The sequence below is a fragment of the Castanea sativa genome, chromosome 7, assembly GCF_040712315.1.
Source record: "Castanea sativa cultivar Marrone di Chiusa Pesio chromosome 7, ASM4071231v1".
Classification (NCBI taxonomy): Eukaryota; Viridiplantae; Streptophyta; class Magnoliopsida; order Fagales; family Fagaceae; genus Castanea; species Castanea sativa.
In genome coordinates this window covers 37,335,965-37,408,053 of record NC_134019.1, presented here as the reverse complement: position 1 = coordinate 37,408,053, position 72,089 = coordinate 37,335,965, and the positions used below count along the sequence as shown (strand labels likewise).

Below are 72,089 nucleotides of genomic sequence, written 5' to 3'. Positions count from 1 at the left end.
CAAACCTAAAAATGACCAAAATACCCCTAAATGACAAAAATACTCATTTTTATAATTTCTGGCTATTTTGGTCATTTTTTAGGTTTAGGGGGTATTTTGGTCATTTTATTGGGTTTTGAGGGTATCTTTGGTTATTTTTTAGGTTTAGGGGGGTATTTTGGTAATTTTCATATTTCAAGGGTATTTTGGCAATTTTTAGGTTTCATGGGTATTTTGGTAATGTTTAAATTTTGGGAAGTATTTCAGTCATTTCTTAGATTTAGGACGTATTTTTGTCATTTTTAAGTTTCGAGGGGTATTTTGGTCATTTTGAAGGTTCCAAGGGTATTTCAATTATTTCTTAGCTTTAGGGTGAATTTTGGTATTTTTTTAGTTTCGGGGGATATTTTGGTAATGTTTTAAGTTTTAGGGGTATTTTGGTAATTTTATGATTTTAGAGGTATTTCGGTTATTTTTTAGGCTTAGGGTGCATTTTGGCAATTTTAGAGGATTTTAGGAGTACTTTGGTTATTTGCAAGTTTTAGAGGCAATTTGGTAATTTTGATAATTGGGTAATTGAGTGGGTTGGAGTTTACCCATAATAATTTGGTTGAGTTAGGTTTGGGTTAGATTTAATTAGTTAAATGGATAATAATATGTAAATTACACCCGATTGGCAGGAAAATTGGCATGCATGTTAAGAACAAATAGAACATGTAATCCAACGGTTAGATTTTCAAAATATAAATTCAATAGTAATTTATTGGGTGGTGTAACACTTTTTAGAGTTACACCAGGTGTAATCTGAACCTAGACCTATATTTCTTAATTCAATGTGAATTTTGACAAATCTACCGTTAGATTACATTATGTTCATATGGTTTTCATGCTTACAAAATTTCAAGGTGATCAAAAATTAATAGGCATGTCATCAATCAATTGTCTAAATTTAAGTTTTTGTAGTTTAAACTAACGCATAATAGATGAGTTTAAAGATTAAATGACAAATTACACCTAATTAACATGAAAATTGGCATGAATTTTAAGAACATATAGAAAATGTAATCCAACGGTTGGATTTCCAAAATATGAATTCAATAATAATTTATTGGGTGGTGTAACACTTTTTAGAGTTACACAAGGTGTAATTTGAACCCAGACCTATATTTCTTAATTCAATGTGAATTTTGACAAATCTACCGTTAGATTACAGTATCTTCATATGTTTTTCATGCTTACAAAATTTCAAGGTGATCAAAGATTAATAGGCATGTCATCAATCAATTATCTAAATTTAAGTTTTTATAGTTTAAACTAACGCATAATAGATGAGGTTAAAGATTAAATGACAAATTACACCTAATTGGCATGAAAATTGGCATGCATTTTAAGAACATATAGAAAATGTAGTCCAACGGTTGGATTTTCAAAATATGAATTCAATAATAATTTATTGGGTGATGTAACACTTTTTAGAGTTACATCAGGTGTAATTTGAACCCAGACCTATATTTCTTAATTCAATGTGAATTTTGACAAATCTACCGTTAGATTACATTATCTTCATATGTTGTTCATGCTTACAAAATTTTAAGGTGATCAAAGATTAATAGGCATGTCATCGATCAATTGTGTAAATTTAAGTTTTTGTAGTTTAAACTAACACATAATAGATGAGTTTAAAGATTAAATAACAAATTACACCTAATTGACATGAAAATTGGCATGCATTTTAAGAACATATAGAAAATTTAATCCAACGGTTGGATTTTCAAAATATGAATTCAATAATAATTTATTGGGTGGTGTAACACTTTTTAGAGTTACAGGTGTAATTTGAACCCAGGCCTATATTTCTTAATTCAATGTGAATTTTGACAAATCTACCGTTAGATTACATTATCTTCATATGTTGTTCATGCTTACAAAATTTCAAGGTGATCAAAGATTAATAGGCATGTCATCGATCAATTGTGTAAATTTAAGTTTTTGTAGTTTAAACTAATGCATAATAGATGAGTTTAAAGATTAAATGACAAATTACACCTAATTGGCATGAAAATTGGCATGCATTTTAAGAACATATATAGAAAATGTAATCCAACGGTTGGATTTTCAAAATATGAATTCAATAATAATTTATTGGGTGGTGTAACACTTTTTAGAGTTACACCAGATGTAATTTGAACCCAGACCTATATTTCTTAATTCAATGTGAATTTTGACAAATCTACCGTTAGATTACATTATCTTCATATGTTTTTCATGCTTACAAAATTTCAAGGTGATCAAAAATTAATAGGCATGTCATCAATTAATTGTCTAAATTTAAGTTTTTGTAGTTTAAACTAACGCATAATAGATGAGTTTAAAGATTAAATGACAAATTACACTTAATTGGCATAAAAATTGGCATGCATTTTAAGAACATATAGAAAACGTAATCCAACGATTGAATTTTCAAAATAATAATTCAATAATAAGTTATTGGGTGGTGTAACATTTTTTAGAGTTACATCAAGTGTAACCTAAACACGACCTATATTTCTTAATTCAATGTGAAAATTGGCATGCATGTTAAGGTCATATAAAAAATGTAATCCAACAGTTGGATTTTCAAAACATGTGTTCAATAATAAGTTATTGTGTATTCAGTGAATTATTATGTGCAAAAATTAAAGAGTCTAAATTCAATTAGATTTTAAATTGAATTTTAATTAGAGTTCAATTTTGAGGTGGGTAGGTTGTGAGCCGGTTGGGGTGGGTAGAGGTCGGATTGGGTTTAGGTTAGGCTGGGGTGGGTGGGTTGAGACCGGCTGGGGTGGCTGGGGTTGAGGTTGGGTTAGGGTGGGTAGAAATCGGGGTGGCTGGGGTTGAGACTGAGTTGGGTTTGGTTGTGGCGGTTGGGATGGTGAGTTGTGGCTGTTGTGATGGTTTCTGGGTTTGATGTTTGTATGGAGGGTTGGATTTTTCATGTGGTGTTCTGGGTTTGCTAGAGATTGAGGGTTGGGTTTGGGTTTGTGTTCTTTGTGTTTTGAATCTTTGAAGGTGTTTTAATTTCCTTGGCATTTGATTCGTGTTCTTGGTTTGATTTTCTAGGTTTGTGTTCTTGTGTTCATAGGCATTTGATTTTATTGTTTTTAATTCTGTTTTTTTTTATTTAGTTAAAATTGACAAATTATTTAAAAAAAAAAAGATGCTGACGTGACATTTTTAATAATATTTTAATGTCTTTGGCTGCCACCCCAGCTATTTCCGTCGGTTGACTGATGGAAAGAAAGAAAATAACACACGTTAATTGATTTAGAGACTAAAAGTGGTAAAAATAAAATGTAGAGACTAAAATGGAAAAACGTCAAAATGTAGGAACTAAAAGTGCATTTACGCTTTAATTTAAAATATAATTTGAATTTACTATTTTTGTTATCATAACTATCAATTTTTGGAAAGCATATTAAAAAAATGTGTTTGCATGTTTTTTTCTTTTATTGTTCTTGAAAACTTTAAATATCCACTAGTGTTAGAATAAATTGATTTAGTGTCCACTTATAAATAACATGTTGTTTGGTAGTCTACTGGTAGCACTTCTTTGTGGAGTAGCACTCCCTCAAGGGATCAATTCCTAGCGCCAGCATAATTTTCAGGTTAATTTTTTTTTAGCGCCATGCCCAATTTTCAGCGCCAATTTTATTTTTCATTTTTTTTATTTGAAAAAAAAAACCCTAACCTATCTTTCGTGCTCCTCTACTCACGCGTTTCTAACTCCCACAGACCTCACGCCTCTCCTCCCTCATTGATCAGTAAGCTCTCACTTTCATCGATCCTCTCTCTCTTTCTCTCTCATTGATCTCCATTGTTGATGAGTAAGCCATTTATATCTCTTTGTACATTCACATTTACTTCTCATGTCTCCCTGTTTCTTTTATGCATATAGTGACTTTGGAGTAATTGTTTTGTGTTTCCATCTGATGCTCACTTTACAAAAAAAAAAAAAAACTGAATATTTCATACTGTTTGCTGCCAGAGTGGTTAAATGATGGACAAAGACAATCCAAGAATTTTGTAATGCCAAGGTTTTGATTTGATTCCTATCTTGTTGAAGTTCATTAGAATTTGTGAGTTTCCTCAAATCTCATGTTCTTCTCTTCTGATGTATCCCTCTTAAGTAAACATAACCTTCAGATTTCTCTATTTTGTGTGCTTGCTAGATCTCTTGAATTTATAAAAACTGTGATTACAATGCAATAGAACAAAATGACTCTGTTTGATTGTGAAGATTATTGCACTTAATTGCAAAGAGAGTGAAACTGAAAATAGTGGGGTTATTGTGGTTTGGTTTGAGGGTGAGAGATTGTTGGGAAGGAAAAGAAGAAGGGAAAGTAAAGAGTTTGGGAGAGAGTTTGAGGTGAGAGAGAGATTGGTTCAATGGTAGAGAATCCATAGTTTGTGAGCTTTTCTTGGTTATGGGGTTTTGGTGGGAAGAGATGGAAGAGTTTAGAGAAGGGGACTGAGTTGTCAATGGTGGGTGCAGTGTAAATGTAATCTAATGAGGATAAGGAACCACATCCAATATCATGGTTTTTTTTTGTTTTGCCTTGTCCACGTAATTTTGTGGGAGTGATTTCTAGCCACACGTGGTAATGAACTTTGGGGTCAGCTGAGATAGTGACTTTGGTGAGTAAAATGTTGGTCCAGGAGCCTCTAGAGGGAATGAAGATGATTATTGTAAAAAGAGAATTGTGGGATTAATTAATTTTCAAGTCATATAAGCATTTTGACGACAAAGAATAATTACCATGGGTAGATGCAAATTTAAATTTTGTCTTATAAACAAGAGGAAGACAAATTGGAAAAAGTTTGACATTCGTTTTTTTTTTAATTGATCTATGTGATTTAATCAGATCAATATTCCAAAATAATGTTTTTATTTATTTATTTATAATATAATTCAATAGTTGGTGAAGGAAGATTATTGAAGGAATATTTCATTATTCTTTGTTAGGTTCAAAATTTGTGGCAAATTGATGTCAGTCAGAGCTTGAGGACCCTACACATGTTATGATTGTCATTGAAGTTGGATTCTTGAAGGTTTTATTAATCTATCTTTTTCTATGCTGCTCATTTTTTTTTCTTATGTATCTTCTATGCATTGAATGAAATCATGCATCTTGGAGATTTTCTCTTTTACACGTTTAAGACTATAGATGAGTTCAATGACTACCAACCCCTATCTTGGTAGGTAGATTCATAGTATTTAAAAGAGCATGCATCATTCATGGTGGTGTTGTTAATCAAGGTAGATAAATAGTACTAGCTAGGAAACAAGCAAATATTAGTAGTTTAAAAAGTTAAAGAGATAAGACCCTATTAATTGCTAATTTGCTAGATATTTTATCATTCTGTACGTCATTGCAAATGAAGTAGCTATAAGAAGCTATTCAATGCTAGCTAGTTGTCAGTGCTTTACTGATATTGAGCCCAAAGTATGTCAAAGTTAGCTGCAAGTTGATTTTTGTAATCATTGCAACAGAAGGTGCATGCATGATTCATGGTTTTTGAGAGAGAGAAGTGAGAGTTGTGAGGGTTGAGAGAGTTGAGAGAGAGGTGATAAATTAGAGAAGTGTCGGGTTGAGTAAAAAGTAATAGAAACAAAAACAAATAAATACTAATTTAACAGGGAGTAAGAATAAATAATAAAAAAAAATTAGCTTTCCAGGTACAGTCCTGTCATATATAGTTGTGCACTGTAGTAATGTAGATAAAAAATTTACCTATAGCACCATCATTATAGCCCCCTTTTGTATATGGTGGTACTAAAAATAGTTTTTTAGCATCACCATTGTGAATGCTCTAAAAAAGCCACTTTAATTATACATTTAACACATCAATTTATAATACATCTAACATCAACATTTCTATTTTTTTACCACCCCATTTAAGATTTCAGCTATTGTAGGATGTCAAAAATGATATTTTACTCTAACTAAGATGTTAAAACTTTTAAATATAATACCCTTAGTGTAGTGTGCTTTTTTAGAATCATATGTTAAAAAATAGCATATTTAGCTTTTGAAACCTTAAATGAGAATACTCTTAAGCACATGTTAGTAAAGAATTTTAAAAAAAAATTATAAAAAAATAAAAAAAAAATAGTTATTTGTTTTGACATTTTTTCCAATTCTGCATCAAAATTTTATTTTTTAAAAAATCAGTCTTAATAAACAATTTATAATTTATTTTTCATCACTTTTGGGTTTTCTCATAATTGCATAACTGCTTTCAATAATTGCATAACTTTTTTTAAAGGTCTTAACACAGACATGTGGCTTGTGTTGTAATAAATGAGGAGTGTGATAAATAAACTTCTTTTATTATTGATTGTGTATTAATTACATCACTAACTTCATGTTAAGAAAATATTATTAAAGCTAACTGATTGAAACTAACTAATTCATTAATTACAAAACTAGCTCCTAAGGATCACGTAAATTTGCATGAAAGGTAAATAACCATAAAGTGGTCAAGATCCACTGTTTGATTCATAACCTTAGTTAAGGCAAGTGTCCCACGTGTAGACCAACAACAAGAAGAGAGAGCATTGACCTAATATAGGGTATATCCATCATATATAAATTATGATTTTAATTATAATACATATAGTAGTACTGTATATTATATGGTTGAAATTATTTTAATTTAGTTTCTGGTTCACATGGCAAGATGGTACATCTAGAATTGAATACATAAAGTATTTATCAATTTTCAAACTTTTAATTCTTTTGGACTAAAAATAAAGGATTGTAAGAATGAAATTGTGACTCTTGATATAATGTGTCACTCCAAAGTGGTGACTATTGCTTTTTGTTTAATGGTAGTGGTTGGGTTTTTTGATTATGGTAGTGGCTGAGTTTTTGTGTTAATGTTGGTGGCTGTGTTTTTTGTTTAATAGTGGTGGTGGGTTTTTTGTTTGTGGTGGTGGCTGAGTTTTTTGTTTATGGTGGTGGCTGGGTTTTTGTGTTAATGGGTGGTGGCTATGTTTTTTGTTTAATTAATGGTGGTGGTGGGTTTTTTGTTTATGGTGGTGGCCGTGGTTTTTGTTTAATGGCGGTGGCTAGTTTTTTTTTTTAATAGTGTTGGCTAAATTTTTTATTCATTGTGGTGGGTGGGTTTGTGTTTATGATGGTGGCTGAGTTTTTGTTTTGGATTTCACTTTATTTGTTTTGTTTTAAATTGGGAATTTTCTGCATTCTTTATGATTTCTGTAATTTGTAATGTAGGTTTGGTTTTTATTTGATGAGAATGTTGTGGGTCTTCTTTATTTGATAGTTTGGCTTCATATGATTTTGCATTATGATTATTTTGTCTAGTTTGTTATTGGGTATTCTGTGGATATTTTTTGCATTGTCTTACTAATAATAATTTTTTTGTTGTTGATGTTGTAGTACATCTTATTAGGGATATGGGTTTGCAGTCTAGTTTGTTATTAATGTATTTTCTTTGATACTTGTGCAGATTTGGGATTGGTGGCAAAAAGATAGCTTTTGTGGGACTACTTGAACTTAATTAATTTTCTGTAAAGTTTGGAAGTTAAGACATTATTTGTATATAAATGGTTGTAATTACTTTGTGAACATCTTTATTGCATTTTTAGATTGTATGGATTTTACTTATGGATTTGGTTAGAAATGAATGGATGCTTTTTTTTATTTTTTTATTATGGATTTGGTTAGAAATGAACAGGTTAATGTAATGACAAGTAAATGTAAAGAATATTAATAAGAAATTAAAATTGGTGACAATAATTTTCGTTGCCATATTTGACTATAAGCAGAAATTGGTGACAAAATAATTTGTCACTTGATCTATTGAAATTAAAAAAAAAAAAAAATGATTGGTGACGCAAAACTTTGTCACCTGATCTATTGAAATTGGGAAAAAAAATACATTTGGTGACGAAATATTTCGTCACTGGAAATAAGGTTTAGTGACGAAAATATTAGGTGACGAAAAACTTTTGTCACCTGTCATTTTTTATTGGTTAAGAAAAAATTTCGTAACCTATAATTTTTAATTGGTGACGAAACATTTTCGTCAAATCAGCTGCTGTGACGAAAGCAGGGTGACGATGGTGTTTCGTAATATATATGTAATCGGTGACGAAATAAAGACATATTGTGACGAAAGGTTTTGTCACCATAGTCTATTTTTGTTGTAGTGCAAGTACCCCACACACACACACACACACACACATACAGAGTTATACTTATACACCACCATAGAAAAAACCCAACAGAGAAAGAGCTTGAATAAGCAAGAACTGTAAATAAATTCTGAAAAGAGACAAACTTACCAGCTGATGACAGAGATATCAAAGTTCATAGAGAAACATTAGATCCCAGAGGATGAGATTAAAGCAGAAACCAGAGTGAAAGAAAAGAAAATTCTTTGTTCTTTTCTCTGAAGTGTAAAAAGAAAGATGTGAATTTTGTGGACAGGGAGGAATGAAAAGAGCAATAATTAAACAGGGTCGGTGAGAAATTTTGGGTGAAGAGAACAGTGTAAAAGGAAGCCAAGCTTCTCTTTGGTCTTTTGGCCCTTTTGTTTTGCTATAAATTAATAATTTTTTTTTTTTCTTAAAACCCCTTCAATAATACTGTCTTCAAATTAAAATCCAGCTATTATGATTATGACTAAAGAATTACTGTCTTCAGTTAATGCTTTGCTTAACTGAGCCGGCAAGCGAGAATAAGAGCTCCAGAGTTGGAAAGTGAGGGTCCCACTAACATGCACTTTTCCTTTTTTTTTTCTTTTTTTTCTTTTTTTTGAGAATATGCACTTTTCCAATTGATCTCGCATTCTTCTATAAAATCTTTTTTTTTTTTTTGTTTTCCTTGCTTTGGTCTTGCGTACGTGTGCAAGTGTTTTGTTTAATGATTTATTCCTGCGAATGAAACTGAAATGGGGCCAGTTAATTTATTAACATGGGGATTTATTAACGCGTGTCCTCAGTAAATTTTTTTTTTTTTAAATTATGAAAAAACAAAAAATTAGTTCACTGTTTCATCAATTTTTCAATTTTTTATAAAATTTTTTTTAAAATTGATGGTTAATATGTGCTCTAAGAACATACATTAACCGAATCCTTTATTCAATACTTTAAGAACAATTTTTTTAAATAAAAAAACTCATACACATGCACATACATATGATGCAGTTAATCGCACACTTAAACTATTTCATGAGTACTTACAAGAATAGGAGAAACATCTTGAGATCCATTAAATGTTTGACAAAAATAGACTCTTTGATACTTAAATCAATAATGGCTCTTTGAGTGAATATTTGTTATGAAATTTTAAGTCGAAGTTTGTTCATACACTTCTTGGCGATTTTCCTCTCATTTATGTATGTAAGGAGAGTAGATCACTCTGACGTTTGAGGTTAAGTTTGGAATTTGAATTATAATGATTTGAATTATAATGCATCTTTCTCTTCATGGAATATCTCATAATGGTAAGGATAAGGCTCCGATGATCTCAATAGTCAATTGGGTTTTAAATACATTCTATATGAAGGATTAGTGGACTTTTTTCTTTCCCGTCATTCGCCAACACAAGCTTGGTTGCACTTTTAAAAGAATTTTCACTATGAAAATGGTAAAAGATGAATCTTATTATATGAAAGTCATCGAATAATATAATTTTGATAGAATATACTAATTCCTTTTATTATTATTATTATGCCTATGTGTGTATGTATAATGCAATGTGTTTGTGCATATGTGCAGACCTGTCTTGAATCTTAACTAATATATTAGTACCATAACTTGACTCCAATCAAAAACTACTAACTATGCCCTTGTATAAGACTTTCACACATACCCTATAAGTTATAACTTAACAAGAAAACCAAGGTGAATTCACATCAATAAATATAGAGATATAATTTTTATATTTATAATTATAAGCACAATTTATTATCTTAACATATTATTAAAAAAAAGTCATGCTAACGGGTGCTCTTAGGGTAATGATTAACAATCCATTTTAGGAAAGTTTTGATACTATTTTTATGGGAAACGAAAAAAGTTGTCAAAATATTAATTGTTTTTTTTTAATAAAAATTTTCTTTAAATGAATCGTTACCCAATATATATTGTCTTTATATTATTTTGTTAATTTAATTTCAATATTCAATATTATTAGACATTAGTAATCATAATCTGAATAATAATTAGGATTGTAACTATTGCCCTAAGAGTATCTGTTAGCATTTTTCTTAAAAAATTATGAAACTAATTGTGTTAGTAATAAATTTGCTCATTCTAGATTCGTAGCAAACCTAATTAACTAATAAAAACTTGACTTGTAATAATTTTTTTGCAACCCACTACATGACGTGTAGTTATAATCATATAACATTTTTAACACTAATCATTAGTTATATGACTTACTTAAATAATATATATATATAGTTTTTCTAACGAACACGTAAATGCGTAATAGACAAAAATTCCTGCAATTACATAGAAACCTTACTCAGAAGTAAGAAAGGAATGGCAAGACTACCATGGGTCCATGATGGAGTCGAACTTTTGGGAGCAGGAAATAGGAATAAATAATAAATGTTAGAAAGCATGTTTTGGTTGGTCACACTTAAAGATTATAAATAATATAATACTGACTCCAACGTAAAAGATTATTTTGATGATTTTTTTTTTCTTTTTAATGAATCCAATGTAAAAGATTATAAATTATAATACTGACTTCGATGTAATACCCTGATTTGTTGGGACTTGGCAATTGACATTGCTGTCAGACGAGATCTACAAATACCTTTTCTTTTATATCAAAAAAAAAAAAAAAAACCTTTTCTTTTTCTTTTTTTTTTTTTTGCTCAATTACAAATATCTTTTATTTTGGAAAAATATCTTCGGCTCCTGTGAATTCTTGAAGTGGTGAAAAAATTGATAGCAACATTATTTCATTCACTGAATATGTGAGCAAACAAGCAAGCAAGTCTGGCTATCATTCATAGCACACTGTCTTAATCACACGAAATTTCTTACACCCTTACAAGTATTATAATATGATTATGGTTGGTGTAACATAAAATTTATGTGAATAATAGGTCTATATATGAAAATGATGTTATACAATCATGGATATGGCTCCCTCTTATTTAAATCCCTCTGATTCTCTCCTATTTATATTTATCATCTCTTATTGTGTAGTTCACAACCTAACAAATTTCCAATATATTCAAAAAAGAAAAAAAAAATGGTGTGAGGTATGTGCTGCAAGTGCAACACATATTATTTTGTTACGTAATAAAAGTCAAAATTAGAGTGAAAACTCTTCATATAATTCCAGCACAATAAAATATATGAAAGTATTGTTATATTTTTAAGCAAGACCCAAACATAACGAAAATTACCATTTAGTGTATAAACTGATTACGTTGAAACCTATTGTAATCAAATAAACTTACTTCAGTCATCAATTCGATTAAAATTTTCACATGGAAATGGGGGCGGAGTTAGATCATGGGTGCATCTAACTTAATCTGTTTATTCTTTGGAGAGTAAAAACTCGGATGAGGTCAAAGTGTGGTAGGTTGGGTAGGTCGAATGGAGGCATATCCTTAATGAGTTGGTGTCGGTGCTCGGAGGCGGAGTAAGGGGGGTGTTGAGGGGAGGCACTTGCCCCTTTTGACTCCACCCAAAAAAAAGTTCATAAGTACCATCTTACAGAAGAAAGCAAAGCTCCATTAAATGCTTAACCTGTTTGCCCACTCCGATAAAAAGAAAAAAAAAACAAAAAAACCAAAAACAAAAAAAAAAAACAAAATACAGTCCTTAAAATAGCTCTGTCACTAAAAAAGAAAAGGTAAAAATGTTACACAACATTAATTCATTGCTACATAATTAAGGTTTTAAAAAGAAACTTTTATCAAGTCTCAGATTAAAGCATGTCACTACTATTCATGGAAAGTTTATCCCAACTTTTTTTTTCATAAATTTTCAATTGATGGTGGGTCTTATATTTTAATATTTTATACGAAATAAATTTTTTTTAAACTAACTAATGTCCTTGTACTGTTGTACATTGGTACTATAGTCTCAGACCCTAAACCTCCACTATCTTCTTTGACCTCCATCTCTTAGACATTTCAATTTTAAACTCTAGGTATAGGTTTCTACTACGAACTCAAATTTAAATACTTTGAAGAATAGAGAACAAAAAATTTGAATTGTACATATTATTTAAATGCAATCAAAAGCAATAGACATGTATACAACTTTAGATATCTAAAGTTTATGTAATTATATTAATCTCTTACTTTAATTGTTTGTAACTATGAATTGGTTATTTTTGTTTCGATATGAAATATATATTTGTAGTTGATTGAAATTATGAAAAGTCCTAAGTGTAGTAATGAGTCCAAATCAAGTTCTAATATACAATTGTTTTTGTATCTGTCTTAAAAATAATCTTTAAATCTTGTCCCTTTTAAATTGAAATCCTGACTTCGTCATTGTTGGTGCTAATAGGAGTAAGTGGAGAAAAAAGAGGCAAGAGATAGTGCGTGTTCTGGGAATAGTCTATATATCACTTAAAAATCTATCTCCTCCTCCAAAGTACAAAATAGGAAAAGAAAATCCTTAATTCATTTCCTCATAATAAAAAAATTACTCAAAATATGACGAGATGAGATAAGAAAAGATAGATGCAAATGAAACCAATGGTTTTTGAACTGAATGTAACTCATGCCCAATTCTAGGCTAAGCTCAAATAACCACACTATCTTTGCCTATCAGCAACATATATGTCTGAATTCGACACTGGATCCTCCTTATAAAATCTAGTATAGACTGTATAGTCATGAAAAATGTGACTGAAATAGTGAATTGCTCAATTTGTATAGAAGATTATGGTTGCGGTGGACTCGGCTAGTGTGAGTCAAGCCGAGTAGCAAAGGCTAAAGGCCTATAAGCTGAATGGGAAAAAGAAAAAGCACCAGCTGTTGCTGCATAAACCATTGGATTTTTCCCATTAAAAAAAAAAAAAAACCATTGGATTTTTGTTGGATGCTGCAATTGCCACGCACCAGTTTCGATAACCAAACAGGCTTACCCCCCCCAACCTTTGGCCATGGTTTGTCCACGTCATTTCGGTATAATTTAAAATGCTGTGATACTGATGTGTCTTTTCCTTTGATCTTGACTTTGAAAGTTGATTGAACAATGGTATTGTGTGACATTTATCATAGTATACAGTATGCTTTCATGACATTCGTGATAAACAACATTAATTGGAAAGGAAATTTGCTAGTTTACACTATTTAGAAAAAGGAATTTTAGAGATTTTTGGAGCTAGAAGCCAAGATCTGTTGTGTAATGGGCTGATTCTTTGTCAAAATCTAAATCTTGAACCCAACAAGTGTGCCGATGCACTTACTAGCTGGATTTTGTCCTTTTTGATATCTCTTTTGTCACAATTTGTTGATTTTTTTAATTTTGACTTCAACAATGTGTACTCTAACGAGCTTTGTCATGATACTTTTTATCGTTTCTTAGTCGGTTAGTTTTAGAATGAATTATGTTTTTTTTTTCAACAAAAGAAAGGGTTTTGTGGGGATCAAGTTTTTAGATATTATATAGTTTGAACTTTGAAGGCAACTCCCTAATTTATGAAATTCTTTCAATTTAATAATTTAATCCCCTATCCATCTCTATTATTTATTTACATTGTTATAAACAATAATTGAACAAATAGCTTATTTAAAAGCTTACGTCTATCTTTGTTATTTATTTAGGTTATTTTGGATAATAACTTAGCACAAAAAATGGAAAATTATAAATAGAAAATAATTTTGATTTTTTAGCAATCATCTTCTCACTCTAACTGTGAGGATAAAAGGCCCAAGACATATTTTTGGGCCATGGGCTTGATCTGAGGATATTTACCTATCCGAGGACAGATTGATGGTAGTGAAGATGTCAAGCTTAAAAGCCCATGAGCAAATTATTGTGAAATAGGTTTACAGAAGTAGTCCGAGAATGGGTATCTCCTCAGCTAAGTGAAGTGAAGATCAGATGGTACGCCAGGTTGACTAGAATGATATTTTAGAAGGTCTTGTAGATGAAAAATATGTTTCACAAGGGAACAGAGATGAAGAACAGATAAGAAATATCTTGAAGAAAGCTGCTACCACCGCATTGAATGCTTTGTACCTAAGTCTCTGACCACATTAATGAGGAAGTAATATTTGAATGGTGATCGTCAGCCTTACAGCTATTACTTAAAAACCATAGGAATGTGCGGATGGGACAAGTATCCAGGGGAGCTGCCTAGAGCTATATGTGGAGAGTGAGAAGGGAGAGAAAGGGGATGTATAAGAAGGAGAGAGGTCCTGGAGAAAGGGGATCAGAAGGAAAAGGAGAGAAAAAAGACTGTAGACATTAAGATCAATAACTATAATCTGTCTTTGAGAAGAGTAAAATATAAGACCCAGTATCCTCGGCTTGAGTCCGAGGGCAATTTCTGATATATAAACTATCTCATGTGTATGGTGTTGCAATCTAGCCTATCATCTTTGTTATCTAAAATCATTAGAACCTAGATTTCGAGCCCACTTTTTACAAATTCATTGTATTGGGCTTTTTGGGCATACCCCAATCTTGTCCTTGGATTTGGGTGCAAATCGTGACCTTGCACTAACCAACAACTATCTCTCTCTAAAATGAGCGTTGTCTCTCTACAAATTTTGTTCATAGGCTATCAATTTGATTATAAATAAGCTTTAGGTGAAATGAAAAGATTAAAAAATGGTTTTTCTACTTAAATTTTTATGCCACTACCCAAAATATCAGCAAATGAATAACAGAGATGCACGTAGGCCTTAAATTAAATTAATTTTATAAATTTAGGACTTTAATTGAAAAAATTTTTAAAAAAAAACCGATAATTGATCTGAAAAATGGTATAAACTTTGAACCGTTTTATGTCATTTTCTCAAATTTTTAATGGAAATAAATTTGTTGTTTTCCCCAATGAATATAGAAATAGGAAAGTAGGTTCAAATTATATCAATTGATAAAGTTTCTAATGATAAAGAGCTATCGTAAGAAGCGAATATCATAAATTAAAACTATTAAAAAAGAAAAAAAATGTCCAATATCTTTCTCAAAAAAGAAAAAAGAAATATGATGTCTATTTTTTTGGCTTACATGAATATCAAAAACACTTTGGACACCTGGTTGCTTAGTTAGTAAGTGAATGCAATTGTTCTAGGTAAAAAGTACAATATGCATTTTATCAAAAATACGTAATATTCAACTAATTAAAAATGATAAGAATAAATATTATAAGAGTCCAAGTAAACACAAAAGGCTCAAAATTAATCACTACCATCATTTCCTTATTCATTATTCTTTGAAAATTGAAATCAAATGATAACTCACATGGCTGGTTGTTCCCTTGGTATATGTAGCCACCCAATCTCACACATGCTAGACAATTACATGGATAAATCCCTTAAGGGTGGTCCATGATCATATGGATCTCATGAGGTTTTGGAAGATTAAGCCCTTGAAGTTGAATATGACAATGGCTTTTAGCTTTGCAAATATATTTTCAATAACTTTTTCATCATTTATTTTTTATTTTTATACAAGATAGAAATTCTACTCTAGAATAATCTAAGTGTATATATATGACATCGGCATTTACTCCTCACACCCCACACGCACTTATACTTGTGGAGTGACCATTGCAACCAAGAGAGCGCAGTGATTTTCATCCGTATATAATCATATATTTGGCACATTTTTGGTCACATAAATGCTTCAATAATAATAATTATTATAATAATAATAATAATATTCAAATTGATATACCCAACTCTATATTTTAACACTACTCATCTTTACCACTGCACACCCTTGGTGCGATGGTCACTCCACAAGTATTAGTGTTTGTGAGATCTGGGGGGTAAGGGCCGAGATTTAAGTCTCTATGAAAGAATTTTACACACATATACACTTAAATTAAAGTAGAGTAGAAATTCTATCTTTAAAAAAAAAAAAAAAAAAAACACTACTCATCGTTGACTGTTATTGGTTTCTTATTATTTTTGAAAAGGATTAAAAAAAGAAAAAAAAGAAAGAAAGAAAGGAAGATAGCTCCAAGGAAGTAGGAGCACTTGTAGCATCAACAAATATCTTTTTTTATTTTATTATAGGAGCATCAACAAATATCTTGAGTTGATTCGCTTGTCATCAAATCCATGCAATGAAAAATAAGCTATCAAGGTTTTTTTTTTTTTTTTTTTTTTTAAACGATTATCAAGTTCTAATTTTGTTGTAATATTATATAATATCCATTCTTTATGAACGGTTGCATTTGTAATTGTAATCACTCATAAAGAATCGAATCACCAATAATTTAATTTCCAAGATTTTGTGTTACAGTTCATCAAAAACAAAAATTTCAAAACCAAAATTATAAGTAGGTTTTGGTTAAAATTCAAAGTTAGCTCAACTCTCAACTCTCAACTCTCAACTGTGTTCATTTTTTCCCCATCGCCAAACAAATCAAATATATCTACTTCATGTAAAACAGGAGGCCTTAAGAAGTATTGAATTTCCAACACAAATCAAATATAAACAACATTCACTCATCATATTATGTGTGGGATACATAAATTTAATATGGTAATAGTGCCATGTGTTATACCTGATGCCGAGGAAGCTAGCGCAGTTCCGAGAAGGCCATATCCTCGGACAACAAGGCCCAGGAGGCGAGCCATGGCCACGTCGATGACACATCACCAGAGGAGGCCTCACTGTAGAGGAAGAACTTCAGAGAGGGGGTTAGCCCTGACATGACTGGAGGGATGGTAGCTGCCACCACATTTAATGCACCCCACCAAACCCTCTGGCCGCATTTATGTGGAGAAAACCCCTGAATAGTGTTGTTTTGGTTGCTGTAACTCACAAAAGATCTGGGGAAGGCGCCTAATGGGACAAACACTTGAATAGCGTGTTGCACGATCAAAAAGTGGAAGACCAAGATCAGCTGAAAGAGACTATATAATATAAGAGATCCTCCAGGGAAAAGGTTCATCTGAAAAAGGGTGGAAGAAAACACTATAGCAACCAAGAACTGAAATTGTAACCAAGTCTGAAGAAATATATTCAAGAACTACTTCCCTCGGCAAAGTCCGAGAAGGGATTTTCTTTGCACACACCTTAATCTTCTTTGCTTTCTTATTATCTTTAATCCACTGTACGCATTGCTCAATCCATTGAAGCATAGTTTTCAAGCCCACTCTCTACAAATTCATTATGTTGGGCTCTTTAGGCCCTAATCCAGTCACTTTTTGGGCTTAGGACACAAAACTCACCCTTACAATTGGTGTCATTTGTGGAAAAGGCTCGAGCTTTAGTGAGATCAATGTTCAGCTATGGTAGGTTTATGGCCTAACTGGGAAGAGTCTGTTGGTTCCCAATGTCAATATCATTTTCTCAATCTTGAACGAAGAAGGGACCGGGAGGTTAGTGTGCACACAACACACACCAGTAGGAACCCATCTCGAGGTGGGAGTTGCATCTCTCATGAGGAAAACACTAGAAGCCTACAGCTGGAGATAGACCATCTGCGAAGGAGATTACGCCACGAGCAACGCAGAGAAACTCCTTCGAGTTTTAGCTATTCTTTTAGTGATGATAGTGATAATAACTACCTGCCTAGATCAAGGATTCCCCCCAATGAGTCTTTTTCGTATGATGAGGAGCGCCATGGTAGGCAAAGAAAGAAGAGTCGTTCTCACAAAGGCCTGGGCAATGACACTATGAGTAGGGTTTTGAATCAGATTTCTAAGTTACCTTTCACCCGTAGGATTGGGAGAGGAAAACTTCCTTGGCGGTTTACTTAGCCAACATTCACCATGTATAATGGCAAAATGAACCCTGTAGAGCATGTTAGCCACTTCAACCAGAAAATGGTTATTCACTCAAAGAATGAAACCTTGATGTGCAAGGTGTTCCCATCCAGTTTGGGGCCCGTGGCGAAGATATGGTTCGATGGTCTGAGGGAAGGTTTTATTAACTCCTTTAAGGAGCTTACAAGAGCCTTTGGTTCTCGGTTTGTAACTTGCAACAGAGTTCCTTGGCCTTTAGATTCCCTATTGTCTATGACTATGCGAGAGAGGGAACCCTGAAGACGTATTCTAACAGATATCGGGAGATGTTCAACGAGATAGATGAGAATTTCGATGATGTGGCCATAAGGACATTTAAGGTCGACCTACCTGTCGAGCACAGTTTGAGGAAATCTTTGACTGGAAAACCTGTTAAGAGTGTGTGTGTTAACTCATAGACCGTATTGACTAGTACAAGCTGGTCAAGGAGCATCAACAGCAGGGGAAAGGGAAGGCTAAGGTGGTCCCTCAAGATAGGAGGGCCTTCAGGTTGGACAGATATAATAATAACTATCCTCGGAGAGATTTTGTTGGGCAATCTGGATCTACTACTACTCAAGTGATTAACACGGTGTTCCGAGAGCCAATACATCAAATCTTAGGAAAAATTAAGAATAAGCCATACTTTAAATGACCAAATAAGATGGGAGAAGACCCCACGAAGCGCAGCTAAAGCCTTCATTGCCAATACCACTAGGAGCTAGGACACATCACAGAAGATTGCAGGACTTTGTGGAGCCACCTAGAGCAACTGGTCTAAAATGGAAAGCTGAAGCAATTCCTATACCAACCCAACGGATAGGGCAGTTAGGCAGGGTCAGGAGCTCAGAGAGATGCTTCTGCAAGACCACCTTTGGGTACAATCAGTGTCATTCTTACTGCTCTAGGGAGGACTAGCTCTCAGCCATTCGGGGTGATGTCTATAGCTTGGCCATCTATGAAGGACTCACCCCCTGATTCAAAGAGGGGTAGATTGAAGGCCCGGCTAGCTTTGAGCTTTTTCGATGAGGATAAAGTTGGAACCTTGTAGCATCATAATGATGCCTTGGTAGTTACTCTCAGAATTGGAGGGTATAACGTGAAGAGGGTGCTAGTGGATTAGGGTAGCGGAGCAAAAATCATGTACCCCAACCTATATAAAGGGCTGAAGCTGAGGCTTGAGGACCTGGCTTGCTATGACTCCCCTCTGATAGGGTTTGATGGGAAGATTGTCTTTCCGAAGGGCCAAATTAGGTTACCTGTTCAGACAGGGTCAGAGGTCGTGGAAGTGAACTTCATCATGGTAGACGCATAGTCCCCCTATACGGCTATTATGGCAAGACCTTGGCTCCAGTGTCGACCGCAAACGTAGTGGTAAGAGAGACAAGATGTGAGGAGCTAGAAAAAGTTGTTGTCAGTGATGAAAAGGGTAAGTTCTTCTGGGTTGGAATCTAGTTACCCCCTCAGGAAAAGGAGGAGCTGGTGGCATTTCTTAGGAAAAACATCAACCTGTCTGCATGGGGCGCTTATAAAGTCCTTAGGTGGGACCCAAACTTCATTTGCTATCACTTAAACGTCAATCCATCTGCCATCCCTAAAAAGCAACCACCTTGGTGCTCATCTAAGGAGCATTCTGATGCTGTTAGAGAGGAAGTGACCAAGCTCAAGTGGGCAGGGGCTATCAAAGAGGTGTTTTACCCTGAGTGGTTGGCTAATACAGTGGTGGTGAAAAAGAAAAGCGGGAAGTGGCGAGTATGTGTGGACTTCACAGATTTGAATAAGGCTTGCCCAAAGGACCCCTTCCCCATGCCTCGAATAGACTAAGTAATGGATGCAACTGTGGGCCATCCTCAAATGAGCTTTTTAGATGTCTTTCAAGGGAACCACCAAATACCATTAGCTTTGGATGATTAGGAGAAGACAAATTTTGTTACTCCTACTGGCAATTACCACTACAAGGTGATGCCTTTTAAAATTAAAGAATGCAAGGTTTACCTACCAAAGGATGATGACCAGGATGTTCAAGCCACAACTAGGCAAAAATCTTGAGGTTTATATAGATGATATGGTGGTGAAAAGTAAGACAATGTCTGAGCAAGTGGGTGACCTCAGAGATATTTTTGAAATATTGAGGAGGCACAAACTGCGCCTCAATGCTTCCAAGCATTCTTTTGGTGTTGGCTCTAATAAATTTCTGGGCTACATGGTCACTCATCGTGGAATTGAAGTCAACCTTGATCAGATTAAGGCAATTAACAATTTGCAACCTCCTCGGAATCCTAAAGAAATCCAGAAGTTGACAAGGATGGTTGTTGCTCTAAACCAATTCATCTCTCGATTAGCACACATGTGTAAGCTTTTCTTTTGATTGTTGCATAAATGGAAGGGATTTGAATGGACCGAAGAGTATGCCTTGGACTTTCAGCAGCTGAAGGAATACCTTTCTTGGCCACCTATTATGTCCAGGCCCGAGGAAGAGGAGGTTCTGTTTGCTTACGTTGCTGTAGCCTCCCATGCAATGAGCTTAGTGCTGATACGAGTTGACAATGGAGTGTAGAGACCAGTTTATTATGTGAGCAAGACATTGCATGAAGCAGAGATTCGTTACCTACCACTGGAGAAGGCCATTTTGGCCATGGTGCATGCTACACGTAAGCTCCCTCATTATTTCCAAGTTCGCACAGTTGTGGTTCTAACCCAACTTGCTCTTCAATCCCTGCTTCAAAGAGCTGATTACATGGGAAGGATTTCCAAATGAGGGACAATCCTAGGGTCCTTTGATATCAAGTTTATGCCTCGTACCTCTGTTAAAGGCTAGGTCCCCGCAGATTTGGTAGCTAAGTTTGCTGAATCTCCATTGGAAGAGGAAGGGGAAAAGCAAAACATGGATGAAAAATCAGTTGGGATGGTGTCCTTACAATAACCTTTAACCTGGAGGGTATACGTTGATGGTGCAGCTAATCAAAGGGGATTTGGAGTAGGGCTAGTTGTGGTATCTCTTGAGAAGATCACTATTGAGAAATCCTTGAGGTTAGGCTTCTTGGCCACAAATAATGAAGAGGAGGTTTTGTTTGCTTACGTTGCTGTAACCTCCCATGCAGTGAGCTTAGTGCTAATACTAGTTGACAATGGAGTGCAGAGATCAGTTTATTATGTGAGTAAGTCATTGCATGAAGCAGAGGTTCGTTACCTACCATTGGAGAAAGCCATTTTGGCCGTGGTGCATGCTACACGTAAGCTCCCTCATTATTTCCAAGTTCACACAGTTGTGGTTCTAACCCAACTTCCTCTTCAATCCCTGCTTCAGAGAGCTGATTACATGGGAAGGATTGCCAAATGGGGGACAATCCTAGGGTCCTTTGATATCAAGTATATGCCTCGTATCTCTATTAAAGGCCAAGTCCTCGCAGATTTGGTAGCTGAGTTTGCTGAATCTCCACTGGAAGAGGAAGGGGAAAAGCAAAACATGGATGAAAAATCTGTTGGGATGGTGTCCTTGCAAGAACCTCTAACCTGGAGGGTATACGTTGATGGTGCAGCTAATCAAAGGGGATCTGGAGTAGGGCTAGTTGTGGTATCTCCTGAGAAGATCACTATTGAGAAATCCTTGAGGTTAGGCTTCTCGTCCACAAACAATGAGGCCGAGTATGAGGCTCTGCTACTTAGGATGAATATGATCTAGAAAATGGGGGGAAGAACAGTAGAGGTGTTTTCAAATTCAAGGTTGGTCGTTGGCCAGGTGAATGGAGAATTGGAAGCCAGGGATTTGAGGATGCAAGGATATTTGAGTCAAGTTAAGCACCTGCAATCAAGGTTCAAGTATTTCGCCTTACAACAAATCCCTAGAAGCAGAAACACACATGCTGACTTTCTTGCCACTCTTACAACCTCCTCGGTGTAGAGCTTACATTGGGTTATCCTAGTCGAGGATTTGTGTAAACCTACTAATTTGAAGAGGGAGAAGGCTCAGATTCATTAGGTTAGGGCAGGGCCTAGTTGAATGGATCCTATTATGTTGTTCCTTAAAGACAACATCCTGCCTGAGGAGAAGGTGGAGGTTAATAAGGTGTGGAGAAAAGCCCCTCGGTTTTGGTTGTCTGAGGATCAAAAGTTGTACAAGCGCTCTTTCTCTAGACCATATTTGCTATGCATCCACCCTGACACAGTAGAACCGCTCTTAGAAGAGCTACATGAGTAGGTTTGTGGGAGCCAGATAAGAGGCAGGTCGTTGTCTCCTAGGGCCCCCACTCAAGAATATTGGTGGCTAAATATGCAAAAGGAAGCATAAGAGTACGTGAAGAAGTGTGACCAATGCCAGAGATATGCTCCAAACATTCATCAGCTAGAGGGTGTGCTTAAGCCTCTGTCTAGTCCCTGGTCTTTCGCTTAATAGGGCTTGGATATTGTGGGGCCCTTCCTTAAAGCAATAGGGAATAGGAGATGGTTTTTGGTCGGCATTGACTACTTCACCAAATAGGTAAAGTGGAGCCATTGGCAAATATTAGGGACGTAGATGCCAAGAGGTTTGTGTGGAAGAATATTGTCACTCGATTCGGGATTTTCCACACTCTCATCTTAAATAATGGACTTCAGTTTGATAGCAAAGCTTTTAAAAGGCACTGTTGCGAATTTGGGATCAAGAATAGGTACTCAACTCCAACTTATCCACAAGGAAATGGACAGGCCGAGAATGCCAATAAAGTCATAGTGAATGGACTCAAGAAGAGGTTGGATAATGCAAAGGGTTAATGGGTAGAAGAGTTGTCGCATGTTCTTTGGACGTATTGGACTACCCCTCGTGGGTCCACAAGGGAAACACCCTTTTCAAAAACTTATGGGGTAGAGGTTGTGATTCCTTTTGAGACTAGATTCCCAACGCTGAGGACAAACTTATTCACTCCAGACAGCAATGACAACCTACTGAGAAAGAGTCTAGATTTAGTTGAAGAATAAAGAGAAAATGTCATGGTTCAATTGGTGTACTATTAGCAGAAACTCAAACAGGGGTATGACTCCAGTGTGAAGTTAAGATCATTAACCTCTGGGGACCTAGTATTGAGAAAAGTTGTGGGTACTGCAAAAAACCCAGCATGGGGAAAGTTAGGGCCCAATTGGGAAGAGTTATACCGTATCACCTCGGTAGTTGATATAGGTGCATATTTCCTAGAAGATCTGGACGAAAATGTTGTACTACGCCCCTAGAATGTAAATAACCTGCGAAGATTTTATTATTAATGAAAGGCAATTCTGCCATGTTTTTGTTAGAGTTATTTGTTATCTTGGTTACTTGTTTGAATATTAAACAGAGCCTTGGTCATGTCTGGCTCCTCGGACCACATACCTTGGGTAAATTAATATTCTGGGTTATTTGTTTGAATATTAAATAGAACATTGGTCATGTCTGGCTTCTCGGACCACATACCTTAGGTAAATTAATATTCTTCATTATTTGCTTAAGTATTAAACAGAACATTGGTTATGTCCGGTTCCTCAGACCACATGCCTTGGGTAAATTAACACTCTCTATTACTTGCTTGAATATTAAACAGAACTTTGGTTATGTCTGGCTCATCGGATCACATACCTTGCATAAATTAATATTCTTGGTTATTTTTTTAAGTGTTAAACAAAACCTTGATTATGTTTGGTTCCTTGGACCACATGCCTTGGGTAAATTAATACTCTTCATTATTTGTTCAAATGTTAAACAAAACATTGACTATGTCCGGTTCCTTGGACCACATGCCTTGGGTAAATTAACATTTTTTTGATCATGAGAATACCAAGCAGGACCTCGGCCATGCCTGGTCCCTCGGACCACATGCCTTGAATAAAATAACACTTCGTAATTTCACCAAGGATGGGACATTGGCATATGAATCATCATGAAAAAATGAGGACTCACCCTGGGTTTTGGTCAAAAGACTCTAAAGGTACATTCATAAGGTACTCTTAAAATGAGAGACCTCAAACACCCCATTTTTCTACTAAGTGTTTTGCTTGTCTCTAAGGACATAGACATTCCTGTTAATTATGCAGTTTTTAGTACCAACACATAGTTATTTTCCTCACTGTTTACATGGGCTTAATTTATTTGAATTAACAACAATTCATTACTATTAGCTTTTGTTAAAGTATGGGTGTTCACTCTTAGAAGCATCATCAATCTAACCTTTCAGCAAAGGACAAAACAATAACTACAGCCAATCAGAGACAAATATTGTAGGAAATTCAAAAGTTCATAAAGTAAAAGTTAATGTCTTTTCATTGAACAAAAGAAAAGATAAATCATAAACTGTGGCAAACTGACACAACGAAAGATAAATACAAAAAAAAAAAAAAAAAGAGAAGAGAAAAATCCTAAGCTAAGCCTTGGCTGGAAGAGGGTTTTCTTTTTTGCAGGCTATCTGAGAGACAGGAGGATCAGCAGTCATGCCCGAGCTGGCCTTCTTCTCTTGGGCCACGGCTTGAAGCTTGACTGGCTCGAACTTTTTTTTCTTAGGAGTAGCTTCCTTGCCTAGGTCAGCCTCTAGGCCCTTAGCCATTGGCAGAGCTTTAGCCTTCTCGCCCTTGGTCCCTTTCCACCCCTGGCTTTGGTCACCTGCCTTGCCAGGCCCTTCGGAGGTCTCAGGAGGAGGAAGAGAGGCCTAGGTACTTAGAAGTTGCTCAGGGGCAGTTGTTGCAGCAACCGTATCTGCTTTGGAGCCCAAAGGTGCTGCAGGAGCTTCTTGAAGGTCTGATGGGTAGTAAATGTTTTCAGCCTTCCTTCATTTCGAGGCAGCAGGAACTCCAGCCAGGTTCAGCGCCTCGGTCCACACCTCCTGGCAGTAGTCCCTGTAGACCTCAGCCAACTCCTCAGTCAGGCGGGCTTCAGTCTCCTACACCCCAAGTTCATAAAACTTTTGCTCTGAAGCATCAGCAACTGCCTTAGCCACCCGAGCAGCCTCCTTGGCCTTCCCCAGCTCTGCCTTCAGAGCCACAACCTCCTGTTTGGCCGTGGCCAACTCTATTTCAACATTATGGAGTTTCTTACACTGCTCCTCAGCCTGCGCCTCAGCAGTCTTGAGACCAGCCTTGGCACTTTTTTGGTCCTTGTTTGCAGCAGCCAGCATCAGAACCAGCTCCTTATTCTTATGCTCGGCAATGCCCAAAGCCTTAGTGGTCTTTGTGCAAAGGTTATCCAAGAGCCTGGCCTCATTCTGGGCATCTTCCACCCACTTTTCAGCTGTAAATACCTCATGGATGGCCTGCACAAAAACAACAAAGGAACGCTCTATCAAACAAGAAAAAGATAACCTAGCATGAAATTAGTAAGGCGTGTAGAGAGACTTACTAAGGCCAAGTCCCTTTTCAGGGACAGGAAGAGATCTTGCTGCTTCACATTCTTCAAAGCAGCCATGTCCTTCGACAACAGAAGGGGCTGATCTAGAGCGTTGGAAACAGAAGGGGCTGATCTAGAGCGTCGACAACATAATGAGCGTTCCCCGTCTGGAACTCCTTGATGAAGGAATTCAAGGGTATTGCTGTGCCATCCAGCTCTAGCTGAGGGTTCCACGTTGAGTTCATGGGGCGCACCTTGCCCTTGGTCGTCTTGGACATCATAGAGGGAACCCCCTCATTGTGCTGGGCCAACTCCCCCTTCTCGGCCACCTCCTTGTTCTCTTTCCTCTTCTTTAGATTAGTAGGCGCAAAGGGATAAACTGAAGGAGGAGGAGGATGAGGAGGAAAGGTAGGAAGCTCAGAGCCCGAGGCATCTTTAGGCACCGAACCCTTATGGCCTGTTTGGAAGTTAAAAAAAGGAGGGTGAGTAGAGTAGAGGGAGGGAGAGTAATTCAATTACCTTGTTTGGAAATTTTTTAAAGGAGGAGGGGGAGGAATTTGGAGGGGTTTGGAGGGGTTTCAACTACCTCTAACCCCTCATTTTTAATTCCTCCAAATTGGAGAGATTTGGAGGGAAAGTAGAGTAGATAAATCATTGACCAAATGAATTTTCCAATTTACCCTTTTTAAATTAACAAAATTACAAACTGATTATATATATAATCTTTGATTATTTTAAAAAAATTAAATTGAAATTCAAAATAAACAGAATCTAAAATTAAATTCAATCAAACACAAGCTCAATTTTCGTCAAGGTCGAATTTTTATCATTAAATCCAAAAAAATTCAAAATTTTATTTTCCATTCCCGAATTCTCTCACTGAAAAAGAAAATTATGTCGAAATTCAATAAAACCAAAATCTAAAATTAAATTAAAAAAAAAGAAGCTAACTTTTCTTCAAGCTTCTTAATCTCTTCGACAATCTTAGCACGCTCCAGAAGCCCCTAATCTCTCTCCAACACCGAATCAGCAGCTAGGGTTTTCGATCAATTTTCAGAATCTAAGAATAGGAACTAAAACAATCCAATCACAAAGAGTAAAATTCACAAATCTAGTACACCCATCCCCCGTTTGGTTGCTGAGAAAATAGATAAAGCTAGAAAAAAAATCTCATCGATCTGAAGTTGATTTTCTCTGTTTCCCACTCAACGACGTCACAAGTACTTCCAACAATTGATCTCGGCCGTCACTTTTTGCCACTCGCGTGGGGTTTATCACCGCGACCTTAAACCCGAGAATCTCTTACTCGACGATAATGGAGATCTGAAAGTTTCGGATTTCAAACTCAGTGCCGTGTCCGATCAGATTCGACAAGATGAGTTGTTTCACACGTTTTGTGGTACACCTGCTTATCTGGGTTGTTTGAAGAAGGTGGGGATGAGTCGAGGTTTGTATCTGGGTTGTTTGAAGAAGAAAAAAAAAGAGTGATGTTAGATGGACAAGGCATATGTAGTTTTCTTTTTTCTTGGCATCCAAACAGTGAAGGGACAAAAAAAAAAAAATTGCTTTATTAATTAGATAGAGAAGGCATTCAATGGGCTCTATGTTGCAAGTCTATTTTCAAATAGTGGAAAATTTGTCTATTTAAATTATTTCCTCTCTTTTCCATCATAATTTTTAAAACATCCAAACAAGAGGAAGGGCTAATTACTCTCTTCCCCCTTACTAATTTTAAAATCATCCAAATAAGGTGGTGGATAACAATTCCCCTCTACTCTCCTCTCTACTACTCTCATCTCTTCTACTCCCCTCTACTCTCCTCCCTCTCTAAACTTCCAAACAGGCCATTAGCTCTGCTCGTGAAGAGTTCATGGAGACCCCTCTTCCTTTCCAGCGGCATTTCTTCTTCTTCTAAGCTGCTAGCTACACGCGTAACGATGAGTTTGGAAGCACGAAAGCTCGAAGACTTGTCGTGCTCATCTTCTGAATCCGAAACCTGAATCACAGGCTCCCCTTGCTCCTCTTCATCTTCCTCGAGCCAAAACTGGTCTATCTTTGACTCAGTGACAGACGCGAAGAAGCTGTCTCTTCTCTTGGAACTGCTTCTTCACGGGGAGAACGGTGAGAGGGCTACTCAACCTATAAGATCTCGGGCTAGGAGTCCAGGAGTTGAAACATTGATCCGAGCCAACCAAGGATCACCCGCTCTAATCGCATTACCCAAGTCCTAAACTTATCGGACAGGGGTTGGAAGTCAAAGATGAGGTGGATAGCTCTCAATTGCCTGTCCTCGCTCATGAACACCTCTAATCTCAGCGCTCTGTTGAGGTCGGGAATGTTAACAAAATTAAGATTAGGAGCCACGTATCTTTTATCTGCAAAAGAAGTTGAGAAGCAAAACCACAGTTAGAAAAACGAATCATCATTCAGAAGGAAATAAACTACGACACTAATCCCTGTGTTAAAAGACCTAAACCTAGGGTACCCCTCCTAGTGCTCCCTCTTGGGTTAGGTAGTGATAACCGTCATGCCATTCACCTGAGACGATCGGAAAGTCATCTTTCATGCCTTTGTTTGATTTAGGGAGACACGGAACAAGCTTAATGATAGAAGACCTAGAATTAAGGTAATAGCCAGAGTCTGTAAGCAGGTGGCACTCGTACATCTAGACAACGTCATGCCAGGTGAGGCCTAATCCCATTTGCTCGTTAAAAGCATCTACGCTACCTAAGACTCTAAACAAGTTAGACGCGCATTGGTGAGGGCAGAGTCTATGGGCCATCGGTAAGTCCCTAGTCACTCTACTTATGGGAAACCTCATTCCCCCTTTTATGAAGGCGATCATGGGAATAATGACCTCTCCCTCCTTTCTGAGGGCATGCCACCTACCCGGAGGGCAATATCACAAGGAGACGCCCTGGGGAATATGATACATGGCCCTAAACCCCTCCATGCCTGCGTGGGTATCTACTAAATGAGTAAACCTACACATCTAAGCAGACTAAGGAGAAGGGAAAGAAATTTTTGTGAAGAAAGAAATGGAAAACAGAAGGCCGAGGAGAAGAGAAACCAAAGAATAAAGGAACTTACGAATATAAAGGCAAGGGTCACTTCAGGAGCTTCTTGAGAATTTGAAGATTTGGAAAGTCTTGAAAGATTAAGGATTTGGAAAGTGGGAGAAATGAATCCCCCAGGCGCCTTATATAGGAGGCAGAATTGGGAGGGAGTTACCCCGCCCTAAATTTCGAGGAGAAATCCCAGTCATAGGATCTCCATCTTACCATAAGACGTGGGAGACAAGGCGCCACCTGAAGCATTTAATGAGACGTTTTGGACTTCGAAGCGTCATGAACGGTTATGGGACATACGAGGTGACATTCTCACATGGGAAATCAAAGAAGCGTGTAGAGCCAATAACTCAAGATCAAAACCCCACTTTTCTCCTCGAATAGGAGGGAAAAAATGGAGTTTTGAGGGGTTATTGTAGGATACATAAATTTAATATGGTAATAATGCCACGTGTCATACCTGATGTCGAGGAGGCCGGCATAGTTCTGAGAAGGCCATATCCTTGGATGGCAAGGCCAGGGAGGCGAGACATGGCCATGTTTATGTGGAAAAGACTCCTGAACATTGTTGTCTTGGTTACCGTAACTCACAAAAGATATGGGGAAGGTGCCTAATAGGACAAGCACTCGAATAGCGTCCTACACGATCAACAAGTGGAAGGCCAAGATCAGCTGAAAGAGGCTATATAATGTAAGAGATCCTCCAGGGAAGAGAATCATCTGAAAAAGGGTGGAAGACACTATAGCAACCAAGAACTAAAATTGTAACCAAGTTTGAAGAAATATATTCAAGAACTACTTTCCTCGGCAAAGTCTGAAAAGGGATTTTCTTTGCACACAGCTTAATCTTCTTTGCTTTCTTACTATCTTTAATCCAATGTACGCATTGCTCAATCCATTGAAGCATAGTTTTTAAGCCCACTCTCTACAAATTCATTGTGTTGGGCTCTTTGGGCCCTAATCCAGTCACTTCTTGGGCTTAGGACACAAAACTCGCCCTTACATTATGGTTTGGAACTTGAGAGGGAAGAAGCTCAATGGGAGAGAAATATACATTGATGCATGAACTAGGCTTTGATATATCATGTCTTTTGCAGACAACATGGGTTCATTTGTGGAGAGTAAGAAATTGAAGTATAAATATCTAGAACAAATATAAATATTTACTCAAGGAAAAAAAAAATAGACCCATTTGGAAATAGAAAATCTGAATAATAATTGATCAAATAATGAGATATTCATAGTTTTTTTTAACTGATGACAGTTTACATCCACAAAGGTGAATCTTGCATTAATATGAAGAGTTAAGATTGTCCAATATGAGCAATTCCAAAACTACAGTCTCCAAGAACTCTAATATGTGTTCAAAATGGTGCATCTTTGAAAAAGTTTGAATCGATGCCATATCCAGAGATGATGACTGTAATAAGAGAAAGCAAAATCAACTAATAGTAAAGGAACTTAACTATGATAGATCATGTCTCTCTTGCAAAAGAACATGCTCGGCTTGTGCAAGGCTTAAATGGTAATCAGAGAAGAAGATATATGATGTTGTAATGTTGTTAGAAAATCTGTATCATCAAGTAGTGGTGGATTTTATTCTGTTTATGTCCATGGAGGAACAGGAAAGCGATATCTGTGGACTGAATTAGACCAAGTAGGATTGAAGTGGATCAAATGGACTAAAGTAGGCCAAAATGGATTGAAATTGACCTAAGTGAACCGAAATAGACTGAATGGACCGAATTGGACATAATGGATTGAAGTGGACCAAATTGGACAAAGTGGACTGAAGTTGACCCAAATGGATTGAATACACCAAAGTGGACCAAAATGGACTACTTGATTGAGTCCAATAAAATAACACATCCATGGGGATTTTCCCCCTAATTTGGACTATACATTTGGCAGTTTACTTTCATATTTGCAATTTTTTTTTTCAATACTATGAATGATGAATTAAATAATATAATATTTTTTTTTTGTTATTTATTGTTGCAAGTCTAAGAAACTAGAATGCCAAGGAAAAATATATAAAATAAAATAGTAACAAGAAGAGATAGTAAATGTTAAAGAAGAGGAAGAATATGTCAATGAAGAAATAATTTTACAAGATAATGAATATGATAATATCATTAACATGGATGGAATTGATTAGGCAAGATGATGAATCATATGAGAGAGAGATTATTATTTTGTTCATATGTTATATATTACATTTTTGGGTTTAATCAATTTGAAGTTGGATATTATAAACACATGTTAATTTGATTTATTTAGTTAGTTTTATTAGATATTATTACATAAGTGATTATTAAATTAAATTAGTTACTAGTTTCTTTTTTAGAAGAAAATTAGTCATTAGTTCATTCTAAAAAAAGTCATTAGTTGAATATGTTTCAAATTTATAATAAATATACTTTTTATATGTATATTTGTATTTTATTAAGTGTTTGTTTATGTTTATCAAAAAAGAGTTTGTTTATTTTATGATATACGATATGGATACTGTAAGTGCACAATTTGTACCCGAACCCAAACGAGTAATGGGCTCAGGCCCAAAGAGCCTTATACAATGAAATTTGTAGAGTATGGATTAGAAAGCTAGGTTAGAGATATTGGAAAGTTGATAAACAGACTAGAATGCCGCAATCTATGCAAGTAATAGACGAATATGACAAAAAACTCTTCTCGGACGTAAGCCGAGAACAATTTGTATAGCCTTTCTTTCTCTAAACAAAATGTTACAATTTTTGTTTTGTTTTTCAAAAAGAGGTACCCCTCTTTCTTTCCTCTCTCGTTCTCTTATATCATTCTTCTTTTTCCCTGTTTTATCCACGTGTAACACAGATTTTCCTCCTAGATACTTGTTCCATCCACCACCTTCTTAAAGTATTCAAATAATAGCTGGAAGACTGAATACTACTGTTCAGAGGTCATTTCTCTATTAATGTGGCTAGGGAGGTAGATGCAGGGCCTTTAATGCGGTGGTAGCAGCTTTTTCCTCAGATATTTCTCACACGTTCCTGCTTCTAACGGGTGCTTGGATCACGCCTTTACCCAACAGATATTCCAGAATTCTGTCTTTAAACGCTTTAGCAAGTCCCTTGGCCTTTACTGGGCCTATCCGAGGAGATACTCCTCCTCGGACAACTCCTTGGACCATTATAGTGCGGACTGACCTGTGGGCACTCTGATTGAACAGACTTATACCAACTAACCAGGCCCAAGGCCCAAACGTGCATTTAAGCATTTTTACCCCCCACAGATACAATGCACAATAACAAAAAAAAAAATCATTCACAGAAGGATTTACGTTAACGCTTTGTTTGTTTAGCATTAATGTTTTTTGAAAAAATATGTCATTTTCTAGAAATCATTTTCTGGAAAACTACCTCATTTTCCGGAAAACTACCTCATTTTTCGGTGTTTGGTAATGACATTGAAAATGAGCTTGATAACATTTTCTAGTGTTTGGTATGCACAATTTTTTAATAAAATTTCTTGTATAATTTAATACATGTATAATATGTGTATTGTGTAACCTCGACTAATGTAGTCGATATAAAAAAAAAAAATCAAGTATAAATTTGGGTTTCAAACTAAAATTTTGACAACAGATACAATCAAAATTAGTTATTTATTTCTCATGATCTCTACCACTCATTTTGCTCGTATATATAGATACAATGCTCAATGGTAGTGGATACAAAGCTCAAAATTAGTTGTTCAATTTTCATGATCTCTCTGTAACACTAATACTTGTTATTAAATTCCAAATATTTGAGCAAACTGATACGAAAGTACTAGATGAAGCATTAATTCAATTCAAAATGAAGTTACTAATAAATCATCTCCACAAACCTTTCCCACAATTCAATGCTGACTAATAAGTTTGTTTTTTTTTTTTTAAATTTATTTTATTATTATTATTTATTTTTAGCTAGGAGTTTTGTGCCTTGGTGAAATCATCTCCACAAACCTTTCCCACAATTCGTCCTAAAGATGTTTAAAACCCAAGCTCCAAATCAATGGAGCTTGCTGCTCTGATTGTAAGCGCAACTTAAAAGTTTGAAGACAAAAAAAAAAAAAAAATGCTGAATAGAAATGGACACACAAATGCATGGACAAGACAAACACAACTATATTAATACAATTTTTTGCCTTTGTTGTACCGGAGGAATTGACTTTACGAACCCAATTGAAGAAGAAAACAAAAAACCTTATCAAATAACAATGTTATAGTGGGGAAGAGAAACAAAGAGAAAAGAGGGAGAAGAGAGACAGATTGAAAATGAAATCGATGACCAAAGAGAGTGACAACGAGGGTCTAGGAAGAGAGAAAAAGAAAAATGAATAGAAGAAGTGAGAGAAATTACCATGAGAAAGACCTTGAAGGTAAGAAAGAAAATATTGTTTCTCACAGCCAAAAGAAGATAATATTTATAGAAGTAGTTATGCGCTGAATGAGAGTTTCTTTTCCGACTTCTTCTCTTTCTTTCTTTCTTTTTTTTTTTTGTTTTTGTGTGTGTTTTTTTGTGTGGGGCAAACAACCTATAGAAAATAAGTCTTGTTAGTGGTAGGTTCACAATATTTTAACAATAAATCATAGGTGGTTACTTATTATTGGTTTAAATTTGAATCTACCATTAAGATTACTTTTTTGCCCCAACCAGTAATAACCTGCTACTTAAGATTTGTTGTGAAAATGTTATGAAAATATTATAAATATAGTATTTCCTTTTTTTTTTATGCTACCAAACAGTAAAAAATATGAAAAACTATCTTTATAGAAATTCTTCCAATGAAATAAACAAAGCGTTAATAACTATAGTAACACCAATTTTAGTAACCACACTCCCCTAACCACTAATTAGTTATCATTATAGTGCAGTTATTATTACAACAAAGTTTCTGCCAAATTCATTTGGGGAAATTTCTTCCAACCCATAACACGATATTTCATAAAACCATTAACTTATTTAGAGACTAAAATGCACACAAATAGTCTTATAAAACACGAATTAGAGAGAATGCAAATTTAGAAGTAAACTTTTTTACTTTTTTTTTTCTTTTTTTGAGAAACAAACTTTTTTACTTCTTAGTTGTTATTGTTAGTTGTTACTACAACCCTCACTTCAAATAGGTGAAAAATCCTTTTTTTTTTTTAATAAAAAATTAAACACCGACACCCGATGACTCCATTTCCACCACTGTGTCATTCTCATTTTGTAGTTAAAGATAAAAAATAAAAACCCAATAAAATAAGAAAAAAAAAGAGAAAGAAAGAAAGAAAAACTAATAGCCCCTCCTAAGCTAAAGGCCTATCGGTCTTTCTTTCTCTGTGTGTGACATTGCACAGATCTGAGTCTCCTCTCCTTCATCATCCTCCTCCTTCTCCTTATTCTCAAAACAGTCCTCCTAAGGTCAGCTCTTCTCTTACCAATTCCATCTCTCTTTCCTCTCTTCCCATTTTACCCTTCTCTCTCTCTCATTTTCTTTCCCTTTCTTAATTTTCCCATCTCATTTTCTCTTTCTTTGAATCATATAGTGTTTATTTATTTATATTTATTTACTGGTTCTTGTTTTATGCTTTGTTAGTTTGTAGATCTTGTATAACATTGCATGTTTATGTATCAAAACTCTAACCCTAAAACTGTTTGGTTTCCGAGAAAATTGTTGGAAAAAAATAAATTCAAAAAATTTATCATACCCTTTTGTTGTCATAGCTCAATCAGAGCTGATTCGAAATGGGGTTCAAGTATTTCTTCATTTTAGTGAAAATCTTAGTCATAGCTGTGTATAAATGCGTCTATGTTCAATGTATTTGATGGTGAATGCTCGGTTTTGATTGGAGCTTGTTGTTCTTATATATATTTGTTTGTTGAAAAAATCTAATTTCAGGTTGATAAATGGAAATGGGGTTCAAGTATGTCTTCATTTTAGTGTGCTACTGTGAAAATCTTAGTCATAACTGTGTATAAATGCTGAGATTGTTTATATATATATATATATATATATATATGAAAAGCCCTAATTACAGGTTGATAAATTGATCTCTCAAAAAAAAAAAAAAAGGTTGATAAATTGAAATGGGGTTTGAGTATTTCTTCATTTTAGTGTGCTATTGTGAAAATCTTAGTAATAACTGTGTATAAATGCTGTCTATGTTCAATGTATTTGATGGTGAATGCTTGGTTTTGACTGGAGCTTGTTGTTTATACTCTATTTAGTGAAGGTTGAATTAAATGGAAGGAGTTGGGGCCGATAGTGTGGGGTCTGGTACAGCACCTGCAAATCAGTTTTGGATTGATGTGTCGAGGCGGTATCAGTATTATCTAGATAAGACTACTCCACATGCGATCTATAGATGGATTGGGAGTGCTGTTATAGTGTTGATTTACATTTTGAGGGTTTATTACATTCAAGGGTTTTACATTATCTCCTATGGTCTGGGGATTTATCTCTTGAATTTGTTGATTGGGTTCTTGTCGCCTTTGGTTGATCCGGAGATGGAAGTTTCAGGTGGGGGAGGGCCTTTGCTGCCAACGAAAGGCTCGGATGAATTCAAGCCCTTCATTCGCCGGCTTCCTGAATTTAAGTTCTGGTAACTGAAGATCTTTCTCATTGTTTGGTTTTTTTTGGTTTAGTTGGTGTTTGTTTTGCATTATCTGCTTAAATTGCTTTGTGGGTTCTTTTATTAAGTGATTTTGATTCCAGCATTCAAAAGATGATTGCATGATTGTCATCATCTTGTTTCTTTATAGGCTGGCTTAAATTACTAGGGGTTTTATGGCTGTTAAATTTCTGTTTCTATATCAAATGTTTTTCATCAGTTACTGCAGAAAACATGTTCTTATGCTTGCATTATTGAGGGAAAAAAAAAGGGAAATAGTGAAAGAAAATAAACTCTGGTATGAAGAATCTAAGGAAATTTGGGAGTGCATAAACCATTTTAATTGCCCCAAGTTCTAATTATGCTGAGGGATTTTTTTACCTGGATAAGTAATTATGCTCAAGCATGGAAACAATATTCACCATTTTTTGTTCGAGTAGTTATATCAATGAATTTCCAGTGAGCTCTTGTTCAAATGGTGCCTCCTCCTATAAGAATGGGTTGGAAGGTGAGGTCATGGGTTCAAACATGCTAGATGCATATGTAAAAATTTAGGGATAAAATAAGAGTACCATAGCTGTCAGACCTAATTCCAAAGCAAGGATAGCTGCTAAAGAAAGAGGGGGAAAAAGAACTACAAACCTAAAAAAGAAGACTGCTAATAAGGGAAGGAATCATGCCTTTACCTGTGTACCCTGGAACATGGTGGGATGCTGAAGCTCCCCGAGGAAACGTACTAATGCATAATATACCATAAAAAATGATATCAATTACACTAGATGATTGTTTTAAAATGATAATAAATGTTTTGCAGCTCATGTATATTTGTTAATTGTCATCGTACGAAATAAGTGATATGACATATTCGGTGCCTTATTGTTTGATACTATTTAAAATAGAGGATATTATAAAATAATTGGACAAAAAATTACCTTCCTCTATCAGACCTTGATTCTGAGCCTCAGAAATTTCAGTAGCATGGGATTTCTAGCAGAGGCAGATGTTGGGTAGGTAGTACCATATAAAGGGTTATGCATCCAGCATCCTTTTTACATTTATTTATTGAAAATTTATTGGGATGTGAGGGGTAAGTTGAAATTTTATCTTATACCGAGTTAAATGTTCAGTTAAGGTCTGCAAACTATTCTCAATTCATTTTGCAGACCTGACTGGTGACAAAGGTCACATGCTAAACTTGGGGTCAGTTGACAATAGGTTTTGTGCATAATCAGCAAACATCACCTACAGCTAGAGTATACTTTCTCTTCTGATTGTATCTTTGGATCTAAGCATTCTGTTCAATCTTCATTCTCCTGATTTGCTTCTCAACTATGACATGTCATATTTCTAATTGCACTTAGATGTGCATTCTCCTGTCTTTTTATTTTTTTTGGAAAACCTTAAGTTTTATTGATGTGCTTGTTATTAACAAGCGGACATGTTTCTAACCTATTTATGTTCAGAAACTCCACTTGTTATTTACCCTATGTAGGCACTTGACTTCTGATCACCCAAACCACTTTGATTCATTATACTAGTTAAATTATTCCTTTCTTTCTTTTTTGGCCTAACATATCATTGTAAGATTCCTTTGGGAAATCTAATCATGAGTGTGTTCAAATTTGTTCATTTTCACCTCCTTGCCTCATTAACTAGCTCGTGACTTCAAGTACAAGAAGACAATGAATGTTAAGAATATGATGTTTATTAAAAGGGATCCAAACCTAATGGGGAAATTTAAAATGATTTGTCAACAAAGAATTTTAGCATAGAGTTGTATGGAAACAACTTAATTGATCAAGTTTAGTGGCTCTGAACTAATGTATGCCATTCTTCTGCTCCCTTTGAAGTTGGAAAGGCTTGAAAATTTTACTAGCCACTCTAGTATCTCCTTTATCCACTGGAAGCATGTGAACTTGCTAGATTGATATGCATGTATCTCAAGTCACGAAAGCCTTTCCCATGTTTTCTGGGGTTGGCTTCATGCTTTCCTTCTTGATAATTATTCATTGGATAATATTTTCTGTTTTGCTGTCATGGTTCCAGGTACTCCTTCACAAAAGCTTTCTGCATAGCTTTTGTTATGACCTTCTTTTCTATGTTTGATGTTCCGGTATTCTGGCCTATATTACTTTGTTACTGGATTGTTCTGTTTGTCCTTACGATGAGGCGCCAAATTGCACACATGATCAAATACAAATATATTCCATTCAACATTGGGAAGCAGGTGAGATTTGTATGGTTATAGTTATCCTTGTGTATTTGGGCAGAACCACCTTTGAAGCCCTTTTATTTGTCATAAGCTACTGTTGCAGTAGGAGCAACTGATCTTAAAATTGACTTCTGGTGCTTGAAAATTAACCTTATTTTTAATCTTTGACAGAAATACGGTGGCAAGAAAGCTTCTGCAAGTAGCAGTGGTTCTCGCGGAGACTGATGCTCATCTAAGTTCATGATTAGAGCAAATTTAAATTTACCAGATTGTTAAAATAACATTTTGGCATTGTGAAGATTTAGGATAGTACAATTTTTTACTTTGGACGCGTATCATGTTATGGATTTAAATATGCAGTCACAAATATAAAGTTCAATTGCCCGACTTTATGGTGCCAGGAGTGCTGGTGTTGCGGGGAAACTTTATTTGTTTATACACATTAAGATTGAATTATGCTTTAGATCACTGTCAATGTAACTGCATGATGCAGAATATTTTTCACTTGCATGGTCTCTATTATTGAGAGCAGAAGATTCTTGTGCTAATAAATGTTTTGCAAGTGAAATTTCTCCCAACTGGAATTGCCATCGGCTGATGGCATATATTGCAGTTGCAACAATATGACATTGCATATTCCTATCACTCCTGTGGAATGAATAATAGTACTCTGGTTAGTTGGTAATGGAGACGGCTATCCTTATAATATCGAGAAGGGAATGATTACTTGTGCAAATAAACTCTGAAGCGTATTTTAGAACTTATAATATAAGTAGCTACCCCAAATTACATCCACCTTTAATAAGCTTCAGCTCTTAACCCCTCATGAAACTTCTACAAGAGAAATATTGGTTAATTATAGGGAAGAATCTTTTGGTATGGTGTAGGGATGGCCATGGACTAGAGTTGGGTTGGATATATCCAAACTTGATCCGAAATTTTTACCTATGGATATAGGTTTCTAAGAGCATTCTCATCTGAAATTTCATCTTATCCTATTTTACCATCTCAAAAAGTTATTTGATCAATTATACAATCATTTTATAATACATCTAGCATCTCAACTTTTATTTTACCATACTATACATTAAAATAATATAAAATAAAAAGAATATAAAAATATTTCTCACTCTTTGATCTCTATTTCTCTTAACTCTCTCTGATCTCAGTCACACCACCCACCTCTGCTAAGCAAACAAAATCAAAATCCAAAATCAAAACCAAGCCCACTCTGTCACAATCCCCTGCCCTTGCCGCCACTGCACCACCTGACCCACGCCCATATTAGTCACAAACCCACTACCGCTAGAAACTTACACAACTTGCAGATCTCCACTGCTAGAAAACCAAACCACTCACCGATCTCCACCGCTAGAAACCACAAAAGATACCCAGAGAAGACAAAGGAGATCTTATGCTGATCTCCACTCGTCGATCCACCTAAAGACTATCATGCCGATCTCGGACCATGCTTCGGTTAACAGCGAGTCAGAGAGGGTAGATGAGAAAACAGAGATGAAGAAAAAGGGAGACCATCTCAGACTGTAAAAGAGAAGACAGAGGAGAGAGATAATAAAAGTGATTAAAAAACTGATACAATAGTGCTACAATACCATCCTACATTTAGGATGGTACTGTTGTAACATTGTAATATTTTTTACAATTCTTCCCATTTGACCTTCTAGCTGCTGAGACAAAATGGTGCTCAATGCTAAATTTTGTGGACATTTGGCATATCCATGTCCCATTATGAATGCTCTAACATTCATTAAGCACTTGTACCTAATTAATACCTGGACATTTACCCACAGATACCCAAACCTAACTTGAAACTGGATTTTCCTAGTTTTATTTTATTTTTAATTTTTTTAAAAAAATGTGATTCCATCCAAACTTTATTTTATTTTATTTTATATAAACTTTTTAGTTTTTGCATTCAAAAATTCACTTGTCACAAAAATTTAAAAATTAGATCAACATGTAGTGCAAAATTGGACTTAATTGAAATTTAATTTAGAATCTAATTGGATTTGGACTCTTTGATTTTTACACTTAATAATTCACTTGACACAATAATTAAAAATTAGATGAAAATGTGGTGCAAAATTGAGAACCAATTGAAATCAAATTAGATTTTTTCTAAGCTTTGGTTTTTAATATATATATATATAGATAAAAAAAGAGAGACTATAAACATTTATAATATATAAATAAAATTGCACAATAATTGCAGAACACACAACTTTTATTTATAATATATAAATTTTAAACTCCAATCTAATTAAAAAAAATTTGGGAGTAAAATTTTTATATAATTTAATTAATTTTTGCCAACAAATAAGAGCTTGGACGCAGGATGAACTCATTTGGTTAAAATAAATAAATGATGTAAAGCTAAATTTATATATTTATTTGAATATTAAAAAATAATTTAAAAAATATATCCAACGAAATATATAAACAAAATAGTTCATCAAAGATTAAAAAAAAAAAAAAAAACTAAAACAAAAGAGTTCATATATAATGTAAAATTTTAATTAACCTTAAAAATCACTAAAACCCTCCTAACAGTTAAAAAATAATAAGAATAAAAACACTAAAACCCTAATCCAACCTTATATGAAAAAGAAAAATACAAAAACACAAAACCCTAGCTCATCGTGCTGTTTCTCTCTCTCTCTCTTTCTCTGTGTGAGTGTGAAGCCAAAACCTCAAAAAATCGCAACCCAACAAGCAAATTCACAGAAACCCAATAAACCCAAATGGGTAAAGTAAAGGGAAAGCACAGGTTAGACAAGTACTACCGCTTAGCCAAAGAGCACGGCTATCGATCTCGAGCTTCATGGAAGCTAGTCCAGCTCGACTCTCGCTTCGACCTCCTCCGCTCATCACGCTCCGTGCTCGACCTCTGCGCCGCCCCAGGTGGGTGGATGCAGGTCGCAGTGCAGCGTGTCCCCGTCGGGAGTCTCGTTCTCGGCATCGACCTCGTCCCCATAGCTCCCATTCGCGGCGCCATAGCTATACAGCAAGATATCACGAAGTCTGAGTGTAGGTCTAGGATTAAGAAGTTGATGGAGGAACATGGGGTTGCGGCTTTTGACTTGGTTTTGCATGATGGGTCGCCGAATGTTGGTGGTGCTTGGGCTCAGGAGGCTATGAGTCAGAACGCGCTTGTTATTGATTCTGTTAGGTTGGCCACGCAGTTCTTGGCTCCTAAGGCTAATTTCGTTACCAAAGTAATTATCTTTTTTTGGTTTTTTGAATTGGGTACTGGTTTTTATTTTATTTTTTATCTTGTTTGTAAAAATGGGGTTGCGTTTTTTGTGTTTGTTGTACTATATTTTGGCTTTTTGATGAAATTTTTATTGAATTGGGTAATTGGGTTTTGATGGATTTTTATGTTGTTGGTGGTAATGGGGTTGATTTGTTAGGTTGTTGAATGGGGGATATTGGGGTTTTGATGGATTTTTATGTTGTTTGTTGAAATGGGGTTGCTTTATTAGGTTGTTGAATGGGATATTGGGGTTTTGATGGATTTTTATGTTGTTTGTTGAAATGGGGTTGCTTTATTAGGTTGTTGAATGGGATATTGGGGTTTCGATGGATTTTTTATGTTGTTTGTGGCAATGGGGTTGCTTTGTTTGGGGTTTCTTTGTCAGGTTGTTGAATGGGGTATGGGGGGTTTTGGGGGATCTTTATGTTGTATTTGAAAATGGGGTTGCTGTTTTTGTGTTCTTGAAATGAATATTTAAAATTAAGGGACTTTGATGATCATTGTTTTGGGAATTGGGTTTTTGATTCCATTAGTTTGGTTGTTTTGTGGTTCATTTGTTGATGTTTGTTATGTTGTTTTGGGTTGAGGGATTGGATTAACATACACATGAATGTTTTGTATTCGTGTGCGATGTAAATTCTGACAAACTTATGAGTGGTAACAGATTGGGGAGAGGGGGGAGGGGATCATTGATGAATAATGAGACTATTTGTATTCAATTTCATTACCGTAGGTGTTCTTTTGTAGAATATGTATCATTGGATTAACCTTTAAATCAAGTTTGTGTGTCTGATACATATGAATGCTACTCTGTGTTGATTACATGCTGACTCTGTGTTGATTACATGCTGAGTGCTTGTCTATTGTATTGTATCAGGTTTTTCGGTCACAAGACTACAATTCTGTCCTCTACTGCCTCAAGCAGGTGATCTTCTACTTCTTTATTGAAATATTTTGCTTATGCTAATAGAATGCTGGATTTTTTGTGCTGATATTGGAATTTGTTTTTGCAGTTATTTGAGAAGGTCGAGGTAGATAAACCAGCTGCTAGTCGTTCTGCATCTGCAGAGATATATCTTTTAGGTCTTAAGTACAAGGCGCCTGCAAAGATTGATCCACGTCTTCTCGATGTGAAACATTTATTTGAGGGATCTATAGAACCACAGAGGAAGGTAAATCAAATAGGAACTAACATTGAAATGACTTTTCTCTGGTTACATTTTTATTTTGCTAATTTTTAGTACTTCTGTTGCATATGGTCATTTTTCTCACTGAATGAATCCTTGATATAGGTGGTGGATGTACTTAGAGGAACAAAGCAAAAGAGACATCGTGACGGGTAAGCCTTCTGTATATTATGTGTTTAATTAAATTTGTGAATTTCTTTGAACAGCCACATAAAAAATGTAATTTGAGCTTCAACCGTTTATTGTAAAGCAAGTTGACTGCCTGTGCTTCCTTGTGTAAACAGGTTTTTTATTCATACCTCATATTGTTAGAATTGATTATGCTCATGGATTTCCACATCCAAATATAGGTTTGATCATTATTGTCTAACCTGGTTGTGGGAAAGTTTTTTGCTTGGGATAAGTAATAAGAGTTTTATTGAAAACGATGATGGCACGTATTTTTTGATGTCATTAAGATTGATCATTCATGTACAGGCATTGTGGGTTAGTTTTATTTTTGGAAAGATAACTTTTAACGCTCTTTTGCCTTAATGCTTAGTTAGACACTATCTGATGGGTTTTGGACCCACAACCTCACCCTCCATCTTATAGGAGAAGGAACTGCCATTTGAGTTAGAACTCATTTGTTCTAAAAACAATAGTGATATAAATGTTTATGTTATGGTTGTTGCTAATTAGGTCTGATACAGGTACGAAGATGGAGAGACGCTTATAAGGAAAGTGTCTTCAGGTTTTGATTTCATTTGGTCTGATTCTCCTCTTGAGATCCTTGGTTCAGTTACTTCCATAACCTTTGATGATCCAGCTTGTTTGCCAATTAAGGATCACACCCTAACAACGGAAGAGGTAAATTATTGTATTTTATTTATTTATTTTTTTCATTCTATCGAAGTGTTATTATCTTGGAATGCAATGAGAAGTTTCAACAATGAAGTAGAACGCTGTCAGCAGTTTCAGCTGTTTAAATGCTATTGTCTGGCAGGTTAAAAGCCTTTGTGATGATCTGCGTGTTTTGGGAAAGCAAGACTTTAAGCATCTATTGAAGTAAGATTCTCCCTTATAAATTAACTCTTTGTGATTAGAGTTTGAACATGACAAACCTTGTCTCTAGCATTTATTAGAGTTTGAGACATGACAGTTTCTTCCTGACACTTTAAAATTGTAGCATATGTAATGTGCTTTATTAGCATTCTTGCTACTGTCATTGGTCTGCATAGTTGTAAATTAGCCTCTCTGTTTCAAAGAGCATTATTGCTTATACATCAAGTAATAAGTTGTCAATTCTGTTTCTTAATGCAGGTGGCGTATGCAAATAAGAAAGGCTCTATCTCCTATAGCAAAGGCTAAGTCTACTACTACAGATGTTGAAAATGAGAATAAGGAGGATGGAGATGAAGATGATAAGATACTTAATGAAATGGAGGAGCTGACATATGCTATGGAGCGCAAGAAGAAAAGAGAAAAGAAGCTTCTTGCAAGAAGAAAAGCCAAGGTTTGTAGCCTTGTTCAAGTCTCTCTTTCTCTCTGAGTGTAAAGGCAAATGAATGCACACTGTCATAGAACTTGGTGTTAAAGCATATTAGGGTAGTAAATGAAATCTAGACACAGTACATTTAAGAATCTGAGCATTTCTCTTGCAAATTTGTTGAAGAGATGAATATTACATGGGTTTTTTTTATAGGTTTAATCAATATTTTGGAAGTCTTTTTAATCAATCTTGATAAGAAAAGAATCTTAAAATGTAATCTTTTATTTGGTTGAGACATTTCTTGCATAATAGCTGGGTACTCCCTCTCCTATTTTTTTTTTTTTTGGGGAATAAATTTTATCTTGTTAAGAAAAAAGATTGTATGCTTGGAGGTTATTCGACAGCCTCTACCTGCTTCTAAGTAAATTCACATCGTCTTTGCTCTTTCTCTCTTCTGGAATTCATTAACTAGAACTCCCTAAGTATGTGTTGTTCCAAAATCTTAAATTGCTCTAATTTCAATCTTGATATTTCAAATTTCCGTAGCCATTTTATTTTGGTTTTGAAAGATTGCTAAAAATTCTGCTTCACTGCTATTCCAAAACATAGAATGCCCACTTTCTTGCCAGTTAGGAAATCTTCTGGCTGAGTTCTTTCTTCATTTCCTTTACATGTGGCAGGACAAGGCGCGGAAGGCAACTGGGATGCAAAAAGATGTAACAGAAGATAGTTATGTTGATCTTGAGTTGTTTTCTCTTTCTTCCATCAAGGTATGCCTTTAACTTATGTCTTGGCTTTGGAAACAGGGAATTCCATGTCTGGTTTCCTAATGATGATATCTCCATAATCTCAAGCCACACCCAGTATGGGCCATTGTTTCTCCAAACCTAATAACTTATTGTTACTTAATTCTTCTCTAGTTTATTTGTTGTGATGATTTGATGGTCTTCAGGGTAAGAAAGATCTGGTAGCTGTGGACTCGAATGAACATGATGTTGAAAATGGTGACTTGAGGGATAGTGATAATGAGGATATAAACGATGAAACACAAGCACATTCATCCAGTGATATTGACTCTGAAGAAGAACGAAGAAGGTTCTTTCTTCTATCCATTATAACTAATGCTAAAGTTGACGAATACTATTGCTGATATCATATTTATATTTTACTAAATGATGGTTCTCTGATATTAGATATGATGAACAAATGGAAGAGTTTCTTGACGAGGCTTATGATCGATTTGTGGCAAAAAGGGAGGGAAGTACAAAGCAGCGTAAGCGTGCAAAAAAAGAAGCCCAATCTGAAGATGCCAAACTTTTGGAGGTATGGTGCTCCTGTATTGCGTGTATAGTGGAGAATTCATTATGCTGTATTGCACAAAAAAATCTGTTTCAGTTTCTGATTTCTGCAAGATCTTTTCCCTTCCAAGTATTTCTTATGTTCTTTTCCTTCCTTGTTAGTATGTAGGTCATGGGTGATTTAAAATTGTGCCTAGTTATAATTCACAACTATTATTTTGTTGTGGAAATGCAGTATTGAGTCATAGAATAACTTTTGTTGTACGATTGTTTGTGCTTATAGATTTAGTTCTCCTTTTGTTTGTGCAGGGCGGTGACAGTGATGGTATTATTCAGTCAGATTATGATTCAGACAGAGATCAGAATGATCAAGAGAAGAATCCTCTCATGGTACCACTTGATGAAGAAGTGGCAACTCAAGAGGAGATTACAAACAAGTGGTTCAGTCAGGATATCTTTGCTGAAGCTGTAGAAGAGGGAGATTTGGAGGATGATAGTGATCATGAAATGCAGAAAGATAGGCAGGAGGAAAAACTTTCTGTCCCAAAAAAGCCAAAGGAAAAGGCAGCAAACCACACTGCAGGGTTTGAACACCCTAAAAAAAAAGCTTCTAAGGCAGATGATGATTTTGAGATAGTCCCTGCCCCTGATACAGATTCAAGCGATGACTCATCCTCAGATGAATCTGATTTTGATGATCCTTCTAAAAAAGCTGAGATATTGGTTTGTGCGAAGAAGATGCTGCGGAAAAAGCATAGGGAGCAGATTCTTGATGATGCCTACAACAAGCACATGTTTGATGATAAGGGCTTGCCTGAATGGTTTGTGGATGATGAAAAGAGGCACCGGCAACCAATTAAGCCTGTGACCAAGGAGGAGATGGCTGCAATGAGAGCACAATTCAAAGAAATTGATGCCCGGCCTGCAAAGAAAGTGGCAGAGGCTAAAGCACGGAAGAAGCGGGTTGCCCAGAGGAAGCTTGAGAAGGTACGCAAGAAGGCAAATGTGATATCTGACCAAGCAGACATCTCTGATCGCTCAAAGAGCAAGCAAATTGAACAGCTATATAAGAAAGCTATGCCCAAAAGACCTAAAAAGGAAGTAGTTGTTGCAAAGAAAGGAGTTCAAGTGAAGGTTGGCAAGGGGAAAGTCCTTGTTGATCGGCGGATGAAAAAAGATTTGAGGAGCCATGGCAGTGGTAAGGGAGGGAAAGGCAGGAAGGGAAAGAACGCCAAGACTCAGAAAGGTAAAGGATCTCATAAAGGAAAAGGATCAGCAAAGAAGGGAGGAAAGGAGGGGGGCAGCAAAGGAAGAAAGATGGGCATGCATAACTGAGCTTAGCTAACTTAATAGAGAAGTTGGATGCTGCTGCTGACTTGGCCTCAATGTAGGTTCTAAAGGTTTGATGTACTTGCCTTATCTTCATGTTTTGCCCCCATTTTTGTTTAATTTTGTTTGTTGGATTTAATGGAACAGGCCTTGAATTATGAGGGAAAGTTGTTTTGAATTCTGAGTTAAAACTGTTGTAGACATCAAGGTCCAAACCAATTCTTTTAGCAAAGATACCAAAGGGCTTTCTTTCTTTCTCTTACTTTATATAAATATATATATATATATATATATTATTATTTTTTTTGTAGAGATTGGAAATAAGAATATCATCAGCTTTCTATTGTCCTATATTCTGCATTTATTTGGTGCGTTTGACGAAATTGTTAAATCTGAGTATCACTAACACTTCTTGCAGAAGTCTGAACAATTGATTTCTTTTTACTCTTACTCTTCGAGAACCAAATCGAGTTAAGAAGATGGTGCTGAAATCTAAACCAGTTTTATGCCTTATGCCTTATGTCATATGTATTATACTATTAGCTCACTAACTGGCATAAAATAATAACACAGCTCCATAGGAAACAACATGAACAAAGGACCATTAGACTTGAGATTTATTCTTATCACTGAAGTATTATAGCATCTTCTCTGAAACTGAAGATGGTTTTAGAACGAATATCTTCAATTGTATTGTTGCCAAGAAAGTAGCACAAGATCTTTAGCAAAAACAAGTTGAAATCTAACAGAACTAAGGCAGGTTTAAGAATATTTCTCTTCTAAAAATATTGTTAATAGTCAAAAGTAATAATCCTCCGCTTAATAAATGATATTTTAAACAACTAAAACGAATATTTTTCAGTATAGCATTTTCTAATAAAAAGTATGATATAAATGCTAATTCTATGACTAGAGTATGATATAAATTCAAATTCCTTATATCACTATTAGGAAATCTAATTCTTGTGATTAAAAATTCTCAAGAATTTAAACTTGCGAGATTTGAAATACTCAACATTCAAGCATGCTTAATTAGAAGTTTTAAACCTTTGATGGGTATTCCTTTGACTACTTAATTCATGTTTATTTTTCTCATCAAAAAAAGATTCAATTATTTAAAGCCCCATGACATTCAGAAAATTATATATGTAATGTGTACATATATCCCATGTCAATGAGACTTTTTTACCCAGAGAATGGAAGAAGAAATTCATGGGCCGACTTTGTTGATTTGTATTTTCTACCTAAAAAATTGGGTCGTTTTAAGGGAATACTTCGGCGTAATTGGGTCGATCTAAGTTTTTACTTTTCAGTCTCAGTTCTAATTTGCGTAAACTAACCAAAGATATACGTTAGGCGAGTCAGAAAATTTGGTCAAATTGTGTGATTTTAGAACTTGGTGTAAGACAAAATGCATATAGAACAAAATTAGTTCAACTTATGATGGATGATTTTATTTCAAAGTTGACCCAGAATCCAATTGAATAAGTTCTCTGGTTTGTTAAACACGCTGCTAAACTTTGAAAAAATTGACTTGTAATTGATACGTCTCTTAGTACGTGGTTTGGGGTTTGACAACATGATTATATATATTTCACCACTACCAAGTTATTAGTTGGGGTTTAATTTGTTGAACCAATAACTCTAGAGACACAAATATGTTCACAAAAATATATTTCACAATTACTGATGTAGTAAGTTGTTAATGGTAGATGATAAAGTAATGTTTGTAATGGACGTAGATATGCGAGGTGAGGCTAGAACTTTAGGTGGTCAATGTATGAACTATATATTTATATTGTTTAGGCTCATTTTTGAAAAATTCTGTCATCAGGAAGAAGCCCAACAATATGGGCAAGAAGAGAGTTAGCGGATTGATAGGAAGGAACCATTAACGGCAGGAATAATGGATCACAGACCCATAAAATAAATAAATGGGTCTTGAGAAAAGCAAATGGGCACAGAGGAGCCCAAAGGAGGAAATAGTAAACCCATAAGCATTATGTAATGAAGAAAGGTAAGAATGAGTTACAGCAGGCCCGATGTAATGAAGTAAGAAAGAAATGGGTTGATGGAAAGCCCATTAGCTCCAAGGATGAAGGATAAAGTAATTGGGCCAAGGAAGTTCAAAAGAGTTAGCAAAATGCCCATGGGAATACAAAATTAGGAAATGGGCTGAGGATGCCGAAGGAAAGCAAATAAGCCCATGATGCCCAAGGAGAAAGAAATTGGACAAATGAGCCAAAAGTAATATTGGGAAAACCTAAAGTAACATGATTGACCATATGGAGTTATTGTAAGAAGGCTGGGCAGCAGGCCCAAAGAGGCCCAGCAAACACAGGGTCCAATAATATTGTGGCAAAAATAGCAGAATGGTGTGGCAGGAACGACAACAAGACTACGGGTGAAGTAAGAAATGGACTAAAATGAGAAGCCCAAGCAAGACCCAACCCTTGGAAAGAAACAGACTAATAAAGAATGAAAGGTCAGATGGTTCACGCCATAAGAGGTCAAGGGTGGGCGGTAGAATGCACATATGAGTCCTAGACCACGGCAAACGCATGAGCAGCAGACAAGTTTGGACGTATACAAGAAAGGGAGCACGCGCAAGACCTAGACCCTACCAGCCTGTATCTAGCCAATATAGGAGTGGTGGGTCATGGGTCAGAGGTAAGAGAGGGTATGGTTTGGTGGTGGGGAGAAGGGGAAGCCTATTCTAGGGTTCCTACTCAAGCTCTTTTGAGGAAAATGTCCTGCTAGGATGACATATCACCCAAAAGAGGGAAGATGAGCTGGATCCCCTAGGTGTATGCCATGAGGGATAGGAAGGGAGAACACCCACACCGTGGTAGATGAGAAAGCCACGGTGAGCAAACGAACAAAATAACATTCTTTGTCTGGTAATGGGGAGTGCCACAGCCAGCATAAGTAAGTGGTGGTGGCTAGGGTACTGACAGACCAGTGGTGGTCGGCAAGGACACCTAGGCAAGACAAAGGTTGTTAAGGAGTAAAATGGTAAAAAAACAGTCGTGGCAGGCAATATATAAAGAGCCTTTACTGTGCACAGTAAGGGGAGGGGGGGGGGGCGGGGGGGAAGAACGGTAGCAATTACCATGAGAGTGATCACCGTCATGCCTCACAAGAAAGCACCAAAGAAAAGAGAGAAAACAAAAAACAAAGAATTGAAATAGTAAAACAGGGGAAGCAAACAGAGAATTAAAAGAAAAAGAGTGAGAGAGATTAGAATGGCAGGCATGCACCAATGGGTTTTCTCCTTCTCTCCTCTTAAAGCCTACCTTCTGCTAAGAAATACTTTTGGGCATAAGTCATTCAGGTCTGCTCCCTTAAAGTGTGTAATTTTTGTGGCAGGATGTTCCTGCGAGGTTACCCACATTGAGAAAATGATTCATTCCTTGGCCACAACCTCGTAACTAAACTAAATGTGGCAAACTAGTCACATTCTTCTTTGACTTTACTGATTATTGCTATATTTTCTCCTCCAGCCTTTATTATTACTCTTACAACCTATTTTTTTTTTTTTTTTTTTTAAATTTTAGTGAAAGACTGTTTATTTAGTTTGCCTAACAATAACGTATCTCACTTATCATTGTTTTGTTGCACCCATTCCGCCACAACTTTCTTTTGCAGCAGTTTTGCCTGCCATGGGCATGTGACAATAGTTTTGGCAAATGGAGGCATAGTTTGTGCGCAAACCGGACCAAAGTGAGTTGTAGTTGGGCTGGTCCTGACTCTCTTATCCAGAATAGTCGGGCCTAGTACGGCAGGAGCAGTCTAGCCCAAAAACACAAAAAGGCCCACCACCACACACACACACACACACACACACATATATGTATGTACGGGACGTTACTTCTCCATAAGCCCAATACAATGAAACCCATCACGATAATGCCACATGTACAAGGCCCTAAACTCGTTGGGCCTCAAGTCTTGGGAGCATCCCGCGCGAATACATGTTCTGTTAGGCCCACAAACATGGTCCAGGCAAGCCTCGTTACCCAACCAAAAGTCCAGAAATCACAACGAAGCCATTATGATGTGAGAGGCAAAAGTGAAACCTAACTTGGTCGGGAAGTTCCACTTTTTGTGGAGGTGAACCTAAGGTGCTCGGTATCGCTTGGGGAGTATCGCTACCAGGCAAATCTTCTAATGTGGGAACTAGTTCCAATGCCACTCTTACCGCCTCCCACTCCCAACTAAACACCCACTTAAAGGAAATAACATTGGACACCCTTTCCACTCACCACGAAAATAATCATAACTTCTCCACTAGTCTTAAGCTATAAATATGATATGAGAATAAGGAAAAGGGGCTGGGCATTGTGAGGGGAAACATTGTGAAAAATAGGGAGATTACTCAAAGAGAGAGAGAGAGAGAGGAAGCAATTCTGAGAGGTCCAGGGAAGAGTGGAGGAAACGAGCGCCCTAAGTGACTGAGCACAGAACCCCCATACTAGGAAACTCAGAGCCCACAATACAAATAGATTGTGAGCCCAAATAGAGGTTGAGCCTAACAATCACATTTTAGGCATGCATAATTGGCGTCGTCTGTGGGAATCTCCTATGTAGCTATGGTTCTGTCAAGACGCGCACTGAAGATGTTTGGGGGTCGACCAGGGAGTTATGCTGAAAGTGGCTCTGGGAGGTCTTCACGGGGATCCACATGGGGAGAAAGAAGGTAGAAAAGGTGTGAGGATAGGCAGCATGAGGTAGAAGAGCAGTCCAGACTCGGAGAGGGGTTGTTTGAAACGCTCCAGACAGCGTTCGACGCCTCGCGGCGTAATCGTTTCGACAGAAGGGATCAGGAGCTTGAGCGGAGGGATTAGGAGCTCGAGCATTTACGGAGACTGGTGAGGGATTTGGAGTTGGAAGTGAGGGATAGTTATCGAGGAAGGGACCACGAGGAACAAAGGGAAAGGTCAGCTAGTGTCGGGGACCATCGTGTAGCAGGGTCCTATCAATCTGGATCTCATAGGCACCATGATCGCTTATGGGAATATGCAGACCGTGATTTGGCTTCCCCAGAAGGGGGACGACCTCGAAATGTGACCATGGACGTGATGAGCCGGGCGTTACGCCAAGCTACTCAATCACTATTTGGAAGAGGTATTGATAGCGCACCAATGCCGAGCAGATTTGCATGGCCGTCGTTCAACTCTTATGATGGAAAGACAGACTTGGTGGAACATGTAAGCCACTACATTCAAATGATGTCTTTGCATGCTCAAAATGATATGCTAATGTGTAAAGTGTTTCCCTCAAGCCTCGATCCCACCGCTTTGAAATGGTTCAATGGATTAAGGAAAGACTCGATCCACAAATTTTTCAAATTAATCTAGGAGTTTGATGTATGGTTCATGATCTGCAGCTGAGTCCCACAGCCCGTGGACACATTGTTGTCAATGAAAATGGGGGCTGGGGAGACCCTCTGCAATTATGCTAACCGGTATTGGGAATTGTACAACGAGATCAGTGGGGGTAATGAGAAAATCGCGGCGAGTACTTTTTGAATTGGGTTGCCCGAGGATTCTAGATTGCGGGAATTGTTGATGAGGAGGCCTCCCGAGGACATGAGACAGTTGATGAGATGCATCGAGGAGTATAAATGGCTGGAAGATGATCGGTTGCAGAGCAAGGGCAAGGCCCTGGTCATAAATCATCCTTGACATATCGGTTTTCAATCAAGACCCCGGCGGGATTTAAGAATTCAAGAACCATGGCCACAGATGGGAGACGTGAATGTAGCATTCAAGGAATCGATACACAGGATTGTGGATCGAATCAAGAACGAGCTGTATTTTAAGCGGCTGAACAAGATGGGGGGAGACCTGTCTAGGAAAATCAAAACTTGTATTGTACTTACCATAAAGACAAGGGGCAGTGCAAGGTGTTAAAGGACCATTTAGAGTAATTGGTGAAAATGGGGTATCTGAAAGAGTTTGTGGTGGAGACAAGAAATCAAAAGGCCGGGCAGGCAGCTTGGTTGCGCAGAAATCCTCTCCTACCCCATTTGGGAGTAATAGAAGTCATCCACGTAGTTCCAAAAGGTGCTCAGGTGTCTAGGACAAGGGGGTGTTGGCCGTGGTATTGGCAGAAAGTTGCATGGGTGAGCAACCCTCCGGGAAAAAGTTAAAGTACACTCGGCAACCCATTGCTTTCGATGATGACGATATGGAAGGCACTATTTAGCCACACGACGACGCTTTGGTGGTTACGGCTCGGATAAACGGTTTCATAGTAAAGAGGGTAATGATAGATCAGGGGAGCAGTGCAGATGTAATGTATCCCGACCTATACAGGGGGCTTGGTTTGAAGAAGGAAGACCTGTCCAAGTATGATATGTCATTAATGGGTTTTGACGGCCATATGGTTATTCCAGAAGGGCAGATTTCACTCCTCATAAGTATGGAAGGTAAGGAGGTGACTGTAACGTTCATAGTGGTCGCCTCTTTCTCCCTTTACACTACGATCCTCGGAGGGTCGTGGATTCACGCCATGGGAGCCGTGTTGTCCACCCTGCATGTGAAGGTCAAGTTTCGCACAGAGAAGGGAATAGCCATAATAAGGGGCAATTAATAAGTAGCCAGACAGTGCTTAGTGGCCGCAGTTAGCCGAGAAGTCGGGCAAAAGGAGTTAACTGAGGAAACCCCCTTATAGCAACTACAAGAACCCTAAGAGGAAATGGGGGTTAGTTGTGCTGAGGACTTTGTGAAAGTAAAGATTTTACCAGATTACGAAAGGAATTTTCTGATAGGGGTAAGTTTGAAGGACGGAGAGAAGGTAGAGTTGTTGCCTTTCTTGTACAGAACATAGACGTATTCGCTTGGAGTCCGTATGAGGTGCCCGGGGTTAACCCTGAGTTTATAGTCCACAAACTTAACGTGGAACCTCTGCACCCTCCTAAGAAGCAGAGGCCAAGGAGATCGGCTAAAGAGCATGTCGAAGCTGTTAGACAAGAGGTTGGGAGGTTGAAGGAAGTCGGAGCCATAAAAGAGGCATTCTTTCCAGAATGGCTTGCAAACATTGTGGTAGTAAAGAAGAAGAAGAATGGCAAGTGGAGGGTTTGTGTTGACTTTACTGATTTGAACCAAGCATGTCCAAAGGATCCATTCCTGATGCCGAAGATTGATTAGCTGGTAGATGCCACGTATGGGCATCCAAGGATGAGCTTTTTGGACGCTTTTCAAGGTTATCACCAGATTGCCTTGGCTACCGAGGAACAGGAAAAGATTGCATTTATAACACTTGATGCTAATTATCATTACACTGTGATGCCATTTCGATTGAAGAATGCGGGAGCCACTTATCAACGAATGATGACGAGGATGTTTAGGGATAAGATTGGGCATACAGTCGAGGTATACATCGATGACATGGTGATAAAAAGCAAGCGAGAGGGGCAACATATTGACGACCTCAAAGAAGTGTTTGAAATACTCCGACGACATCAGCTGCTTCTCAATGCCGATAAGTGCGCCTTCGGAGTAGGGGCCAGTAAGTTCCTGGGCTATTTGATCACTAAACGGGAAATCGAAGTTAACCCCGATCAAATTGAAGCCATGAAATGTCTAAAAGCGCCGAGCAATCCGAAAGAGGTCCAGAAATTGACCGGTATGTTAGCTGCCCTTAATCGGTTCATTTCCAAGTTTGCTGATTGGTGCCGACCATTTTATCAGCTTTTGAAGAAGTGGAAAGGGCTCCAGTGGAACGAAGAGTGTGACAAAGCCTTCCAAAACCTAAAAGAATATCTTAGGCAAGAACCGATGTTGATAGCTCCGGAGCTCGGAAAAGATTTATACATGTACCTCTTGGTATCTGAGCATGCCCCGAGTGCAATTTTGCTGAGAGAAAAGGTGTGCAACTACCAATATACTATATGAGCAAAACATTTGTCGACTCTGAGACGAGGTATTTGCCACTGGAGAAATTGGTGCTAGCGCACTCCACCCGAAAGTTGCCCCATTACTTTCAGGCCCATACGTCTATGTCCTGACCGAGACCCTCTGCAGTCATTGTTAAAGAGATCTGACTTTACGGGGAGGATAGCAAAGTGGGGGACTCGGTTAGGCGCTTTCGACATTGGATACAAGCTAAGAAGGTCGGTGAAGGGTCAGGTTCTTGCCAATTTCATCGTTGAGTTCTCGTCAAAAATATTGGAGATGGTCTGCCATGTAATAGTCATCCCGTGGAAGGTATTTGTGGACAGCGTGTCCAATGTGGCAGGGGCTGGAGCTAAGATCGTAGTTATCACCCCGAAAGGAATAAAACTGGAACATTCATTCAGATTAGGCTTTAGAGCCTTTGATAACGAAGCCGAGTATGAGGCTTTATTGGCCGGATTAAGAGTTGTCTCAGACTTGGGAGCCAAAGAGGTGGAGGTTTACTTGGATTCCTGGCTGGTAGTTAACCAAGTAAAGGGGAGCTTCGAGGCCAAAGATCTCCAGATGATTGAGTATTTATGGTTGGTGAAGCAGACTATGGGCCACTTTTCAAGTGTGAGAGTGGAACAAGTAGCCAGAGGGCAGAACCGACATGCTGACTCCTTAGCCACGTTAGCAGCGTTAGTAGCCAATGAGGTGCCTCGATTAATCAAGGTGGAATTGGTGGCTGAACCACCGAGTATTAATGCGAAGACAGGGGTTTCACAAATTTCCATTGCTTGGCAGTGTTGGATGGATCCTATTGTTGACTTTTTAGTTGAGGATCGAGTGCCAGAGGATGAAAAGGAAGCTGCCAGAGTGCGTCGGACTGCTGCTCGGTATTGGTTATCAGCCGATCGAAAACTATATCAAAGGTCATTCGAGGGATTGTACCTACAGTGTTTGCAACCTAGCAAGATTGGAGAACTCCTGGCTAAGCTACATGAAGGTGTGTGTGGCAGTCACGTCAATGAACATTCATTGGCTCACCAAGCAATGACTCAAGGGTTTTGGTGGCCGCAAATGCAAAAGGATGCCATCGAATATGCACAGAGTTGCGAGTAGTGTCAAAGACATGCCTCGGCGATCCACCAACCTGCTGGGAACCTAAACCTGTAAGTAGCCCGTGGCCTTTCGCCCAGTGGGGGCTGGACATAGTCGAACCGTTTCCTCGGGCGATAGGCAACCGAAGATTTATGTTGGTGGCAGTTGACTACTTCACTAAGTGGGTAGAAGCAAAGGCACTGGCAAACATCCAGGATGTAGATGTCAAGAAGTTCGTATGGAGAAACATTATAACAAGATTTGGAGTGCCACAGTCTCTTGTGTCAGACAATGGGCTGCAGTTCGATAGCAAAGCCTTCTGTGAATTTTGTAACAATCTTGGCATCAAGAATCGGTATTCAACCCTAGCATACCCGCAGAGTAACGACCAATCTGAAGCCACCAGTAAGTCCATCATCAACGGATTGAAGAAAAGGTTAGAGGGCGCCAAGGGTAAGTGGGCTGAGGAATTTTCCAGCGTTTTGTGGGCTTACCAGACGACCCCGAGGAGATCCACAAGAGAGACCCCAATTTCTCTAACTTTCAGAGCGAAGGCTGTCATACCATTTGAGGTAAACCTATGCAGCGCTCGGGTCGTAGGATTCACCCTAGCCGAGAATGAAGAATTGATGTTCCGACAGCTAAACTTGTTGGAAGAACATTGAGAAGCGATGACCATTCGGCTGGCAGAATATCAGTAGAAGCTCGCCCGAAGGTACAACAGAAGCATAAGGAGAAGGGAGTTTACCGCGGGAGACTTGGTACTTCGAAAGGTAGTAGGGAATACACGAGACATCAACGCAGGGAAGCTGGCACCAACTTGGGAGGGGCCATACAGAATTACCACCATTGCAGGCACATGGGTGTACTATTTGGAGGATCAGGCCGAGAGACCACTCCCCGGCCATGGAATGCCCACAATTTGAAGAAATTTTATCACTAGTTATCAGTATGCAGGGGTACCTATTGAGTTTAGTATTACATGTTCATATTGTTAATTAATACAAAAACGATGTTTATCCATGCAAGTGTATTTGCACTTACGATTCCGTTATTTTCAACTCGCTTGCCCTAGATAATATATGTGCAGAGAAAGGTAAAATATCTTAAGGACAGAAACCTATACTTGGTTCGATCTTCATCACCGAGCAGGTGGAAACCTTAAACTAAAATATCTTAAGGATGGAAACCTATCCTCGGTTTGATCTTCATCACCGAGCAGGTGGAAACCTTAAACTAAAATATTCTAAGGACAGAAACCTATTCTCGGTTCGATCTTCATCACTGAGCAGGTGGAAACCTTAAACTAAAATATCTCAAGGACGATAAACCTATCCTCGGTTCGATCTTCATCACCAAGCATGTGGAAACCTTAAGCTAAAATATTCTAAGGACAGAAACCTCTCCTTGGTTTGGTCTTCATCACCGAGCAGGTGGAAACCTTAAGACTAAAATATCCTAAGGACAAAAGCCTATCCCCGGTTCGATTTCCATCACCGGACAGGTAAAAACCTAAGCTGTATATACCCTTAAGAATAGAGGCCTGTCCTCGGTGCAATTTCTATTACCGAACAGGGGGGGATCCCAAACTATGAACTTACATAGGGGCAGAAACCTATTCCAATCTGGTCTCCATCATCAGGAGAGGTGAGGCCAAACAGGAACTCATCCCCGAGTTTTTTTTGATCTTCGAACATAGAAAGTAAGGATAGACATACTTACATCATAACAAATTTAGCTCATAAATCAACATACGTTAAACTCGGCTCTTGTCCATAAGGAGCTAATTCTTTCTGAAGTGGGTGAACCCTTCAGAATGATCCCAATCACTATACATGCATGAATTGAATTTTTTTTTTTTACAAAGAAGGGAAAAGAACAGATGACCGTTTATGCATGCAGAATAGTAACTTAGTAGCATATGAATAAACCAAATGTTCATTAACCGTGACTAGTAAATTGTGTGAAGACAAAGTAAACGCAAGGGAAAAGCAAACATTGTTCAGTCACCACAACCAGGTGACTATAAGCAATCCAAACCAAGAAAAACAAAAATTAAAGGATAGGAGAAAAATAGAAGAGCTGAACTTCACGATTGGTCTATGGGACAAGAACTACGTCATTTGTTTGCTAGCCGGGGATGCCCTTGGCTGGTTGGTTGGTGGGTGGTTGCTGGACCGACACATTTTTGGGAGCGTTGAGGGTGCTGGTAACTTCGAGATCAACGCTTTCCACATGCGTATCGATCATTCAAACCAACTCTCTCATGCTGGGACCAACCCTTCATAGTGTCAGCCTGACTTTGAATAGGGGGAGTGGGAGTTGAGTACAGGATTTGTTCTTGACCCCTGAGTAGGGAGTCATCTGGCACTCCCATCGTCTGAAGGGCAGCTAGTCATCCCTTCCTAAAACCATGCATCCAGGCTTCATGGACAATAGGTTCCACGGAGTTCTCAACGTCTACAAAGCCCACGTTGTACCACTTGTCCTCGCAGGCTTCTAGGGCTGTCTTCAGATCGGCCATCGCATTAGTTTGGGTTAAGTTAAGACTGGCTGCTTCTGCTAATTTTAGTTCCACCTCCTCTAGTTTCTTCTCTGTCTTAGCCAATTTTTTCTCCATCGCTAATCGAACTTTCTTTGAGGACCGGGCCTTCTCCTCGGCAGCTTCAACAACTTCCCCTTTCTCCTTAGCAGTAGCAGCAGCAGCAGCAATAGCGACCTCCTTCAGAGCTTTTTCTCGATCAGCCTCCTTGGCAAGCTCCTTCAGCCTCTCCTCAAGAGTGTGTGTCAGCTGCGCGGCCTAGTATGACAGTAGTGATCAATACGGGCATGAAATGAATGTGCAAATATTGAAAAGAAGCATGGAGTTGAAATATGAAAATTACCGTTATAGTGTGCCACTGTAAATGCCTAGAAAACGACTCCTCGGTCCCCTTTGAAAAGATTTTAACGTCCTTAGGCAACAAGAGACCCTGTACCAAGCTCTGTGCAACTTGCCCCCCTTGGCAAGGGCCCATCTCCAAACTTGAAGGTAGGTTGCCAAATCACTTCAGGCTGTGATAAGGACACCACATCAGTGCCAGTTTGGGGGGCTTGCTGGAAATCCCCTACCGGTTCTCGAACAACGATCCCAGTTGATACTCGGGGAGGGGTTTTCAATGGAACATTGGTCGGGATCCCGGTTTGTTGATCGGCGACGCGCTGCTTCTTTTTGGCACGGCCGAAAGTAGGGGGAGGAGGAGTTCGGTCCTTACCTTGGGGCTGTTGGGGCTGAGCTGTAGGGCGAGTACCGGTCAACAGTCATTTTTCGCCTGGTCACCATATCAGCGTCTTGATCAGCCTCGGCTATTTCTGGCTCAACTGCTGGACCTGGAATCTCTTGATCGCCCACAGGGATGTGGACTTTACGGCTCAGGGACACACGTTCGGCCGATTCGTCTCTCACTGGAGCACAATCCTTTGCCGTGGTGTACCGAAGGCCAAGATCCCGAGCCTTACCAACGGTGAGTGAAGGCGGGAGGAAGTTTAAGTGCCGTATGAGAGGAGTGGGCTATCTACAAGCAAATCCTGGTTGAATGATTGCCAGGTTGAGTATATAGGTGTGACGCCGAGTATCAAATGGGATGCTCGGAGTTGTCCGTCCGTATGAACAAAAATTTATGATCTAAGTATAAAGTTCAAGTCTCGAACGTTTACAACCCGGAGATTTGGTAGGAACCCTTTTGACTCTGCAGCAAATCAACAAAAAAAACCAATAAGTTTGGTACGTAAACAACTAAAAGATTCAACTTAATGCAAATGAAGGCTCTCAGTACCGACCAACATTGAGTGGCAAGAATGGGAAAGGGAGCGCGTTGGAAAACCAATTGCTGCTCACCCAGACAAATTCCCCCGCCGAGTTTCTATTCGAATCAAGAAGGCATGATATCAGCTGTACCCGCATATCTTTGGTTTTTAAGTAATAATCGGATCTAATGTTTCCGCATAGACTATACATGAAGTTAATATCGTGATGGTTTAACTGCAGACTGAATATATGGTTTAACTGCAGACTGAATATATGGTTTAACTGCAGACTGAATATATGGTTTAACCTACTCACACAACTCACCATTCGGTAAAAATTAGGAGGGAGTTGGTCGGGACACAGACCGTAAAATCTAAGGGTACCTACAACAAGAGGGTTAACCGGGAACCTAACCCCACCCTCAAGAATGGCCATCAAAGGGGAAAAAGACGGTGTTTACACTGGTACGCCTGTGGAGTTCAATATCGCCCTTGTGATAGTAGGCGATATCGACGTCCCCAGGAACATTGTAGGCTACTCTAAAGCTAGCTAGGGATGCCTCTGAAGACAGAAGGTGAGAACAACCCATTCCTAAACTGAGATTGAAAGAATATTGAAAAAAAAACAGGAAATGAAACAAAAGGCAGAGAAAGGCGGGGAAAACTTACTTTGGGGGTCTAGGAAGGAATAATGTTCTTGATTGGAAGATGAGCACATGATAACAGTATGCTCGGCAGAGAGGTAGTTTGGGGAATGGAGGATGTAAAAGTGAAGTAGGGACTTTGAAAGAACTATTTATAAGAGCCAAATATGGGGATAAACGACATTTAATGGGAAGCGGGAAACCCTTCAAATCCCCATCTCAACTGCCACGCACGTGCCGCCATGATTCACGAACTGTCAGGTAATGATGACGGCTGAGCCAACAGTCACATACCACACGCCTTTTTAGGGGCGCATTAATGAGTCTTTTAAATCGCCCTATAACTGCCCGTTGGATTTCTCAGATAGCGTTTGACTCTAGTCCTTGACTCGTGCCCGGAAGCCGGGCACGAATCAAGGGGGGCTATTGTATGGGACGTTACTTCTCCTTAAGCCCAATACAATGAAACCCATCACGATAATGCCACGTGTACAAGGCCCTAAACTCGTTGGGCCTTAAGTCTTGGGAGCATCACGCGCGAATACATGCTCTGTTAGGCCCACGAACATGGTCCAGGAAAGCCTCGTTACCCAACCAAAAGTTTGGAAACCACAACGAAGCCATTATGACATGAGAGGCAAAAGTGAAACCTTACCTGGTCGGGAAGTTCCACTTCTCGTGGAGGTGAATCCCAAGGTGCTCAGTATCGCTTGGGGAGTATCGCTGCTGGGAAAATCTTCTAACGTGGGAACTAGTTCCAATGCCACTCTTACCACCGCCCACTCCCAACTAAACACTCACTTAAAGGAAATAACATTGGACCCCCTTTCCACTCATCACGAAAATAATTATAACTCCTCCATTAGTCTTGAGCTATAAATATGAGATGAGAATGAGGAAAAGGGGTTGGGCATTGTGAGGGGAAACACTGGGAAAAATAGGGAGATTACTCAAGAGAGAGAGAGAGAGAGAGAGAGAGAGAGAGAGAGAGAGAGAGAGAGAGAGAGGAAGCAATTCTGAGAGGTCCAGGGAAGAGTGGAGGAAACGAGCGTCCCTGAGTGATCGAGCACAGAACCCTTATAGTAGGAACCTCAAAGCCCACAATATAAATAGATTGTGAGCCCAACAATCACATTTTGGGTACACACAATATATACATATTTAAATTCAAGAACAAAAAATACTAAGATTTAAAACTAATTAATCCATGAAAAATAAAAATTGCACGCATTTAGTGTTAACAAAATATAAACAAATGAATATTCTTAATACATTTCTTATCAATCATCTATTAAAATTGAATTAGACAAGTTTTAAATCCTAAAATTCGTATATGATCGATTATGTACTAAAGATTTTTTAGTAGTTTCCCTTTTAATTTAAAAATTCAAAGAAATATATATATATATATATATATATATATATATATATATATATATATATATATATATATATATATTGCAAAATATAATTTTATTAATATTCATGGTTGAAAATTTTCGTTTCGTAGTTGCAATAAAAACATTTAAAAAGTAAGTATAAGTATAATAACTCTATAAATAAGTTGATAGATTGTTGATTTTCTACTCTTTACTAAAAATAATTGATGAATAAAAATATATATGTTCTTTCGATTATTACTATCATACTCATCAAAATTTTGAGGGAAATAAAAAAACCTAATATGAAATATATTGATAAAAAAAGAGAAACATATTATTAAAATAACATTGCTTGAAAGTCATTAGCTTATTATTTCTTGGTTTACCCTTAATTAATCTTGATTAGGAGATGATGTTTTGAATACTGTTGATGGTCATTTTGGCAGAAAAGCCCAATAACAAGAAGAAGCCCAACAATACGGGTAGAAAAGAGTTAGTAAATTGGAGGAAAAAAAAAACTATTAAGCCTGAATGGCAAGAATAATGGATCATAGGCCAAGAAAATAATAAATGGGCATCAAAGGAAGCAAGCGGGCCTAAAGGAGTCCAGAGAAAGAAGTAGTAAACTCATGGGCATTATACGAAATAGAAAGAATGGGCCAAAGAAGGCCCAAAGTAATGAAGTAATTGAGTAAGGAGTTGATGGAAAAGCCCATGAACTGCAAAAGTAAAGAATATGGTAATTGGGTTAAGGGAAGCCCAAAAGAGGTAGCAAAAGCCCATGAGAATGCAGAATTAGAATGGGCCAAGGATGCCCAAGGAAAAGAAATGGGCTGAGGATGTTCAAGGAGAAATAAATGGGTCAAGGAAGCTCGTAAGCAATAGACTAGGTCAAAAAGGCCCAAAATAGCATGAATGTAGGCCTAATGACAATACGGGGTCATTGTAATTAAGTAAAAGAAAAGTATTCTGAAAGCTCGAATTTGTGTTAAAAACACAAAAGCTGTTTAGACCCCAAATTAATAAATTACGGTTCGGTTGATTTTACTCTAACTTAAACTAAGTGCGAAAAAGAGTAAATGCGAGCGAATAAACAAAACAATTACTCTAAGCCATATTCAACAAATCACAGCAGTAAAATGAAAGCTAAAAAGGAGCTCCCTAGTTCAAGTCCAGGCACCAACACTTTGAAAAAACTCCCTAGGCTAGCGATTTACCCCGTTATGGGCCCACCCGTCGCGAACAGTGATTAGTATCTAGTTGAAAGTTTTGAGGAAACACTGTGGGAAACCCAAAAAAAAAAAAAGAAAGCTAAAAGAGTAGGGAAGAGAGATGCAAACACAAGATAACACGTCGATGTGTAATCGAAGAGAAACCGAAGAACTCGACGAAAAACCTCTCCGCCGCCCTCTAAGCGGTAAATCGATCCACTAGACAATAAGTTGGGATACACGAATAGCAAGAAACCCTCCAAGCCTAGTCTACCCAATGCACCTAAGCCCTCCAAGCTCCTACTCCAACAAGGCTTCTTGGAATCGTGTCTTGTCTAGCTTTCCGGATCCCGCAATGCGCCCGATTACATCCGCCAAAACTTGGCTTCTTCCAATGCTTCCTAGGAGCACCAAAACCTCACTAGACACTCAGTATGAGTGTGGTAAGTGTTTAGGTTATCAACCTCTCAAGGATTTGAAAATGGAGAGGTAGGAGTAGAGGAAAATCACAATGGATGGTGTAAAGAATTGTGGGAATAACAATCTCACACTCTCAAGGTTTAAGGCTAGGATTTTCTCTCTGAAAAGCTCTCTACTCAATATGTGGGTAATGATGGTATATATAGTGTGTATGAGCATGTAGTGGAGTAGATATGACAAATAGTAAAACAGATTATTTTGCGGGTATCTCAAGAGAAGACCTTACCCGCAAGACACTCGCGAAAACCGGTTGTCAACATTTGTCATGACTTCGCATTCTAGTCATGTGCTGGGCACATGTATCACTTCGCGAGATGGCTAGTCGCGAGCTACCCGCGAAAACTCCTTTTGCCTTCAATAGATGCCTTGAGTCTTTATACTCCCTTTCTCTCTCTCTCTCTCCCCCTCCTCTCTCACACACACAACCCTTACAAATAAATCCCACATAAAATACAAGGTACAAAAGATTGAGCAAAATTACAATAAAATTTGACACTAAATTAAAACTAACACAAAATAGTTGTAAATTACAACTTTACATATACAGCAGGCTCAAAAGAGGCCTAGTAAGCATGGATCAAATAATACCACAGTAGGAATAACAAAATGGCATGGTAGGAATGCTAGCAAATCCACAGAAGAAACAAGGAGTGGGTTAAGAAGAGAAAAGCCCAGAATCAAGCAAGGCCTAGCTCCTGAAGGAAGCAAGCCATAAAAAATGAAGGCTTAGAAATTAGTTCGCCACAAAAGGTCAAGAATAAGCAATAGAACACACAGACGAGTATCCACACCATGGCAAACGCAAAGCAGTAGACAAGCTTTGGACACACACGGAAGTGCCACTTCACAAGGCTCAGATACCACCAACTTGTACCCAGCCAATACAAGAGTGGTGGGCCATGGGTTAGAGGTCAGAGAGGTATGGTCTGGCGGTGGGGAAAATGGAGAGTCTATTTTGGGGTTTTTGCTCAAACTCTTTTGGGGGAAATGTCTTGTTGGGATGACACACCACCCAAAAGAGGGAAGGATGAGTTGGAACCACTAGGTACATGGCATGAGGGATATTGAGAGAAAATGCCCATCCTGTTGCGGATAGGAATGCTAGGTGAACAAGCAAACAAAATAAAATTCTTTGTTTGCTATAGGGATTGGCACGGCTAGCACAGATAAGTAGTGGTGGTTGGGCACCTGACAAACTAGTGAGTGGTCTAGAAATACACCCACACCTAGACAAAAGTGGTTAAAAGATAAAACAGTGAAAAGGCAGTTACGACAGGTAGTATATAAGGAGCCTCTGTCGTGCACAGTAGATCATCAACACAATCATCACAATCACAACAATATCATAACAACAACAAGAACATAGAAGTAAAAAGAAAGAAGAGAGTGGAAAACAGAGTAGCAAACTTAGAAAAAAAGAAAGCTAGAAAGAAAAACAGAAAGAGTAGGCAAGAATAAGATGGCAGGCATGCACCAATAGGCTAATCCCTTTTCTCCCTCTAAAATCTTGCCCTTTGTTAAGGATTAAAGATTTTCTTTAGGGCATAAGCCATTCAGTCCCATTCTCTTAAAGTGGGTAATTCTACAACAGGATCTTCTTGCGGGGTTATCCACATTGAGGAAGTGGTTCTCTCTTTGGTCTTAGTTCTGTAATGCAACTGAGCACGGTAGACTAACCATTTCTTCTTTAATTTTATTGTTTAAGCATCAATATTATTTTTCTTTTATCTTTGCCATTTCATTTTTACAATGCGTTTCTTGTTGTTGTGCTATTTTTTCTTTATTTTAATTGAGTATCTTTTGTTTATTTTGGCTAATGGCAAACACGTCTTCTTTATTGTTGTTATATTATATTTGTCTGCCGTAACTCATTTGTAACAGTTTCATCTGCCATGAGCATGCGACCAAAATTTTCAACAAAGGGGCCTTAGTTTGCGCAGAAGTCGGTTTGAGGTGAGCTGCAATCGGACCAGCCTCGACTCTCCAACCCAAAACATTTGGGCTGCAGTGTGGCAGGAGGTAGGCCAGCTCACAAATCTCAAAAAGACCCATTACAAATACTAAACAATTTTGGCCGCATGAAACACGTACAAAAGACTTAAAAACTTATTTTTTAAATGTTTTATGTTTAAAGGTTTTTTTTTCTTTTTTTTTTGGGTGGAGTGCCATGCATGGCCAATGCTCATGGACTAGTGAATTTAAGTAATCAAAATTTTAAATAAATAAATATATATATATATACATATATATATATATATATGTATGTATGTTATAAAAATTTTTATTTTGAGATGATAGGGGACATATATTATTAAAAAATTTGGAGGTGACCCCTTGGTTTGACATGGTTTTATCTCTGCAAGTAAGAACGAATAAAAAAATATTATCAATTTGAGTACTGTAAAAGAAAATTTCTTAAACAAATGTGTTGCTTGTAACGTAAATATTTGTATCTACAACATTATACACATTTGTTTAATTTATAATGTTAGATTTATTTTGCTATTTCAATGTAAACCTTTTTTTTTGAGAAACAATTTCAATGTAAACCTATAATTAGTTAATTATCTATTGTAAAAATAGTGCGGTCTAGTAAAATTATATTATTGTAAGGTCACAATATGCACCCAAAGAGCCTAATACAATAAATTTATAGAGAGTGGACTCTAAATTTAGGTTCTAAAGAGTTGAATTAATGATGACAAAGGGCTAAAATTACAACGGGATGAAGATGAAATAGTTTATATAGTGAGATTTTTCCTCGGACTTGAGCCGAGGAGATTGATTCTTATATTTCTCTCTTCTAAAGACAAATTACAGATATTGTTCTTGAGTCTACAGTGTTTTTCTCTTCTCTTTCTCGATCCCCATCCTTGGGGGACCTTTTATCTTATGTAGATACTTTCAGACGATCCTGGCCTTCCACCTGTTCATTGCGCATGTCATTCCTACTATTCTAGTCTTATCTAGCACCTTTTTCAAGTTCCTGAGAGATGTGGCGCCCAAGGCAACACTGTTCAAAAGTCTTCTCCACATAAATGCGGCCAAAAGGTTTGGTGGGATGCATTAAATGTGGTGACAGTTTCTAGCTTTTCAATCACGCAAATGCCATCTCCCTTCCTAAAACCCTTTCTACAAGTAGAGCCTTCTCTGATAGCGCATTGATGACGTGATTATAAAATCCAAGGACGTAGCCTTCTCGGCTCAGCAACTTTCCTCATCGGCCAGGCGTGACACGTGGTGTGATCACTTTACTCAGAATTCTCATACCCCACAATTATGTTTTGTGCGAATATTCTAAATCCTTTCATAACCGTAAGTCTTACATCACATGTTATGAGTGGGCGAGTGTATACATTCAAAACATAATATTCTCTCTCTAGTCAAGTTTAATGCATTTATGTTGTTAAATTGCCTTGGGAAAGTGGCATGAGTTAAATAATATTATGTGTCGGATATATACACTAACTTTCTCATAAATGTGGATCTTACATTACGTGTACAGTGGGTATATACACTCCAAACATTATATACATTATCTCTCATCTAAGTCTAATGCATTTATGTTGTTAAATTAACTTGGGAAAGTGACATGAGTTAAGGAATATTATATTTCGGGGATATACACTGACCGTGTCATAACTGTAGGTCACATCAGTGAGTAGATGGGTGTATTCACTCGAATATACCATCTCTCTAGTCTACTGCTGTTAATTAAAATGGGAAAGTGGCACGAACCTATAAATCAAAAAAAGGAAACGACGAGGTACGAGGTGCAGAAGCTGCAAAGGCAAGTCACTGATGATGTGATGGTATGGCAAAAATGGTGGGCCATTTCACAAGATATGCAGAACTTTGAACCATTTAATTTTTTTTTTCTTTGTAAACTCGTGCATGATCTGTCATATAAAATGGGTGGGTCATGCACTTATGTCATGTAGTAATCTTATATTGTGGGTCTGAATTGAATTAGCATATTTTACTAAAATTAAGTTTTTTTTTTTTTTGTTGAAAGTATTATAAATAAAAATAAAAATTAGTTGAAATAAAGTGAGATTTATGAATAATAACAAAAATAAGGTGAATAATAAAATAAGTTGGCTTTTTAATTGTTGCCAAACACATTCTAAGTGGCGTATACCTGATACATGTGACTTCTTTATTTATTTATTACACGTCGTCAAATATTTATAAGAATAAGAATGAGACTTCCATTTCCCTAGTTTTGAATTCTTATTCAAAGTATTAATGAAGTGTAAAAAGGTTTGCAAAAAACTAAAGCGGAAAACTAATATTAAGCTTTAGACGTTCAAGTCCAAAGTAAAGTAAGCATGTTTCCACGTAACAAAACTTTAAAAAAGGGAAAAATATTTGCTTCAAAACCGAGTTTTCTCCATTCAAAGAACCCAAAGAAAAAGCAACTGGTTCAAGGGCTCAGTCAAGAAAGAAGAGCTTAAAAATACATTTTCATTATTTGCCTTTCAATTTCTTTTTCCATTCTAAACTCCCAAAGAGAAAGCAAAATAATTAGAAGTAGTTGTAAGTAAGTATAGTTTCAGCTGCAAAGTATATACGGATATTAATCCAATTACTTAAAAGTTTAACTAAGAATTTTAACAGCTGTAACTTGATTGTGTTTGACACGAAATTTGACGTGAATGTTGAGAATAAGAGAATAAAAAATTATACCATGCCTGATGGTTACATTTTTTAAAATATTAATATAATAAAAGTTATTAAATGATGTAACAATAAAAACTTATATTAAGGATAGTTTGATGACTTTGATCTCTCTCTCTTAAAAGTGTACCTTAATTGTTTTGTTGATCAGAGGGATTTAAGTTATAGAGAATGAAAACTTTGGAAAGCTTGGGCCATATATCACCTAATTAAGTTCCTCTTATAATATCTCCCTAATTCCATTCCACCTCTCTATCATTTTAGCAAAATCTTAATATAATCATGTATTTTAATTTATATTGTAACCATTGATTTCAACTAAACCGTATCATTTTAGCAAAATCTTAATATAAACATGGATTTTAATTTATATTATAACCATTGATTTCAACTAAACCGATATAAGGTTAATATAGAATACACGATTTTATTTTATTTTTTTGAAAGAAAGGATGCCCAAATTTAATTTTGAAAGTAAGTGTTGGACCTATTGGTTGATGTTGTAAATAACTAAATAGTACACAAAATTAAGATAAGGAAATCATTTGAATTTTGAACTGAATCCTTAAAAATTCTCTTAAAGAGTATCATATCAACCTTATTAAATCTTTGAAGATATTGATGCACTGATGGGTAAAAATTAAAGCAAAGAGCCATTCGCATTAGGCAAAGCTTTTGCTCCATGACACAAATAAATAAGTCATGATTAGCATGTTAATATCTTAGGGTTTTAATGGACAAATTAATTTCAATTTTATTAGCAAAGGGTCAGACAGAATTGGGCTCGATTTTATTTGTGTGCCCTAACCCCTAAGGCTGGCTAATTTGCTATCTCCACAAAACTGTTCAATGCATGACTTCTTCATGCACGTGAAAGCTGGAGACTTCAAAATTCAAAGCAACAACAGATTCCTACTTTCTGACCCATTCAACTTTTATTTCTTAGCAAAGAGAGTCAAGAGTAAAATGGTAAGACCTTATTGTTCCAAGTCATATAAGTTGATGCATATAAATGGAACCCAACTCGTTCTCATATTCATCAATCTTTATCAAATTGTTAACTTCTATCTTAGCTTACACAACAAGATGGGGTATCCAAATGTGTTTCCTGTAGTCATAACATTGCTTTTTCTCATGAGCATGCATGCAAATGAGGCTGGCAGAATCTTGCTTGGAGGAGAGAAAGAATTGATGAACAAAAACTCAATTAACCAAAGGGCTATTGTGGGTGGTCACAACATGGTTTCTTTACAAGGCATGTTACGAAGGGGTCCAGTCACACCATCTTCACCCAATCCAGGCACTCACATTCCTGCTTCAACAATTAACGAAAGAGCCTTTGTGGGTTACTATTTGGATTCCATACAAGGGTCACTACAAAAGGGTCCAGTCTCATCATCTGCACCTAATCCAGACACCCATATTCCTGCCTCAACAATTAGCCAGAGAGCATTTGTGAGTCACAACATGGATTCTATACAAGGCTCACTAGCAAAGGGTCCAACCCCACCATCTGCACCCAATCCAGTCACTCACAGTTCTCGTTTACCAGTTAGCCAAAGGGCTTTTACAGGTTACACTGTTGCTTCTTTACAAGGCTCACTACATAAGGGTCCAGTCACACCATCTACACCAAATCCAGGCACCCACATTCCTGCTTCAACAATTAATAACCAAAGAGCCTTTGCGGGTTACTATTTGGATTATGTACAAGGCTCACTACAAAAGGGTCCAACCCCACCATCAGCACCAAATCCAGGAACCCACATTCCTGCTTCAACAATTGGCCAAAAGGCCTTTGGAGGCCACAATCTGGCTCATTTCAAAAGCTCACTAAAAAAGGGTCCTGTCCCTCCAACTGGACCTAATCCACCCACACACATCCCATCTTCATCTACAACAAATTCAGGCACCCATAATATTCCAGCTTCAACAATTAGTGGAAGGGCCTTTAGAGGCCACAATATGGCTCTTTTCAAAAGCTCACTAGCAAGGGGTACTGTCCCTCCATCTGCACCTAATCCACCCACATACAACCCAACAATTAGTGGAAGGGCCTTTGCAGGTCATCATTTTATGGCTCATTTGCAAGAGTCACTACAAAAGGGTCTTGTCACTCCATCTGAACCTAATCCAGGCACCCACGTCTATTAAACCACACTTCCAATCGACCAAAGGGTTTTCCCTAGGCACCTTGAAGTCATGGTTCCTCATGGTGTACAGACAGATGAAATAAAATCCGTTTAACATCAACATTAGTTAAATAAAAAGAAGAAGAAGAAAGGAGAAGAAATCTAATTCAAAACGATTTAATGTATTTAATTACATGAATAATGGAAACACACTCGGCTAACGGCCTTTCTTTCCAATTTGTTTTGTTATATTCTCTGTATGATTCTTGTTATTTGCTACAAATGTATGTACTTGAAAGAATACAATGAATTGATAAGATTTATTTTCTTTCTTTCTTTTCTCGTTTAAGTATATCGATGTGTTATTTATGTCCTACAAAGTAAAAGTACATATTGCAATTCATTTTATCACTAGGTGATGAATTGCATGATGCGCATGCAAGTATTATTTTTCTTTAAAAAATTTATAAGAATCTTTTTACTGTAGCTAATGTGTAATGCTTAGTTTATTTTCAAGGTGTAAATACACTTTTAGTCCCTACATTTTGACTTTTTTTCATTTTAGTCCATACATTTTATTTTTACCACTTTTAGTCTCTTAACCAATTAACGCATGTTATTTTCGTCATTTCCGTCAGTCAGCCGACGGAAATTGCTGAGGTGGCAGCCGGAGGCAATAAAATATTATTAAAGGTGCCACGTCAGCATTTAAAAAAATTGTCAATTTTAATTAAATAAAAAAAACATAAAATAACTAAAATTAAGATAAAAAATATCTTGAATAAGTTTTTCTTCTCTCTCTCTCATCCGTGTCTCACTCTCTCAAATTTTCTCATCCTCTTCTCTCTCTCTCTCTCTCTCTCTCTCATTCGTGTTTCTCACTCGTGTAATTGGTGGTGCAATGGCTCGTGGTGGTTGTGGTGGGTTGAGATTGGGGTGGTCTGGGGTGGGTGGGTTAAGATCGGGGTGGGGTGGATGGGTTGAGATCGGGGTGGGGTGGCTGGGTTGAGATCGGGGTGGTCTGGGGTGGCTGGGTTGAGATCAGGGTGGGGTGGGTTGAGGTTGGTCTGGGGTGGGTGGGTTGAGATCGAGGTGGGGTGGGTTAAGTTGGGGTGGCTGTGGTTGAGTTCGGGGCGGCTGGGGTTAAGGTTGGGGTGAGGTGGGTGGGTTGTGAGCCGGCTGGGTCGGGATCTGGCCGGTGAAAAAGTTACCACCGAGATGCAAATGGCGGAGATTAGGCATTTCAACGACAGTCAAGAGGCAACTCATCGATCATGTTGTTGTTGTAGAGATCGAGGACTTGGAGATTCTTGAGAGAAGCGAGTTGGGTTGGGAAAGTGCCGTTAAAAATCTTGTTGAGGTCGGCTTGGGTTTAGGTTAGGCTGGGGTGGGTGGGTTGAGACCGGCTGGTGATGGTTGAGATCTGGGTTTCGTTTGTGTTTGATCTCCATTTATGGTCTGGGTATGTGTTTGTGTTTGGCCTCTGTTTCTTTTCTTTTTTGTTTGTGTTGTTGTGATCTAGGTTTGACTTTTTGGTTGCTAGATTTGTGTTCTTGGTTGTTGGGTTTGATCTAGGATGAACATGGACGTGAGTTTGATTTGGAATGAACACGAAGAACATTTTGCTGGGTTTCGATTCTTTTGTTTGTTTGTTTTTATTTTTTATATTTTTTTAATTAAAATTGAGTAATTAATTTTTTTTTTTTAAAATTTTGGCATTTAAAAAATGTCAAATAATTTTTTTAATAATATTTTATTGCCTCCGGCTGCCACCTCAGCAATTTCCGTCGACTGTTTGACTGAAAGGACGAACATAACAAGCGTTAATTAGTTTATGGACTAAAAGTGGTAAAAATAAAATGTAGGGACTAAAATGAAAAAAAGTCAAAATGTAGAGACTAAAAATGCATTTACGCCTAGTTTCAAATTGTATTCATGTCATGTCACTGAGAATAGGGAAACAAAATATCAAGGAGAGTAGATTATTAAACATTGTTAGGACATATGTGAATGATGTTAGGAACATATGTCATTTAGAATTGGTTAATCCTTTGACAAAACATACATTACTTATAATTGGGTAGATTTAGGATGTGTTTAATACTTCAAGGAACGTGTTTCAAGTCCAAGTATTGAAATTATGCAAATCTGTCCCAGAAACAAGTGAAAAAGTGTTGGATATTAAAGCTCGATAGCTAGCTTGATAGATAGCATCTATTGAGGTTTAAAAACTTTGTTTAGCCCGATACTCGACAGCTGCTCGATAGATAACCTATCTATCGAGATTTATGAAAATCGATTTTTCAGATCTGATTTCACACCAATCCGTGTATACATGTTTAGGCTTTCTTTTCTCACAACCCTAAATATATATAAGGATTATTTTAAGGGCTGTCTCAGCTGCTACAACTAGATGAAACTTTATGCAAAGTTTTGTTCAAGAAAATTGTGACCAGAGACAGAATTCGCCCTAGTTCATCTTTTTCTTGAAGAAGCTGCTACGTTTGTACGCCGTTGGGTTTTGTAACTAAGGAGTTTCGTGATCTTCATTGTGTTGATGAACTGAAGAACTTTGTAGCCAACATTTTTCTCAAGTTGGTGAGTAAGTCGTGTACTAGAATCCGCGCATTTATTGGTTAGTCATGTACTGGGAGCTGTGCATTGAAAATGAGAAATTGTCACTACAGAACAAGTCCAATTATGTATTGAGGTAAGGGTTCAATTGTAGGTTGGTATAAGGTACTAGAATTTTTTTACTTATAATAGTTTGTTGTGATAATAGTGGACTCTCAAGAGTGGTGACCTTAAAATTATCTAGTGGGGTTTTTGCCTTGGAGGTTTTTCCCATTTGTAAATAAATCACTGTGTCAACTTTATTTTCTACTGCATTTAACTTAGTTGGTTATTTGTTTGTGCTACCACGTGTATTGCATGTTAATTAAATTAATTAATTAACTTGGCTAATTAATTGGTTAATTTATCACAAGGGGTCAATACATTCATGAACTATCAAGTGGTATTAGAGTTGACACACTCTGATTAGGTTTTAATCTTTGCTGTGTGATCCATTG

At 37.3% G+C, this 72,089-nt stretch overlaps 4 protein-coding genes across 5 annotated transcripts in view; 3 read left to right on the top strand and 1 right to left on the bottom strand.

The window, feature by feature from the left end:
• The window catches only part of LOC142643466 (uncharacterized), a 13,809-nt gene extending 5,259 nt beyond the window's left edge, over nt 1-8,550 (bottom strand). Inside the window, exon 1 of the mRNA XM_075818113.1 lies at nt 8,330-8,550. The gene's annotated coding sequence lies outside the window, so the exon portion shown is untranslated. The remainder of the gene's footprint in view (nt 1-8,329) is intronic.
• Nucleotides 8,551-33,569: 25,019 nt separating this feature from the next.
• Nucleotides 33,570-37,738, top strand: LOC142643019 (protein RER1A-like). 2 transcript variants are annotated; one of them, XM_075817541.1, is made up of 4 exons: nt 33,570-33,758; nt 34,566-34,939; nt 36,995-37,175; nt 37,332-37,738. In XM_075817541.1, the coding sequence occupies exons 2-4, from the start codon at nt 34,581-34,583 to the stop codon at nt 37,383-37,385; spliced, it is 594 nt and encodes a 197-aa protein (XP_075673656.1). In that variant the 5' UTR covers nt 33,570-33,758; nt 34,566-34,580; the 3' UTR covers nt 37,386-37,738. The 2 variants fall into 2 exon arrangements, with proteins under 2 accessions (XP_075673656.1, XP_075673657.1); XM_075817542.1 differs by having other exon boundaries at nt 33,611-33,758; nt 34,571-34,939.
• Nucleotides 37,739-39,777: 2,039 nt separating this feature from the next.
• Nucleotides 39,778-45,972, top strand: LOC142643301 (adoMet-dependent rRNA methyltransferase spb1). The gene is made up of 11 exons (XM_075817865.1): nt 39,778-40,396; nt 41,312-41,359; nt 41,448-41,606; nt 41,727-41,773; nt 42,314-42,470; nt 42,607-42,668; nt 42,924-43,116; nt 43,773-43,862; nt 44,045-44,187; nt 44,286-44,415; nt 44,700-45,972. The coding sequence occupies exons 1-11, from the start codon at nt 39,923-39,925 to the stop codon at nt 45,723-45,725; spliced, it is 2,529 nt and encodes an 842-aa protein (XP_075673980.1). The 5' UTR covers nt 39,778-39,922; the 3' UTR covers nt 45,726-45,972.
• A 7,084-nt stretch (nt 45,973-53,056) lies between these two features.
• On the top strand, nt 53,057-54,724 carry LOC142644405 (uncharacterized). Its single transcript, XM_075819028.1, has 2 exons — nt 53,057-53,593; nt 53,678-54,724. The coding sequence occupies exons 1-2, from the start codon at nt 53,057-53,059 to the stop codon at nt 54,722-54,724; spliced, it is 1,584 nt and encodes a 527-aa protein (XP_075675143.1).
• The last annotated feature ends 17,365 nt before the right edge of the window (nt 54,725-72,089 follow it).

What these genes read in the sequence shown, in the direction of transcription:
- LOC142644405 (XM_075819028.1), top strand. Translation starts at nt 53,057, where the DNA reads ATGACGAGGATGTTTAGGGATAAGATTGGGCATACAGTCGAGGTATAC. An exon ending in CAATTTTGCTGAGAGAAAAG is followed by an intron (nt 53,594 to 53,677) that starts GTGTGCAACTAC and finishes AATTGGTGCTAG; the next exon opens with CGCACTCCACCCGAAAGTTG.
- LOC142643019 (XM_075817541.1), top strand. Translation starts at nt 34,581, where the DNA reads ATGGAAGGAGTTGGGGCCGATAGTGTGGGGTCTGGTACAGCACCTGCA. An exon ending in CTTCCTGAATTTAAGTTCTG is followed by an intron (nt 34,940 to 36,994) that starts GTAACTGAAGAT and finishes TCATGGTTCCAG; the next exon opens with GTACTCCTTCACAAAAGCTT. An exon ending in CATTCAACATTGGGAAGCAG is followed by an intron (nt 37,176 to 37,331) that starts GTGAGATTTGTA and finishes AATCTTTGACAG; the next exon opens with AAATACGGTGGCAAGAAAGC.
- LOC142643301 (XM_075817865.1), top strand. Translation starts at nt 39,923, where the DNA reads ATGGGTAAAGTAAAGGGAAAGCACAGGTTAGACAAGTACTACCGCTTA. An exon ending in CTATAGAACCACAGAGGAAG is followed by an intron (nt 41,607 to 41,726) that starts GTAAATCAAATA and finishes TCCTTGATATAG; the next exon opens with GTGGTGGATGTACTTAGAGG. An exon ending in TTTCTCTTTCTTCCATCAAG is followed by an intron (nt 43,863 to 44,044) that starts GTATGCCTTTAA and finishes GATGGTCTTCAG; the next exon opens with GGTAAGAAAGATCTGGTAGC.